Source organism: Grampus griseus (assembly GCF_964374135.1).
Source record: "Grampus griseus genome assembly, chromosome: 16".
In the NCBI taxonomy this organism is placed as follows: domain Eukaryota; kingdom Metazoa; phylum Chordata; class Mammalia; order Artiodactyla; family Delphinidae; genus Grampus; species Grampus griseus.
In genome coordinates, this window is record NC_139010.1 from 17,200,578 (window position 1) to 17,272,666 (window position 72,089).

General features: G+C 40.8%; 1 protein-coding gene across 1 annotated transcript; it reads left to right on the forward strand.

The window, feature by feature from the left end:
• Nucleotides 1-3,495: 3,495 nt before the first annotated feature.
• Nucleotides 3,496-28,984, forward strand: ZNF365 (zinc finger protein 365). Its single transcript, XM_082674253.1, has 5 exons — nt 3,496-3,540; nt 5,231-5,986; nt 18,883-19,063; nt 25,303-25,340; nt 26,070-28,984. The coding sequence occupies exons 2-5, from the start codon at nt 5,244-5,246 to the stop codon at nt 26,332-26,334; spliced, it is 1,227 nt and encodes a 408-aa protein (XP_082530379.1). The 5' UTR covers nt 3,496-3,540; nt 5,231-5,243; the 3' UTR covers nt 26,335-28,984.
• The last annotated feature ends 43,105 nt before the right edge of the window (nt 28,985-72,089 follow it).

The window sequence follows — 72,089 nt, forward strand, 5'->3', positions numbered from 1 at the left end:
GCAGCCGTGGCTCACGGGCCCAGCCGCTCCGCGGCATATGGGATCCTCCCGGACCGGAGCGCGAACCCGTGTCCCCTGCATCGGCAGGCAGACTCTCAACCACTGCGCCACCAGGGAAGCCCTAATAGGATTTCATTGACATGAAGCATACAGAGGCAGGCGTGCTGTTAGAGGTCGGGATGATGGTTGCCCTCGTGGAGGAGGGCACAGGTGCTTGCTAGGAACACCAAGGAGTATTCTGAGGCAGGGAACTGCTGTCTCATGATCTGGATGCTGCTCACACGAATGCTTCCAGTTGTGAAAATTCATTAGGGCTTTCCCTTACGATATGAAAAACTAGTATAGGTATATTCGTCTCCAATAAAAAGTTTAAAGTACACTAACAACTCATTTTTAGCGAGACGTTAGACTAGAAGGTAGAGACTGAAGAACACTACTAATTTTCACCTTATAATACTACTGTTCCAAAGAAGTTATCTTTTCAACTCATCTTATGGTCTTAGCAGAACCTAGGACCTGCTGTGGGAGGCTGAGACAGGGGAGGTGGTGGGAATCCTTCTTCCCAATCAGATTTATTTCTATAGCCTATATGTTATTTGCAAGTTCAGTTCTCACTTGCCCATAGTCCTAAGTGCCCTCTTTTTCCTCTCTGCTTCTAAAAACAAATATAACTTTTGCCTAAAATAGTAGGAGAAAATTGCCTATGTATTCTAGGTCCTAGAAAACAGGCCCTATTTTGACAGAGCATCAGTTCCACAATTCATTTTTCACATAATTACATAATTCAGACTCATTACCTACCAATACTCGTATTTTAACTGTATCTTTTTCTGTACATTTTATTCCAGAGTAACGAGTTTTCTACCTCCCCTACAACCATTTAGCTTAGGGCGGATGTCTCAAAGGTTTCTCTTCACATTATAAACTACTAAGAAAGGAAAGGGCTTTGAAGCTTTGTGAATAATATGCACTGAGAAACTTCTAGCATGGTGGTCATTCACTGCACATTCAACAATTAGTTTTTGAGGGCCCTTAGGGGAGCAGGCAATGATCTGGGCACTGGAGATACAATGGAATAATGGTCAAGCATACAGGTTCTGAATTTAGGTAGCCTGGGTTCAAATTTCAGCTATATAATTTACTACCTATGTAAAAACGATCTATTAATTCTACTATTTTTATGACTCAGTTTACTCATTTATGAAATAGGGATACTAGTAATCTCTCTCTCGGCCTTGTTAGGAAAGTTAAATGGCATATTATGTGAAAATCACTTAGCACCGTCCTTGGCATGTGATAAGCACTCTGTACGTCAGCTATAATTACCAGAGATCACACCTAATGATTTTTGCCAAATCACTTGTTGACAAACGACAAACTTCACCAGCACCACGCCTGCCTGCCATGTCCTCTCTACGAGCCACCCCATCCACACTAGCAGGGAAATGACAAACACATTAACTGAACTAGCAGCTAGGACTGTGGCACTGGAAAATCCTTAGTCCATTCCAGCTCCTGCCTTTTACAGATGATGGCACTGAAGCCCAGAGATGTTGCCCCTCTTGCACTGAATCTCACACAGCTAATTAGGGAGTGAAGCTGGTATTAGACCTTGGGTCTCCACATTCCTAGTCCAGGCACTGGGGTGGAGAAATCTGTAAACTGGAAGATTAGCCCATTCTCTCAACTGGCTCATGTTTGACCCCACCAAAGGGAGCAAGTAAGTCACACTCCTCCTAGTGGGAGAGGGGAAACCGCGCTGTAAAATTGTCTATTTTTAGCCTCTGTATACGGCCTGCTCTCTGCAGACTCACTCTGGCTAACAGACTGCTGTGGGATTTAAGGCATGGTGTTGCGTGGTGGTTGCCATGCCAACGAAATTTAACAGAAATAGAGTTTTCTAGTAGATTATTCTGGTGGAGGCTTGAAAGCCAGATTACAGCTCTGACTCTGAAGCTTAAATGATGCAAGTGATTAGTACTGGTAGATGGTAGGTACACAATTACACTGGTTGAAAAACAGAAAACATGAATGCAATTAGTTGCATTAGGGAGATGAAGATGTAGCAGCAGATGCTACTTAATCCTTACAGTCAGTCTGGAGCAAGTTCATTCATAACCTCTTTGGATTTTCATAATTACCTGACACTCGGTGTGTGAAATGATTTGTCTGATTCCAAAGGACTGCCTCTGATCTTCAGGCCACTTATGGGCTCTGCAACGCAGGGGACTCTGCACACACATGAGTGTTGCAGACATGGAGAAGGTATAGGAACTGATCTGGGTTCCCTTCTCAGGAGCGTATTCACATCTGAGAAGGTTCCTGTTCAGTTCTTCTAAGGTCAATTTTTGGTTAATGTAATCACCATATTTAATATATTGTAAAATACATTTCAATTCTAGAACTAGGATTTGAATCAAGCCTAACTCCAGAGTTTGGACTCTTAATTACACTGATGTGATGATTCATTTGCAAAACAAAACAAACCAAAAAACAAACAAACAAAATAAGACAATTACTGAGATATTTACAGTTAAAATAAAATCAAGGTTGAAATGAGTAAGCTCTTAGAAGAGAGACACCCTATGGAGTCAAGAAGATTCATTAGAGCAAGTGTCCGCAGATGAACAAAACCTCTCCTTTTGACAAGAAAACCCAATGGTAACTTTTATTCTGGTTTCATATTTCAACAGTTAGACTAGGAATATTCCAAGAGGTTTAAAAAAAAAAAAAGCTGAGTCATCAGTGTCCTTTAGAAGGAAAGAAACCTCCCTTTAGGGTGATAAATCTTCACTTTTGCTGGGGGGGAGGGTGCCCCTCAGAGATGGGGGTGCGAATGGTGCGGGTCTCATTTCTTTATTCACAACCCTGTACTTTTCTAGATTTAGTTCTGCCAGTTAACTTAGCAGGAGGACACTCGCCAGGAAGGTTAGGGTAGACTCTCTAGATTAGTTATTTGGGGATGTTAGGATGAAGAGGTCCTAACATATACACCCGGATCTTCCTGCTGGCAGATTTTCAAAGAAGATGCCCAGCCGTGCTTCATCCTGATGCACACTCTTCCGCTCCCCAATAACTGTAAAGTGCGAAAAAACCCTGCCAGGGCCTGCGGAAAGCGCAGCGCTTCCGAGGCTGGCACGCTTTCCTCCTTCCTCTCCAGGGGAGCGATCCCAGCACCGCTCCCGGTGATGTCAGTGGAATCCTGAGCCGGATCCCGCTCCACGGCTGGGGGAGGGCGGACGGTGCTCTCGGCAGCTGAGCAGAGCAGGGGTGTCCCCTGCGAGACCACGGCAGTCCGGGACCCCCAGGGCATAAGCTCTCTCAGCGCGCGGGACCCCGGCGACCGCGCACGCCGCCCCCGCTGGCCCGCGCCACGCTCCGCCCTGGACGCCGCTCGTCCCGGAGCGGGGGTGCGCGGGGGGTGGGAGCGGACCAGCTCAGCCTGATTTACGGCTCTGCTGAAAACCGCTTCGCACCCGCAGCAGTAGAAGCGTCGCGGCGGCAGCGGCAGCAGCAGCTGCAGGGGCAGCAACAAGTCGGGTAAGTGGGCATCTGCGCCCGCGGCCCGGCCCAGGGGGCGCGGCAGAGGGGGCCGTCCGGGCTAGGCAGTAGGTCCCGTCCCCGTACCACGGCGGGGAGTTGGGCTTCTCGGCCCCCGCCTGCGGGAACTCGTGTGCGCATGTATCCACTCTGGCACCGACGGGCTGGCACGCTGCGGGGCAGGGGCGGGGAGAGCCGGGACCCCCGAGGCACAGTGATTTCCAGCTTGCCCTGCGTAGGCAGAGGAGATTAGGGCTTGTCCGCCCACCCTGTGAACTGGAGCTTCCTCTGGGCCATTGAAACCTTGCGTACTCCCGGAGTGCGTGATTACCCATTTCCCCATGCAGGGATTCCACCCCTTCCCCTTGCTCCCTAGAATCCCGAGTTCCCCTTCTTCACCTCTGGCCTGAGTTTCCGGCCAGGGTTGGCATCCTATCTCCAGAAAACCCGTGGTCCAACAGCCCGGTGTAGCACAGGAAGAGGGTCCCCTCTTTGGGGGCCAGAGGCTTATTAACCTGGAAGCTTTGCCTAGCTGTGTGGGGACCGTTGGCGCCTCTACTTCTGAAGAGGCTGAGGGGCCTAGGAACAACACTTCTCAGTCTAGACCTCTGTTTGGGGCCCAGCGCTTGTTACATTTAAGAAGAAGCCCTTCCTGGAGGGAATAGATAGGCGCTGCTTGTGGAATCGGGTTGCTAGCAGTCATCTGTTGCTAGGGCTAAGATAATAAATGTCTGCAAGGAAATAAGAACTTCCCGTTATTAAAAGAGTTATGCTGATACCCACCTGGTTCAAACTTTTGCCATCCTAGAGGTTTTCGTGTTAAAACAGACAGGACAAATCCAACCAGGACACTCTGTTTTAATAAAATCTTGTCTGTGGCCCCACTTAACGTCCAATAGTATTTGACATATTGGGTTTCCAGATTTCAGTAAATCTGGAGTATTGGGGGGGCATCATTATTATGATAACACTTTGAGTTAAATCATCATGGCAATAATTTAAAAACAAAATTAAGGGCAAAAATCTCAGGTTGAAAATTTTGCAGCTGATTGTGTGCTTAATGCCACTGCACCTAGTTTGAGTGATAACCTTTCCTATACTTGAGGAAAGACTGCTGAGCTTGCTGTCTTAGGACCTGTTTTGGCAATTCATGTGAGTTTTTCTCATTTTTTTTTTTGTATTCATGCTTATCAGTGTCATCAGTAAAATAGGACACTTTTTTGCAGTTACTGTACTAAATTCAGGAGGGCAGGAAACTTGAATTCCACGTCGGAATCTGACACTGTCCATTTGACCTTGGATTAATTACTTTACCTCCTTGCTCCAGTCTTCTCATCTGTGGAAAGGGAATGTTACCCACCTTTTTTATCCTAAGCAGAGTTTGGCAAAATTTGTCTATAAAGGCCAAGTAGTAAGTAGTTTTGACTTAGCCTGCTGTAGAGCCTCTGTCTCAACTACTCACCTCTATCGTTTAGTGCAAAAGCAGCAGTAGACAATATGCAAATGAGTGGAATGTGGCTGGATTTGGCCCATGGATTGTAGGTTTTTAATTTTAGTAATAAGATATTAAATGCAAAAGTAATTTGGAATTTAAAAGCCTCTGTCCTCATGGAGATGATCAGCAACAATCATTTCAGTAGCATTTTTTAAACAGACGTGCCAATTACCTGTTTTATTCTCCCCTGCCCAGGACTTTGAGAGTAATGCAACAGAAGGCTTTTGAGGAAAGCAGATACCCCTGGCAGGAGTCCTTTGAGAATGTCGCTGTGTGCCTGCCATTCCGCTGCCCGAGGTGTGGGGACCATACCAGATTTAGAAGCCTGTCCTCATTGAGGGCCCATCTGGAATTCAGTCACAGCTACCAGGAAAGAACCCTCTTGACAAAATGCAGCCTCTTTCCGTCCCTCAAAGACACAGACCTAGTCAGTTCCTCAGAACCCCTGAAACAGGGAAAATTGCAGAGCTGTGGCAACATAGTGAAGCAGAAACCGAGCTATGTTAACTTGTGTAGCATTTCGCATGAACACGGCAAGGACAGGAAGCCATTTGAGGTGGTGGCAGAGAGGCCTGTGTCCTATGTGCAGACCTACACTACGGTAGACCTACGTGCAGACTCGCTGGATGGCCCGAGGTCGAGTCCTGGCCTTCCCACCTCAGACACCAAAGCAGCTTTCGAGGCACATGTCAGAGAAAAATTCAATCGGATGGTCGAGGCTGTGGACAGGACCATTGAGAAGAGAATCGATAAACTCACCAAAGAGCTGGCCCAGAAAACGGCTGAACTGTTGGAAGTTCGGGCAGCTTTTGTGCAGCTTACTCAGAAAAAGCAGGAAGTGCAGAGACGAGAGCGGGCCCTGAATAGACAGGTGGATGTGGCCGTGGAGATGATCGCAGCGCTGAGGCAACGCCTGATGGAATCCGAAGAGGAGCTTCTCAGGAAAGAAGAGTAAGTGGCGTTGAAACAGGATGCTAACCCCGTTGCTTTAGGCCCTTCCCACCCCCTCACAAGTTATACTCGAATGTTAAGCAAGGTTTGGTTTTAATCATTTGCAGGTACCTTGGCTACATCTCCCATTGATATAGTTGAATGTAGGAGGCATAAGGCTTTTAATACTATTTACCCTCTCCACTGTGGTCTCCAGCTCAGCAACATGAAAGTCGAAATATCGAATTCCTTCTCACTTTGGAAACTGCAAACCACCACAAATAATTTTTTTAGAGAGAGGAGTAGTGCAGTCTGTTCATGGGACCCTTTCCTGGCCGTGGTCGTGGGTGGGGTGGGGAGGGTGGGTGGGAGGGAGCTGAGAGGGAAGGCAGAAAGGGAGTACTAGGGGACCCTTTCCGTCTCACTGACGGTCTCCAGGCAATAAAATCAAGAATATGAGAGGCTGTCTTGTTCAAGTATACTCTAAATATAAATAATTCTGGCTTCTTTGCCATTTTGGATTACCTGTCCATATTAATTACACGTCAGTAGCAGAGAATCTGTTAATTATAATTTTTATTTTGAAGAAGCAGACATTAGGATACCCAGAGGAAGCTTCTGAGATTTCCATACTCTTCTGAGTTAAGTTTGAGAATTTTCTTTCTGTAAAATACTAGACTAAGTCATGCCTGCTTGCAAAGAGTTCACACGGGTTTTTACAAGTTATAGGTGATCAGAGAAGCTATTACTTTAAAAATTATCACACTTGGAAAAGCATTTCCTTATCAATGAGTATGGATTCAACCCAAACTAGAAAAGTATATGTAACAATGCAGTGTTATTTCCCAAATGCTTAATGTTGGATTTAATTTTATTTTTTTCTTTTTCTTTTCTTTTTTTTTTTTTTTTGGCGGTACGCGGGCCTCTCACTGTTGGGGCCCCTCCCGTTGCGGAGCACAGGCTCCGGACGCGCAGGCTCAGCGGCCATGGCTCACGGGCCCAGCCGCTCCGCGGCATGTGGGATCTTCCCGGGCCAGGGCACGAACCCGTGTCCCCTGCATCGGCAGGCGGACTCTCAACCACTGCGCCACCAGGGAAGCCCTGGATTTAATTTTAAATGGAGGCTCAGAATTCACAGAACCAAAGGATGTAAAAATTGATTGACTGAAACAGCCTAAAAGGCAGGTTTTCAAATAAGTTGAGTTCTATTATACGGATTGTCTTAATTTCATGCTTTCTTTGCCCTGTGGCACTCTTCTATTTTGTGTTCTCTCTTAAAATGTAGTAAATTAAAGCTTCTCTACTTGGTAAGAGGCTGAGAAACTCTATATATTAAAGAGATCATCACTTGCTATTACTAAATGCTTACTGCCTACCTAGAGGGAAAGCCTGCTCTGCTCAACTAGATGATTTTAAAATCATGTAGTGAGGATGGATTTGAATCAGCCATTGATTTATTGATACTCTGCTCCTAGGGAGATGATCTCCATCGAAAAATGTTTCTCTCTTGGTTCTTGACGTTCCCTGGTGGGAAGCTAGTGCCTTGACCTGCTGTAGCACCCAGGGTGACTAACACTGCACCACTGAAAAAATGGCACATGGGGTTGCTCTATGTGCAGAGAAAAGCCTAGAATTAAATTAGTGATATTTCTGTGTGATTGACGAGCACTGAATTTAAAAGGCAACCAAATTAATTGTGTTCATTTATTTGTTTGTCATGTTTTATTTATTAAGTACACAGGTAATAATGGACATGGGATTTGGGGTGGTGGCGGCTGCCTGGAGTATGGGAGAACAATGTGACGGTAGGGAGGAGCATATGGTTAGATGTAGGTTATTGTCAAGGATGTACCTTTTATTTTGGGTGGTGTGTTCAAGGGTGCTTTATTATTATTATTTTTTTTTTTTTTTGCGGTACGTGGGCCTCTCACTGTTGTGGCCTCTCCCGTTGCGGAGCACAAGCTCCGGATGCGCAGGCCCAGCGGCCACGGCTCACGGGCCCAGCCGCTCCGCGGCGTGTGGGATCTTCCCGGACCGGGGCACGAACCCGTGTCCCCTGCATTGGCAGGCGGACTCTCAACCACTGCACCACGAGGGAAGCCCAAAGTGTGCTTTATTATTAAAAATAACTGGTTAACTAACTTTAGTAAAAGTGGGCCATGCATGAATCCATACTGATAATATGTTATATATGGTTAATCCAGTGCTCTTACCTGAGGACCAGTTAAAAAATTAAATATACTTGTTAAAAAAAAAAAATTTAATGGGGTAAAATTGTATGTGTTAAAAGTCCTCCCTCCTCACCAAACATCCCGCACCCCATCCTCTGGAGACAGCCACTGTTTAGTTCAGTGACTGTCCTTCTAGACCTTTCCTGTGTCCATACAATCATGTACTTTTTATGCACATACAGAGTTACTGTGTTTTCCCAAGTGGAATCATGACACATACTATTCTAATCAGTTTGTTACTGATGAATACATGGTTTTGTTCCATTTTACCTGATGTTAAAAATAATGTCTCAGTTAACGTCCTTGTACATATATCTTCATTCATGTTTTTAGGTGTATACCTGAGGGTACATTATGAGTTGATTTTTAGTATGACATTTTTGAACTACCAGGGGAAAAAAAGCAATGACATTTAAAAAAACACCTTAAATTCAGTGAAACTGCCTTAAACTTTTAAACATAAAATAAACAAAGTCTTCATTTTGTTAAGCCTTCATTTGGCCTTTGCCATTAATTTCTGTATTCAAGCCTCAAATAATCACTCTTTCTGTACATAAAATAGAACTGAAAGAGTCTTCTTTCCAGGAAGGACAGTGGAGCTCTTGGTCTGAGAGAGCAACTGTGGCCAACAGCCTCAGTGGCTACAGTGTCTAAATCCCCCACCCCAAAATGGGGAGCAGAGCAAGCCAGCTGCCCATCTGTCACACTACTAAAACCAGGGTGATTTGACTACATCTGCCTGGCTGGGCCACGCTCCTTCCTTCCACCACTCCCTCACAGTGCTAAGCCTTCCACCAAAGAGATGGCCTTTCATATATGGAAGACCTGCTTGGCCAACGAACACACCAGGAGTTGTGCTCTCCTGTTAAACCCCTCCAAACGAGCTCTCAAGTCCCATTTGTGAGAAGAAGTAGGTTGTTACAGTCCCATTTGAAATTGACTTAAACTCTGGGGACCCTTTAAGACACAGATAGTAGCTTTGGTTTAAAAAAAAGCAAACACCTAGTATTTGACATTCACATGAGGCTCTCTTGCTTATGGATTATCCCCATAACTTTAAAATTCTTTCTTTCATACTGAAAAAAAAAAAAGACTTGAGGGCTGATTCTGCCTTGAGGCCATCTATAGGCTGAATCAACTCGGATTACAGAAGTCATATATATGCTCTGTAACAGAGGAGGCTGTTTGAACTGGCAGTGTTTTGTACTTTTGTCCTGAGTCTCATTGTACCTCCACAGAGAGGTGTCTGTATGTTTTTGGAGTGCAAATCCAAGAAAGAAACTGCTCATTGTCTTCACAAAGTTTGTGCAACTTTAAAAGTCCTATGGAAACAGGTACTTGTATTTACTTGTTCAGGAGTATTCAGAGCTTGCAGGGTAGCACTGCCCATGATCAGGTAAATCAGTCCCAGCCAACCTTGCAGTAAGGTGTCCCTTAACAAGAAAGGACAGATTGTAGCTGATTCCTGGCTGAGTTGGTGACCTGGGCTTTGGAGAACATCAGTGTAATAGCAGTAATCCTACATTTACTTGCACACTCATCTGTTGGTAAGGTTGGAAGGCCCTGACTGAGCACCTGTGATGTGCCCAGCACTGTGCTAGGTGTGTTTGGGGGACATGAAATTCTTGGTCTTTTTCCCTAAGGAACTTACACGCTACATAGGAAGAATAAAACATACCCATGTTCAAACTCAGGGTAGTTTGAAAAAGTGCTTACATACAAGCCACAGTTTCAAGTTGATGAACATTAGAGAACGCATTTTCCCCATATGGTGAGGCCAAACTGAAGGAGTGAGGAGGAAAGGCGGGATTTGCATTGGTAGCTGGAGGACAGTGACATTGAAGGACATCAGAGAGGTGACTGTTGTAAACGAACCCTGAGGGGACTGTGTAATTTTAGTTCTGGAAGGTACCCACCTTCATTTTACAGATTTGGAAAATAAAGCCCAGAACAGTAGAATGACAAGGACAAAAATTCAGTAGCAAAGCTGAAACAGGAACCAAGTTCCTTATCTCTCTGCTGAGTGCTTTTTCCATTAATTCACTGTGCTTCAGCCAGACTTTTGAAAATACGCTATTTGCCCAGAGCATCAAGACTTAGGTAATACCAAATCTGGCCCATTTTGGAATGGCTTGCTTCTCTGCTGTGTTGAGAGGGCTGCCATGGTGACATCATTTATTTTTCTGATGAGATTAAAGAAAATGTCAGGTGGCATCAAAGGTGTTGGGAAGTGGGGAAATGGTGGCGTCATCAGTATAGTTGATATTGAGCTTCTGGAACACCAACCCGGGACTTGTAACTTCCAACAACGGCTTTTAACTTGATCCTCTGGATGTCTGTTCTCCGTCAGGGTAGAGTACATGCCACTACCAGCCTTTGATGGCAGTGAGGGACCTCTTTGTAATTCCATCTCTAATTTCCATCCTGCTCCCTTGCGAGCTATGACAGATAGAATCTCTCCCTTCTTCCTTCATCATTTGACTTGTTCCCAGCCTGGTGTCAGCCAGAAGACAAATCTTTACTGAGTGCTTGCTGAGTGCCAGGTACTATTCTAGGTTCTGGTCATACAGTGATAACCAAATGAGTCCAGTTCCTGCTTTCATGACAGGAGTAGACAAGCAGATAAATTAGACATTAAACGTCATTAGGGGTATGTTAAAAGAGACATCGAGGGGTGGCTTGAACCAGGAATGTCCATTTAGGTTTCTATCCAAAGCTGGCTGTAGAATGCTGTCCTTTGAAGGACAAGTTTGACTTGGTAACTTGCTTTGCACAGCTAAACCCTCTTGCCACTTAATTACGTCTTTCCCAGTTTTGATCAGCTAAAGCAGTGCGTGGACAGTGTGGTCTCCAGACTGATCCATAGCTAGGAAGCAGGCCGAGAAAAATCATGTCAGATGTAGAGTTCAGTGGGACAGGGAGGTGTCTGTTTGCTCCACATTTTACTGCATTTATGTAAATGGGGCCTCTCTATCCAGGCTGTGTTCCATGCAGACTTACGAACCAATGTAGGAAAAACTGGATGTCAAATATTCCCTCTTAGAGATGGCATCTGGTAAAATTTGGAGACCCCCCCAAAAAAATTTCTATTTGTCTCTCTCATGTCTGTCCCTCCCTCCCCAAACTACCCTTTCTGTCTGGACTGAGGGGCTTAGAATGTGGTTTTGATCTATTTATAAGAATAATTTGACTTTCTCCTTAGAGTTATTTAAGTTCTTAATTAGAACCATATATTACACTCTTTGGTGTGTTCCAGGAAGTTAAAAAGGAGAGATGAGGCAAAGGGCTGACAAGAGTAGAAATGTGACATGGCTCCCGATGTGGGGCAGGTGTGGGTTCCACCCTGTGGGCCCCGCCAGGGATACAGGAGCTGACCCCGAGCTCTGAGTGTGCAGCCTGGCTTCCAGTGCTTGGAGGTGATTGGCTCCAGCTTTATGATTTGCCTCGTGGCTGACATTACAGTCGGTCTGAGGTGTTCTGTGATCAGTAGCTAGGCTATTTTTAGCCAGGGGTATTTTTACTGTTTCATATACCTCTGAAGAGGTTCATAAATCAGTAATGCAAAATGAAATTTAAATAACTTGGTAGAACTTTGCCCTTGGGATAAGAAGCTGTTAAAGGTGTTGTTTAAGAACAGGAGAGAGAGGGCTTCCCTGGTGGCGCAGTGGTTGAGAATCTGCCTGCCAATGCAGGGGACATGGGTTCGAGCCCTGGTCTGGGAAGATCCCATATGCTGCGGAGCAACTAGACCCGTGAGCCACAACTATTGAGCGTGCGCGCCTGGAGCTTGTGCTCTGCAACAAGAGAGGCTGCGATAGTGAGAGGCCCGTGTGCCGCGATGAAGAGTGGCCCCTGCTTGCCACAACTAGAGAAAGCCCTTGCACTGAAACGAAGACCCAACACAGCAAAAATAAATAAATAAATTACTAAGACTCCTACTCCCAACATCTAAAAAAAAAAAAAAAAAGCGCTGGATGTTTAAAAAAAAAAAAAGAACAGGAGAGAGGCATCAATTTTAGATCCCACCTTCATTTCTGAAGCAGTTACCTGTGTTGTAGGTTACTTACTGGTTTTATGCCCCAATACTTGTCTGGAAAAAGAGACAAGGAAACCTAAGTATCTTTTAGTCAGCTAAAGATTTTTGTCTAGAGATGTAGTTAGACATCTCATGCATTCAGCAGAAATTTGTGGAGTCTCTGTTGTGTGCTGGGCTCAACATTAGGTGATGTGGGAATCACAGTGTAGGAGCAGGCCAGGGCCCTGAACTCGCTGATTTTGTGATTGACGGCGTCAGTGGCACGACGAGTCCCTGCAGTGTGTGCTGTGATAGGCTGCATGGTCTGCGGGAGAATACAGCAGGTCACCCAGCCCACATTTAGGCGAGTGGAGCCCTCAGGTTAGAGGGATCATTAGAGTGGGGGCTTGGGAAGGGACCCTGGGGGAGGGAACAGCATCTGCAGAAGAAAGCATCTGGCTTGTAGGCTGAGTGGAGTTCACTGATGCTGGAGCAGAAAGGAGGTGATGTGCAGTGATGAGACCCAAGGGGATTGTAAGGCTAAAGGATGTCCATGAAAGGTGGAAACGTAGGGAGTTAGACATGATAAATGGTTTGTGGATAGTAGATTACAGTGAGTGATATGATCAGTGTGTCGTCCCTCATTAACAATGCATAGTTTGGGACTTCCCTGGTGTAGTGGTCCAGTGGGTAGGACTCCGTGCTGCCAATGCAGGGGGCCCGGGTTCCATCCCTGGTCAGGGAACTAGATCCTACATGCCGCAACTGGGAGTCTGCATGCCACAACTAAGAAGTCCACATGACGCAACTAAAGATCCCACATGCTGCAACGAAGATCCAGCATGCCGCAAATAAAACCCTTCGCAGCCAAAATAAATAAGTAAATATTTAAAACAAACAAATAAACAAAAGCAATGCATAGTTCAATGCCAATGTAAAATCGCAATGAACACCACGGTGCGTTAACGTGCATTTCCCTCTATCTCTACACCTGCTTCTAGAGTGTGTTGTTCACATGATAGTATATCTTCGATTTTTTTTTGAAATTAACCCATCTTTAACCCACTTCAGAAGAAGGAATTGAAGGGGTTCAATCTGTAAAAAATAAAATATTATCTATGTTTTAGACCTTTATAACCATCCTGTAAATAAATGAGTGCATGAGTGAACAAATATTTTTTTCTCAATAAAACTTTGATTGTACTGAAGGGGCTTTTTCACTCAGTGCTTCCTTCTAATGTGTTTGTTTCTGAATGCCTGTGAATCTCAGGATACTGAAAGATTTCTAGGTCTGCAAATCATTCAGCATGATAACGAACTTCAGGCCAGTTTCTTATACTATAGTGGTATTCTGGTATCTTTTTCTTTAGTATCAGATATTGCTTTAAATAAGCATATTTTCCATCGAAGCTTAAAACCTGAATTTCAGTCATTTTTAACCTTTTTAAAAAAAATAAATAAGAAGTCAAAGATAGGGCTGGAAGCAGCCTAGAATCAGTTAATTTCCCCAGAGCTGGTCTGCACCCATACCTGGACTGAATTTCACGTTTGCCCTTATCTTCTCATCTGGCCTTCCAGCTTTACACTGTATTCTGAGTTAGGGTTGAGAACTTAAAATAAAACCACACAGGTCTTTTACTCTGCTGTCTGATAGCATGTGTTATTCTTTTTCTTAGTCACATTCAGCCCAGCTTTGTAATTTTGTATTTATTTCAGTATTTGTTTCTTTTAATGTCTGCTTCCCCCACTATGTGAGGGGTCTGTGCAAGACAGCCGGATCCAGCCTGCCACCTGTTTTTGTGGAGCCCCGCGCTAAGAATAGTTTTTATATTTCTAAATGCTTGAAAAAAATTCAAAAGAGAAATAATAATTCATGATATATGAAAATTATATGAAATTCAAATTTCAGTGTCCATAAGTTAAGTTTTATTGTTACACAGCCTCTGTGGCTCTTTTGTGCTAGGCAGACTTGAGTAGTTGCAACAGAGACCGTATGGACTGCAGAGCCTAAACTATTTACTCTCTGGCCCTTTACAGAAAAAGTTGGCTGACCCCTGGTTAGACAGTAAGCTTCATGAGGACAGCCACCGGTTCATGAATGCCCTCGCACTAAGCCCAGTACCTTGTAGCATTCAGTAGATGTTTGTTGAGTTCCTGAATAATGGAGTAAATAAATGTATGGATTGTGGCTGCATCGTACTAGAGTTCTAGCCCACGTCGTCCACCCTTACCAGAGCTCTGAGGTTTAGGATCACCCTGTACACGGCATGGCAGCAGTTCTCAAACTTTTTGGCCTCGCTTCCCCTTACGCTCTTAAAAAAATCTGAGGACCCCAAGAAGCTTTTCTCTGTGTGGGTTTTATCTATCAATATTTACTGTATTAAAAATTAAAATTTAGAAAGTAAAAACACTAATGCATATAAAAATAATGATATTCAATCCATTACTTGTTAACATATTTTTGTGAAAAAGAACAATTTTCCCAAAAACAATTTAGTGAAAAGGGTGGTATTGTTTTCAAAGTTTTGCGAATACTTTTAATGCCTGGCTTATTTAATAGGAGGCAGCTGAAACTTAGTTCTGCCTTCAATGTGTTGCAAATTTGTTGTTTTGGTTGAAGCAGATGAAGGAAATCCAGTCTCACACAGATATGTAGTAGGAAAATGGAGAGGTATGTTAACAGCCTTTTGAGAGAATAGTGGATATTCTGCTTTGATATTATGCCAGAGCTTGACAGTTGGTAGCTTCTCAAAGGTTAACTGCAATGTGGAATCTGAAACCACATCAGTGAACGAACACTCCCTTCTCCCCTCCATTGAAATCCATTGGTCTGTCTTGCACTTTGAATGGATATTTTACTGTTTGGAGTATAATGATTAAAGAAAGTACAAATATAAAGTAGTTAAATCTCTGTCTTTTTCATTCAGGAAATTCACAAGATTCCTTGGGAAAATAAGACGTGTTTCTGGATATTGTTAATCCAGACTGAACAGGATGTGAGAGGGGGATTTGAAGTTGTGTACATGTGCTATTCCACAATTAATCACTAGTTTCTGTTCCTGTTTTTACCTAATACAGATACCCAAACACAATCTCAGTATGAACTTCTCCAGCCCTTGTCTCGTGTAACTTCTCTTTTAAAATTAAATCATCACTGTTTTAAATGTCTTTTTTTTTTTTTTTTCTTAGTTGATGTGAAACATCCATAAGCAGAAATTAGGTTAGCATTGGTGCCAGGTTGTTTGGAAAAAAGGGTATTAACTTCTTAGCTTTAGGGGACAAGATAATTGAATGAGGGAGGTTAGAAAAAGATGCTTCATTTTTACAACATAACACTCCACAATCAACTAGTGGCATTAACGTTTTAAAAATTTTTATATGGAACCGGTAATAAAACATCACATGATTTAAAAATGTAGCCACAATCATAAGCTGTATTGCATTCAGATTTGTTTTCTTGCTTTTGAGATGTTAATTCTGTGGGATTAAGCTGTCAAATATTGCTGTCTTATATTCTAAACTGTAACAGCCTGAGAGCTCAAGAATAGTAAATATGCACAGAGAAAAAAAAAGACTGGAAAAAATACACCAGAATGTTCACAGTAGTTACCTCTGGGTGGTAGGATTATGGGTCATTTTTTGTTTCTTCCCTGTCCTTTTTAAACATTGACTACAACAAATATTTTTGAATATTATGTGTCATGTATTGTACTGAGTGATGGGCTTACAGCAAAGAACAAAAAGCTGATTCAGTCCCTGCTCAGTTAGATCTTCCATAGGTCACTTTTTGTATTTCCCATAATAAACATGAAATATTTCTGTAATGAGATAAATATAGTAAATATTATAAACCAAAATGAATTGAAAAAATATACTGGCTCTTTTTGCTATGTTTTTGGTTTTGGTGGGCGAGAGGGTTGTGGGTTTTTGGTTGTTTCCCCTGTAAGTACCAATTTGGAGACTGGTTTATGAGTCAGTTATCCTAAACGTCACCAAACATCACCAGTAAACATCACTTGACTCCAAATGAATTGAAGCCTTGATATTGGAAAGAGGAAGGAGCAGCCATTTCCTGGGCTTTGTTTTCGGTGGTGCTTTTGAGCTGTGTGAAGATATCCCATCCAAGCGTTCTCAGTTGTAACTAAGAACCATGACAGGGCTGGATGTGGCACCTGGATGGACCCTCCACTGTTTTGCTGCTGGTTGGGGTTTGTGACTTACCTAGGAGGCAGGTCAGAGCCAAATGACGGCAGAGCTTGAAAACTGGCTTGTGTCCGTGGCTTGAACAGCTTGGAAAGTGCACATCTTCTATGCAGGGCTCATACGGAAACATCTGGAAATAAACTTGAAACTTAATGATGAAAGAGAACTTTCCAAAAGGACTCTTATTTCCTATATGTGACTACTTCTTAGCTCCTGAAAGATAATGGAATTATTATGGGCTCTGGGTTTATGTTTGATCTGGATAGGAAACTAGAAAAAAGGGGACTGGTATGATGAGCAATTTTTGGAGTGAATCATTGTTAGAACCAGTCTCTTTTCTGTTTTTATAAACATAGAATTTTATAAATATATAATATAACATTTTACAGAGACGTTTGACTCTGTAGGAAGTGTCAGAAAAGTTTCAGTATGGCCAAGTGTGATGTAATATATTTATGAGAGAAAAGTCATGACTAATTGTAAAAGTGGCTCCCTGACCAGTTGTACAGAATAAAGGATCTGGAAGCCACCACCAACTGTTTTGCAAAGACCTTCTTTGAAACTATGACTTCCTGAGCTGAACATCCCTGAAGTTCTACTCTCAAGAAATTATGGAGCTTAGCAGAAAATAAAAATCAAGTGGAGGTTGAGAAGATTCAGAGAAGGCAGTGAATTTAATGAACTCTCTAGAACAACTGCATGAGGTTAGATTTAAGAAAACATTTAGATTTTTTAATCTAAAATGAATGAAGTTTAGGGGAACAATGATCAGAGTCCTTAGAATCTTGGTTCTGCGTGAGTAGAACATGGCCAGAAACATGAGGGACCGCTCTCTGAAGGTTGCGAGTTCAAAGACACATAAAGGAAATACTATATCCAACAGGTAGTGAAATTATGGAAATCAGTAGCTCCAGTGAGTGTGACAAAACAGACAAAGGGGATGGCCAAAAAGATCTTCATGATTTCTTATTAAGTGAGGCAAAGCAAATGAGAGAATTGTGATACTGTATACCTGGTAGTACTGGTGTGTGTGTGTGTGTGTGTGTGTGTGTGTGTGTGTGTGTGTGTGTGTGTGTGTGTGTGTGTGTGTGTGTGTGTGTGTGTGTGTGTGTGTGTGTGTGTGTGTGTGTGTGTGTGTGTATTTGTAGAGATGTTTGTGAGGATGGTTACCAAAATGTACACAGTGGTGGTCTTAGGATAATGGGGTTTCAGGTGATATTTTCTTCATTATATTTTAATGTGTTTGAATTTTTTATAAAGAACTTATTTAGTTATAATTCAGTAAAGTATTATTTTCATACTTGCATTAGAAATAAAAAGATATAAAATAGTAATATAGTTATTAAAATTTTTCTGGATCTCTGAATCACAATGAATTATGTAGGTAAAGGTATTTTGCTCAACTTTTTAGGGAAGGGCAACCTGAACATTGCTTCTCCTATGTCAGCTAAAGTAGCTTCCCCAACAGACCTTGGATCTACCTCAAGATGGCAGTTCTTGGACTGTTTCATTCTTAGCTCAGAAATATACTATTGGGGCTTCCCTGGTGGCGCAGTGGTTGAGAGTCCGCCTGCCAATGCAGGGGACGCAGGTTTGTGCCCCGGTCCAGGAAGATCCCACATGCCGCGGAGCGGCTGGGCCCGTGAGCCATGGCTGCTGAGCCTGCGCGTCCGGAGCCTGTGCTCTGCAACGGGAGAGGCCACAACAGTGAGAGGCCCAAATAATGCAAAAAAAAAAAAAAAAAAAAAAATATATATATATATATATATATATATATACTATTGGACATGGTGACTCCTTTTATATGCTTTGGTGCTCAGTGTGGCCTCTTGCTTCCATACTTCCTTCCCTGTAGTCTTTTCTTCCCCAATAGCCAGACTTTTCAAATGTAAGTCAGAACTTTTCTCAAAAGTGGCCAGTGGTTTCCCATCTCATAATAACATCTGGCACACTGACCTGTGAGGCCCCGCCTGGCTCCCTGCTCTGGCTGTCCTCCCCTCCCCACTCTGCTTTGTCCTTGCAGGGCTCCTTGCTGTACCTCAGGCCATTCTGCACATTCCCACCAAGCACCTGGCTTGCTCTTCCCAGCTATCTGCATGGCTGTTCCTTGCTTCCTGGTGTCTGTTCAAATGCTGCCCCATCCAAAAGGTTGTCCTGACTTTGCTTTCTATAGTTTCACTTACTCCTTCCCTTCCTCCATCATTTGCTGTCCCCTTGCCCTGTTTCTCCTTAGCACTTATCACCATATGACATATATGTTTATTTGTATATTTTATAGTGACTGTCTTCTACTAAAATGTAGTCTCTAAATGTATCACTTAAAATGTAATTTTATCTCTTTTATCATGCTGTGGCCATACTGCCTAGGGCAGTACCTGACACATAGTAGGCACTCAGTAAATATGTATTGAATGAATGAATTCCTGTCTCGCTTCTCCATTTTGTGTTCTGATGTTTTTGCCTTGCAGAGAAGTGGTTACATTCAACCATTTCCTGGAAGCAGCCGCTGAGAAGGAGGTTCAAGGGAAAGCTCGGCTCCAGGACTTTATTGAGAACCTGCTGCACCGGGTAGAACTGGCGGAAAAGCAGTTGGAGTACTATCACAGCCAGCAGGCCGCTGGCCTCTGCCGGGACACCAGTGAGCACGTGGTGAGTCACGCAGGCCCCACACCAGGTGTGAGGGCTGTGATATATCAGGTGGGGTCAAGGACGGAAGAAACGGGAACTGGAGAATGATTTGCAGGAATTTTCTAGACATCATTTGAAAGCACTGCCCTGGCCATGCCTGTGTCAGGGAAGTGATACAGGTGAGTTCAAGACACTTGGAAGTAACATCCTGGATGCACAGTCTCCATTTCTTCACTCTCCAGCTCCACACCAAGCTGAGTTGGTAGAAATATTTTTATATTGTAGAATGACAGTTTGAAGTATACAAAGAAATCATCTGTCCCTACCTTGGTGTCAAGTATATTGGAAGTTATTATCCTGTTTTGGAGCTCTTCAAGGAATCTTCTGAAAACTTCCATGCTTCTTAGTTAGCAAAATTTAACCACATTTTTTCTTTAATAGGAAGGAAAACACTATTTGGTAGTCTCTATTGGTGAAACATTCTTTAAGTAGATTTTCAAAAAGGCTAAGAAAAATTCACAGGTGATATGCTATAATACATTTTTGCATACAATTTTACATATGGTTTCAGGGACTTAAAAAACGCCTAGAGCCCAAATGAGAACCCTGAATATGGATGAAGGTCCAGACTCTCATAAGTGGCTTTTTTTTTTGGCTGCATTGGGTCTTCGGTGCTGCGCGAGGGCTTTCTCTAGCTGTGGCGAGCGGGGGCTACTCTTTGTTGTGGTGCACGGGCTTCTCGTTGCGGTGGCTTCTCTTGTTGCAGAGCATGGGCTCTAGGTGCGCGGGCTTCACTAGTTGTAGCACATGGGCTCAGCAGTTGTGGCGCACACGGGCTTAGTTGCTCCACGGCACGTGGGATCTTCCTGGACGTGGATTGAACCCATGTCCCCTGCATTGGCAGGTGGATTCTTAACCATTGCGCCACCAGGGAAGGCCCTCATAAGTGGCTTGATCAAGATTACCTGGTCTCTTCAGAGGGTGGGGTGTTTACAAATAACCATGCTGTAGGTGTCAGAGGTGGATGGCCATATTTGCCCTCTATACAATTTCCTTGGTGGTATAAACAACAAAGCCAAAGAATGGATTTTTGAAAACCTAAAGTGGTTTATTTATAACATTTTCATTATCCATTGAATTTTATTTATGCTTACCACCTTCCCAGAAGATTTAAAGATGATTCTTTTACTAACCCCCAAATGGACTATATATATGAGGAAAAGAAAAATAGGGAACATTTATGCTAACCAAAAGGTTAGGAAGGTTGCTACTGGTTGATTGAAAAGTTTAGGTTGAGCAGTCTGGAAGCCAAGATTAACAGAATAATGATTAAATAATCGAAGAAGGAATGAAATGAAAGGCATGTGGATAAAGAAGGAAGACCGGAGGGAGAGAGACAGCAGGAAAGAACAGAGACATGGAGGAAGGAAAGAAATGAAGAATCTTACACAGTGCCTACTGTAGTAACGTTCCCTCAGCCTTCGAGCCGTACAGTTGGGCAAGCGCCAGAACTTCCCAGTCAGGAACAAAGTAGACTGGAAGGAAGTAAATGTGTCATGCTTGTGAGGTTTCAGTAACTGTCATCAAAACAGTTTCAGCTACGTGACGTATTTATTATTTTCCAGGTGGGTGTCTGTGGTCTCCTGAGAAGGAACGTTTATTCCCCTCCTCGATTCCCCTGTCACCTCCTTGGGAAATGCAAGAGTGCAGTCTCGGCTGGAGGGACACTCTGAGCCCTTTCCTGCCTCCTTCTTCCACCTTGCCATCTCTCAGGGGAGGGTTGTGGCATGAGGTCACCGAGCCCAGATGTGAGGTGAGAGGGCCTGGCTTCTAGATCATTCCCACCCTGCTTCTGACTGGATGAGACAGTTTGTCTTCCTGGGCCTATCATTCTTCTATAAAATGAAGCAGTTGGACTAGATGCTGTATAAGGGCTTTTGGCCTCTTAAATTCTGTGATCATCACCTGACTTTGGTGATTAGGAATTCTAAAATTAAAATGTAGCCATGATATTTTCAGTATTTAGTCTTATTAGTAACCCAGAACTAAGAAATGTATAAATTATTAGTAACCCAGAGCTAAGAAGGTCTCAGAGAAAATGGAAGGCAATGAGAAAGAAAGGAAGCCCATTAGTTCTCGCCTTTATTTATATTTCTGTGCTCACTTCTTCTGCTGACTTTACTTTTCCAGCTTGGAAACTGAACACCTTTTAAAAGACATGGCCAGTCCTTACTTCTCATCCTGCTGTATCATGTAATCAAAAGTTGAACAGCATCTCAGCTCTTCTAGTCAGATGTATAGATATAAAATTATGTGTGTGTATGTGTACACATAACATATATATACACACACGCACACATAAGTATGTGTATATACATACACACACACACACACACACACATATACATGTACATACAAATACGGTAGGATATTTAATTAATAAATATTTGTTTCTGTTCTCTATGTCCCAAAACCTGACATCATCTGCCTTCTTCAGATTTGATCTACATAAGGAAGAGTTGACTAATTCAGATCAAATAAAGTGCAGTTAAGATTGTAGCAGGGAATTTAGAAGTGAGAGCTGTCTGTGAGTAGGGCATGATCAGGCTGTAGTGAGGTCAGCTGACTTTTGGAGGGAGAACACATTGCCCTGAGAAGACCAAGAATGAGATGTTTGATTTCTGAAAGTATGGGCAGATGTGGTTTCCCCTGTTTTCATGTATAGTCCTCTAAACTCTATTTTGGACCATAGCGTACCACGTTATGAGACAGTCTACAAACCCTAAGACCATTTTACCTTTTTACTTAGTCTGTTTCATCATAATAAAATACATTCACCACGTCTTTGATGTAATTAAACTACTCAGTCTGGCCTCTCTGGTATCTGTGGCTATGGATACATGGAAGAACTTGGATTCTTTTAGCAGGAAAACCTTTGAATCGTATCTTTAGTAACCAGTTTGACCCAGCTGAATGAAGGTGCAGGGCACCAAGAAGCCTAGGCTTCTGGAGCCTCAGCCCCGCCCAGGAGAGCTCCTTGCCACAGTGCACCCCAGGATGGAGTAGAACTTTCTGACTGACTCCCCCCACCTCCGCTCCCTCCTCCAGAACAGTGGGGAATGCTGTCAGGAGCCTGGCTGGCTCTTGCCATCTCCAACAAGGCTGCTGTACAGAAACAGTGCGGCCTTGTCATCTCCCTTCTTTTCCAGCCCCCAGTTCCCTCCCTCTGTCCTCTTCCCTCTTTTTCTCATTACCACCTCCAGAGAGTAGTGACATTTCTAGATTGACATGTTAAATTGCTTCTTTCTAAGATGTCTTCTAGCTTTAAGATTCTTTTGTGCTCTAGAAGAATTTCCTTCCCCCTCATGTTTAGTGCCTTTTCTGAAATAATGTTTCGGCATATGTATCTTTCCCTTAATCCTCTTGAGCATTTATGTTCTTTTTCACCTGGCTGATTTCTAAAAATGTAATATGCTTACTCAGGTAATTTGTCTGTATGCTCAGAAACATGCTGTCGAATTAGACACAAAGTGACCTAATATCTCATCTGCCAAAATCACTCACAGAACTGCTCAAATGGAAGGTCATGAAATAGCTTGGATAATCTTATTTTAAGCATTGCATTTATTTCCTGCAGGTTGCTAAATTAGGACTAGCAGTAATTCATTTAACATATTTACTGGGGATGCAGTGCTTACTGGGTGCTGAGGAAACTGCTGTGAACGAGATCGATGAGGTCCCTGGTCTCAGGGAGGAGGGGCACACAATAAGCAAACAGATAATGAAGATAATTTCGTATAGTGAAGATCCTACTATAAAGAAAAAAGTAAGATGATATGTTTGAGATGGCCACTTTAGCTTTAGCAAAAAGCTTTCAAAAAAAGCCTTGCTGAAGAGGCAACATTTGCACTGTGACCTGAATAACAAGGACGCAGCTCTGTGAGAATTTGGAAGTGGAATATTCTAGGCAAAGGAATAGGAAATGCAGCTGCCTCAGGAGGGAACAAGCTTGGCATGTTTGAGTGGTGGGTGATAAGTCAGAGAGGTAGGAAGGATCCAGATCAGGCAGGGGCTTCTTGGTCATATAAGGAGTTTGCATATGTTCCACTGCACACGGGGAAGCCATTGGAAGGTTTTAAGTAGGAGGTGATCTGTGTTTTAGCAAAATCACTCTGCTGCTCTGTGGGGAATTGACTGGAGGGGTGCAAAAATGAGCGACAAGTTAGAAAGCTCTTCTCTTGTGGCAGATGAGGGGGGATGGCAGCTTGGGTAGAACCGAGTTGAGAGAGGTGAAGGGTATCGGATATGTTCTTGGAGGAAAATTGACAAGACCAGCTGGCCTTGCTGAAGGATTAGATTTAGCTGGCGAGGGAAAGTGAGCAGTCAAAAATGAGTCCAAGGTTTTGGCCTCAAAAATTGAGTATATACAGAGGGGAAGTTGGAGGAGGGCTAGGTGTCCAGTTTCCCAAAACCTATCATAACCTGAGACACCATATTTGTCTTTTAAGTACTTAAATTGGCTCTCAGTGCAAGGTTATTTATATTTTTTCAACCTGAAACCTTGACCAAGGACTCTCTTGATCCCCATCTTCATACCCTCCTCTCCCTAAATAAAAAGAAGACAAAGTAGCTGGACCAGGAGAAAATGGAGGTAGGTAGTTGGGCTAAGTGGGAAGAGCATCTCCATCTGCCTGAGGCTGTGGAGGCCTCTTGTGTTCACAGGGAGGAGAGCACATGAAATTCTTTGGTGCCTGTGATATCGGCCCCACCTCCACCCCAAGACTCATAATCTAGCAGATCACTGTTGGCCTTTTCCCTGTGAGAGAAGCACACACACACACACAACTTTTGCATAAAATTCCAAAGGGAATTATGTACCCATATGCAATACATCATCACACTATATGCTTGCATACATACATAAAGTTGAACATATTTTGTCATGCCTGAATAATAATAATTTTTTTTAAGTGGGAAAGTATTTAAAAGGAAGGAAAACCCTGTAAGTTTTTAGAGTTTATATACACACTAAAACCCATTCAAGGAGCCCAGCTGATGGGGAGCGGGGGCAGGCGGACTGGGAGAAAGAGGGTAGAAATGCTGATGCCTTTGGGGTTCCCGGAAACTACCAGTCTGGTGTTTGCCGGAGCCATCTGTTCCTCCTTCTTTGTATATTGCAAGACCTCATGACCCTCACGCAGGGAATGTGCCTTTTTCTGTTCACGTTTACTACTCTCATGCCAAACCCAGCCAGCGTGGACAGGGTCAGCAATAATGCGGACTTTCAGTTGTGTCCCAAGGCAGAAGGCAGGAGTCCCATCTTACCTTCCTAGGCACGTGACCCTCAGAAGTCTGCTGAAGAAAGCTGCTTTCTGATTTGCTCCTGACTAAAGTTCAAGCTTCACACAGAAGACCTGGAGGAAGATCCTGTTATGCTGAGCTTGGTTTCTCCGGTGATTTGAGTATAGCAGGGATGCATGTCTTGGCCACGCTGCGCCAGGATGGCCCTTTCTCCACATTCTCTTTGTCGTCCTCTTCTTCCGTCAGTCTGCTTGCGGATGTGACACCACTTCTTTCAGTAAAGGCTGCATGAGGGAGGTTGGGAATATGCTATAAATACACTTGCCTATAAAGTGTCTGGTGACATGTGGAACACAAAATGATAATTATCATTTATTCTGCAAATGATATTCTGAGCCCAGCCACAAAAGTGCATGCAGATATTTTATTGAGAGTGGAAAATAACCTCAAAGATAGATGGCCTCAGGACATTTGTGAAGTTGGTCTTCGTATGCTCTCATTTTAGAAATGATGTATTTTAGGCAATAAACATTTGATGCCAATTTTCCCCGTAGTTGATACACTGTGACCAGACATAGCTGTAGTAAATTAGCTGCAAATACAGCCTGAATCAATCAAGAAATAATGGCACATCATTCCCGTTTTTAAAAACATGTTTCTTCAAGTGTTGTTCTCTTGAGGGGCTGTTTAACTTTTTGAAATTTTTGAGATCTGCTGATACTGGCTTCTTGGAAATCTCAGAACAGGGAGCCACAGAGGCTTCCTGAGTAAGCAGAGCTGAGCATGAAACATTCTTGTTCTCCGCGGTGATGGATGGTGCCATGGGCAGTGATCCCGATACCAGTTACCGGCTTCTTTAATGGGAATACAGTTTCTTAAAAATATAAGCAACGAGGATTTTAAAAGCCGAATCCAGCCTTTAAGTGAAGTAATGTTTTGTCTTATTTGTTTTCCTTCAGCTTACAGATATCTCCTCAAATAGGAAATCCAAATGCCTGTATGTATATCTTTTTATACTTAGGCTATTTGATATTGTTTGCATAATATGTGTTCCTGTTGCACTTTATATGATATCTATAATATAAGTGGATTGGAGAGTTTCAGGAGAAAATTTACCTCCTTGTGTACCTAACTTTCTAAAATGTGGATGTGACTTTTAACTCTGCTAATAGTCTGTGAGTATACGGCAGTATGATAGTAATGCAGGAGTCTTTTTAAAATATTGTATAATATAACTTTCTCTTATTGTGCTATAGTGTAGTCGTAATATCTCTGTAGCACTATTAATGTAGTGTGCACACTAATTTATATATATATACATTTATACTGTGAATCATATACTTTATGATAGCTGTACTACAGATGTTTGAATCCCCGAGAAGTCACTTAAAGAGTCAAGAGATAAGCGTTCTGGTCCCATCTTCTCCATAGACCACTGTATGTATTACCCTGGATAGTCATTTAAGTTTTCTCTACCTCAGTTTTTATCACTGGTAAATAAGACTAGTAATATCTCCCTGGGAATTTAGTATCATGAGATCACTTCATGAAGGCCATAGAAATTTTTGGAAGAAAAATATCAATATATATTATTTGTTTTACTGGCAGCATTATTGCCACCTTAGCATGCAGGAGTGATTGTTCCATGAGTAGTTTTTATTCTTTTAAGGATTTAAAGAAATCTTTCTTTCTGCTCATCTCCCTCCCCGCCCCCAACCATTTGTAGAAGCCGAGGGCACCCACATTCTGTGTGTAACCACCCTGATCTCAAGACCCATTTCCATCCAAAGGGAAGGAGCTACCTGAAAAAAGCCAAGGATGACAGAGCCAGCATGCAGCCTGCTAATAAGTCCATGCACGAACAGGCCGAGTCCGCAAGAGAACTCTGCAGACCAGCAAAGAAAGGGGAGCCTCTAGGATTTACCCGGAAAGGCAACATAAGGCCCAAAATGGCCAAAAAAAAGCCAACAGCGATTGTGAACATCATCTGAAAGGATGGATGGCTCTGGACAACCACCACTGGGCTTTGGGAATGTTGTTCTAGGGGTCAGTAATGTTCTTTTAGACACAAGCCATCATAAAACACATTTCATGTCCATACAGGCACCTGGATTAACCAGAATTTAACAAACGGAAATCTCGGTGAACCAGAATTTTTTACAAGTCCCTTTTGGAAGCAAGAGGCAAATTACAGAAAGAATTTTTTAAAAATGCAAGCAGTCTTATTCCAAACTTTTAGTAAAATGAAGCTCCAGCTTCTAAGATGGTTAGCCCGTCTCCAGCCGTTTCCACATCTGGAGTTCTGTGCAGTGGTTAATTCTCAGGCCCAAGGCCAAAAAAGATGTCAGGCACTGGAAAAAAACTCAACCTGTGCCCCCTGCTCTGTGAGTTGTGAGGCAAGGAATGGGAATGTAAAGTCCTGTTAATAGTAGTGAAATAAACATATTTTTGTTTGTTTTTAACCTTACCCTCAATTACTTTGGGAGCTTCCAAAATAAGGCTGTTTCCCTGAGTATTCTGATTAATCAAGATTTCAGTGTTTGGGCTGCTTCAAGGACTCGTTCTGTCAGACTTCAGTTGTCATTTCGACAGACTGTTTTCTAGTTTGTTTCATTCAGGTTTTTGTTTCCCTGGATGCATGTTTATTCTTACTTTGATGCACCTCTGTTCTCTTCTTTGGCTGAGTATTCTGCACCCTAAGACCAAGCTGCCAGCCTCTATCTTAATAGCTGCTTCTACTGCTATGGTTGGGGAGGATAGTAAAACACGTTTGATCGGCACCCATCACCAGTTCAGGGTCTGAATGGTTGGATGCCAGTGGATTGCACATTTAGTGCATTGTGAGCCATCCCGGAGACACCACAGATGTTACTCAGCCCTTTCCTAAGACCTGCTTCCCGGGGGGTGTCAGCATCCTCTCTGTTAGCTGTAGGCATGACTTTCTCCTTGCTGGCCTAACTTTTTCCACCTCCTGCTGCTTCTGTGCCCTTTTATAACTAAAATACATGTTCTTACCTTTCAACCAAGTATCTGATGTATTTGCTGTATATGGCCTTCTAAAGTAATTTCTGAAATAAACATTGCATGTGGGATTCAGGATCTGAGATTGTCCTCCCCGCCCTGCCTCCCTAAAATGGCCTTGGTTTCCATAAAGAACCATCTGTTACGAACCTCCTGCTTTACAATTTTCTTCAAGAATGAATTTCCGTGTTACTTTTTTTTTTTTTAATTAGCAATATCATCAGGTCTCCTGCAGAGTTTACAAGTGCTGACATTCTTCTGGAAATAAGAACAATTATGTCCACAAATACATACATTTATTTGTATAAATGTACAGCACATAACACATACAAAATATATATGTCAAGTATATTAATAATTTATTTTTAAATACTCATGAAAAAGGCGTGTGTTTGTGGTGGGTGGTTTTTAAACTACGTATTTTCATGTAAATTGAATTCTCTTATTTTAAAAATTAAAGCTGTAACCTAATTAACATTAGTAGAATTATGATTGTTATTGCAATAAGCATCAGATTAGCAATGCATTAAAAATAGGTAACAAAGCAATTACTTAAAATGCCAGTAAATTGAAAAGTGTAACTTATACAAATGCTTTGAACCTATCGTAGTGAAAATGTTAATTTTTGAATCTTCACCTTGACTTTTGGCTCATGGGGGTGGGCTTTTCACGTGGCGTATAGGCAACTATTAAGTGGGAAAATACATTGCTGTGAATATCACTGTTTAGGCTAACACTAAAAACTGTAACGTTATAATAATTATTTATTTGGAGAATTAATCTCCTTCAAGGTTATTTATTATTGATGTTTATACCATGATTGCACTTTAGCCTTTTACATACTAAAAACTTGACTTGTTTGTTGTATTGCATGCTCTTTGTCCCATAATGTGTATGTGCAATGACAACAGTTTGCTTTTAAAGGTGATAGAAGCCAGATTTTTTCCCCATTTTATTTAATGTAACTTACATTTTCAATTTCATTTAATATGCCTAGAGGGCATGACAGCTCTCTTTGACAGTGGTACCCAGTGACCTTAAGAAAGCACCATAATGTCATATCTACTCTATGTACATTACACAAGAGAAATGATTTTAAGGTTTAAAATTTTTTTAAGTTCTAACTAAATTCTGACTCTTACATAAGGAGATGCATTATGTATACTGTGCTTCCTTAGAGGCATAAATTTGCTTTTGAGACATGGGAGCCACCTCATGCTAAGGGATATCCCATTTACATGCCTTGGCCTGAGTCTTGTGCCATGTCCAACTTGGGTCTTATTTTTAAATATTTTCTGTGTCTTAATAGGCAGTCAACCTTAGAATTGCTTTTTTGAAGAAATCACCAAAGTTTCTGGGAAAACATGTTCAAGTTTAAACTGAAGAATGGATCTAATTTTATCATTTGCTTTGTAAGGAAGAAATCTTTATTTCAAACCTTCTTTCATTCTCTTTTCCCAAACTAGGTTACAGATTCTTAAATGCAAAGTTCAGATAACTTAGACACTGTTTTCCGGTATTCTTCAGGGTCATTCTGTTGTATGGAAGTAGGAATATTCTGTTCCCAGATTTAAAAAGAAAGTTTTTAGATTATGAAATAATAATAAAGCTATATTTATGACTAACATGTTGGTATGTTTTGTCTAGTTGAAGTGTTTCCAGGGAACCAAGTGTGCTTGTCTATTAACAGTGAACAAAATAGTTCTTCATGAATAAGTTGTTCATTGTACATATAAACACGATGATCTTGTACCTATAAATTTTCTTGAGAACTTAGCTTGATCTTTTTTGTTTATCATAATACTTCTGTCTAAAGGTTCTTTTTACATATGTTCACACTCAGAAGTCCTCATTAAAAGCTCATTTGGCACTTTTCTCCCATCTTCCTCCACAACCATAAGTAATTTTCCTACACTGTATTTTTAAACTTATCAACTTTTAGCAAAAACCATGAACAGATTTCACAGTGTATATCCCAGACTATATGTGCTATACATTCTAGTCATTACAAGGCTCAGAAAGTGAGCCTTGTATATATCTGGGATAGTTAACAGAATTATATCATTGGTACAATTACTCAGCCATTGGTCTTTTAAGAACCACGGAATTAGGAAAATTTATGGGATTCCATTTGTTCAGAAGCTGTTAGAGTTGTTAGGGAGATGACCTCAGTCTGTTCTCATGCCTACTCTTGTTAAAGTTAATGGGGTGCTCGCTTCGGCAGCACATACACTAAAATTGGAACGATACAGAGAAGATTAGCATGGCCCCTGTGCAAGGATGACACGCAAATTTGTGAAGCGTTCCATATTTAAAAAAAAAAAAAAAAAAGGTTAATGGGTTCACCAGGTCATATTGTTCTTGAGAAATAACTGTGGCATTCTTGATTATCTCTGGGCATTAGAAAACATAAATAAATCCCCATATCTCAATTCTGTTCAACCTGGATCCTTGAAAAATGAATTCCAAAGATGGCATGCATGCATGACCTAAACACAATCCCTGGAAACATTTCAAATATTTAAAAGATGGCGGACTTCAGAAATTGGATTCCTTTTGGTGAATTAAGGTGGTGAATTTTTTTCTTTTTTTCTTCTTTTTCTTTTTTTGTCCATGTTTGGTATCAGTAAACTGCACAAATCTGAAATTTTCATTTAAGAAAGGGATCTTCAACCTGCCCTATGATACATTTACTCTGGGTTTGCAGCCATTATTCCAAACCAGAAATGAGTTTTTTCCACTCAAGGAACCTCACACATAGGCAGGCCCGGCTCTCCTGTCTGCCCTGTGATAGGGACGTTGGTAAATAAATTTTGTATATATCTGGGATGGTGAATGAAAGCTTTGGTACTCATGTCCTGTGAGAAGAGGAGACACAGCTGCTTTCCTTGAAAATCTGAAGTGCTGTCACAGGCAAGAATACTTATTTTTTATGGCTGCAAAAGACATTACTAAGACAGTGAGTGAAATTTCTAAAGAAGCAGATGGTAAGTTATTAAAGGAAAAATGTCTAAGTGCAACACAGAGTAGGTCACCTTGTTGAAAAGTGAGGATCCTTCGAAGAACACTTGTAGCCCTGGGATTCTGTCATGTGTGATACTGCATTATTGTAAATGTTGGCTGCATAAAACAGCGCTGACGTGACAAATTGATTTTGGAGATTTTTCCTATTGACTTGGACTTTATACACGTATCCACAGTTATCCTCATAAAATGCATTTGAGGTAGGTAGGGACAAGGAGGTATCACTTTCTTCTCTTAACAGATGCAGAAACAGCAGCTGGGGAGATGAGAGAGATACATGTGGGCAGTGTTACCTCAGTCAGAACCAGGTGCTTCCCAGGAAGCATCACACCTCACTGAAATGTAGCTTTAGTGTTTAAAGAGAAGGTACATTTTTTGTTACAACATGGCTCCTCAGTGCAAGCCAACCACTTCATCTGGTGTTCAGTTGAGTCAACAGCAATTGTTTCCAACACTGGGGGAGAAATAGGCAATGCTGGACCTACTAAGAGGTGGTGGGGTGTGTCAGGTTGCAGGATTGCGCCTTCCTCAGGCACTTTCTTCCTCACACAGTTTTCAGATAATTTTGATGATACTTAACTTTTGCCATTCTTGTAACAATACTTATGACTTCACCGTATTTTACAATGAAGGTGGGGCTTATGGTGGTTTGAAAGAGTTGTCCAGGGGCCACGAGCTCCTTCATGACAGAGCCAGAGCAAGAATCAGAATATTGTCTTCATGAATCTCGGCCAGGGCTCTTTCAAAACATTGTGCCTCTTCCTTGACAAGAGTCCCAGATAACGGTCCTAAATGCATGCATTTGTTGATTATACAGTGGCTCTCAATGTCCTAAAATTCAGCTTAGTGTTTATTATCAATTATTGCACCTACTTAATGCAAGCCACTGTGGAGGATATAAATATCACCACTCCGTAATTTCTACACAGCCCCTGCTTTATAACAGAGCCACCCCAAATTGCCAAAGAATTCCAGAGTTTCAGATCTAAGTGTGTTAGAGTTTAGTGCACACATTTTTGGATACTTCAAATTGGTAGTTTGCTGACTGATGAGAGGGGCACTGCATTTACCTTGGTCAGATATATCATAGAGAAAGAGCTGATTATATGTCTCAATCCCTCCTCTTTGTTCAAGGGGGAGCATCCATTTCCCTTATTCTCAAGAATGTACCACTTTATTTTTATCCCTACTTAAGTCTGCCTGTAACTTGACACCACAGCTGAAATTTCTTATACTAATATAATCCTAAACACAGGGCTGGTAGAAGGAACTGGGTTTCTTATTAGGTGAGGGACACCCTAGCATAAACACAAAGGATCTTACAGGGGGGTAAAGGCAAATGAGTGGACACACAGTTAGTTACTGGGACTCAGAACAAAGTCCTGAGCTTGCCTGCAGGCTCTGGCTCTGGCCTACCTCTCCCACCTCCTCTAGCCCCACACCTCTCCTCACCCCTCTCCAGACCAGCTTCCTTCCGGAGCCTCACCAGTATCCTGCTCTCCCGCTGCACCACAGTTATGCTGGGTTACGCCTTCTGCCTGAAATGCCTTTTTCTTTCTTCTCCTCCTGGTTAATTTCTACTCAGCCTTCAGATTTCAAGTCGTCACTTCCCCAAGGCAGCCTCATAACTCTTAGAACACCACATATGTTCAGGGTCAGGTATAGCATATCTCACCATTGCCTTATCATTTAGAAGGGAGCTGTTCAAAGTGAATGCCCAGTTTGGCCCAATAGCTTCAGCAAGTCCCGCTTTAAGTTCTCACCAAAGAGATCTTGTCAAAATCACTGGAACTCACTACACATCCAACAATCCACTTATCCATCCATCCATCCAGCCAGCCAGCCAACCATTCACCAGTATTCACTGGGGGCCCTTTATGAGTCAGTCACTGTAGTAGGTACAAGGGATATAGGCTGCCTCCTAACCAGATATATTTGGGGTAGCTGGTGAAGTTTTCTGAGCCATTAAGGCCAATCCCAGTCACTGTTGGCCTTTCTGGAATGGGATCTACATTACCCGGACTGGCCCTAGGACTTTTGCAGTCTTACAGGACTACAGTATCTAAATGGAATCCCTGACTCAGTCATTCTCCGTCCCATGATCTGTGGCTGAACCACACTGGCACCATCTTGTCAGCTCCATCTTAGGCCCACAGTCCTACCCCATCTTTTTCTGAGTGACTGAGCTTTAGCCTAACTCACAAGGAATGCACCAAACCAGAGGAGTTCCCTATCAACTTTTACCCTTACCTTCAACTGATATGAAAACTTGAAGAATGCTTTTTGCTGACGCAGATGGTTAATGGTCATGAGACACCTGCCCCCGCCCGGGGGGAAGGAAAAGCCCCCAGTTCCAGTTGGTGTGGACGTGCTTCTTACTTGGTAGTCAGATTCTATTTTTATCCTTAGCCCCTTTACATCCCCCTGTACCCCTTGGCAGTGCGGAGTGCAGCTGCGAGTGCCTCTGAATCATCTCTCTGCCTGATCCTGCCTGCCTGAATGTAAGTTACCCACAATAAACTTCATAATTGCACTTCATGGAGTTGCCTGCTTCGTTTTTCAGTCACAGAGTTCCATCTTAGTTCAGATGATATTATTCAATATCTCCGCTTCCCAACATGTGACATTATTTTCTTCACAGCATTGATTACTATCTGAAATTATTCATTTACTTGTTTATTGTCTGTTCCCTACCGCTGCCTCGTAGGAGTGCCTGTCCATCTTATTCATTGAATACTGCCAAAATTCTGACTGATGAAAATTTGTTCAGTGAATCAGTGAATTGGTTCTAGAGAGAAAGTCCTTCTCCTGAGCTCTGATTTGGAGCAAGGCTAATGGATAGCCACTGATGACTGGGAGGTTACAGTGAAAAGACTTGGAGGAATCCCTGCAGTATGTACAACAGAACATAGAGAGGAATCTTTGGGGTGCCCCACCTGGTCTAAATGTTCTTCTTCCTTAGATGAAGGCAGTTTGCAGCCAATGCTGGTCCTCCCAGGGATAACATAGGCTCCTGCAAAAGGGAAGTTGGGCTAACAGGCAACCCTACCTCTCCAGCTGGTAACAGAAACTCCTCTGAGATGACTATAGCAGTCATTCTAAAACTTTGGTGGGACTAATAATCACTTGGAGAATTTGGTGAAAATACAAAGGTCTAGGATGTATCCAACTTCACCAAGCAATGAAATTGAGCAGGACCCTGTGGGGCCCGTGTCCCCCATTTCTTGTTTGTAGAAAAAGGCTTTGTTTCCTAGGCCTTCCCTGAGTTCCAAAGAGCCAAACACAAGCAGTTACTAATTAGGGAAGTGAGGGAATGCAGAAACAAAGGAAAAGCAATTAAGCAAGATAAGTAATGATAATAGTTCAATGATAAGACAGAATCCTAGTTCCTCCTCAAGGAATATACATAACAATCTAATATATATCTTTGAGTTGTTCTGCAGAAACTAAGACCCCCGCCCTGGTAGAGGAGGGTGACTGCAAGCACACAGACCCCAGACTGGTTGGAACCAGAAGGTTGATGATTAAAACTCTTAAAACACCACCCTGTTACCTCACTACCAACCAATCAGAAGACAGTCATGCACCCTGCAGCCCTCACTCCAAATGTTGCCTTTAAAAACCCTTCCCTGAAGGCCATCAGGGAGTTTGGGTCTTTTGAACATGAGCTGCCTGTTCTCCTTGCTTCGTGCCCACAATAAATACTGTATTTACCACAACCCAGTGTCAGTAAATTGGCTTTGCTGCTTGGTGGGTGAGTGGACCCAAGTTTGGTTCAGTAACAGCACCTGTGTTCTCTATTAGCTCTCTAGCTAATTCCGATACACACCAAAGTTTGACAGCTACTGCTCTGTATGGCTGCATATCCCGAAATTTATTCCATGGAACACTAGTTCTCAGAGTGTTAATGGTTAATTAAATAAATTATCAGATTAAATGTTTCCCTACTGCAGATGGTTCAGAATCATTAAAATGCAAATATGCATCGTGAATCTCTCAGAGGGGGAAAAGTGTACTATGCTTCCTAAACTTATTTGGCCATGGAACTATTTCCTCTCAGGAACATGTATTAACATCTTCTGCAACTACTGTAGTTAGTGTTCAGAATATACTTTGGTAAACATTTCAAAATTGCAATCACTGACTGCTGGCCTCCCCGCTGCCACCCCCAGCCACCTTCTTGGGAGAACTTTAGATCTATCTTAAGGCAGTACACATTTAACAGCCAGAGTGGCCAATTTTAGATGATTTTGGGGTCACCTAAAACCTTGCTTTTCAAAGTAGTCTGTGAAGCAATCTCCTGCATCACTTGGGAGTTTGTTAGAAATGCAGGATCCCAGATCCCCTCCCCCCACACCAGAGCTACTGAGTTGGAATCTGCATTTTAATAGGATCTCTGGGGGATTCATTCGAACCAATATAGAGAAGTGGTTCTTAATGAGGGCAAGGGTGGGGAGGAGGCAGACAGAAATACATGGGGAGCCATTCAATATGCAATTACTGGCCCTTTCCTCATCATCCCCTCTTAGAATTTCTGATTCACTCTTGGAAAAGGAGAGAAGGGGGAAAAGTCCCCCTTGGTACTGATATACTCTCTTGGATCTTCCTTTCTTTGGCTCTGTTTTTCCAAGCCTGGGCTCCTGACTGAGAGAGTCGGGGACAGCAGTCCTCACAGATTCAGGAAACCCAGCAAGAAGCAAACCCTTCCTGAAATTTAAAGTGTTTAGAAAACAATAAATTATATAAATGAACTTATTTGGATATAATAGAGAGAGAAAAAACTTGGTTGTGACTCAAATTAATTAGTGTAAAAACTGCGTGGGATTTCATTATTGTTCTTAGGCTTCTTAGCACAAGTGAACTAAAAGTAAAACTCAAAGTTAGTCTGTCTCTTTATTCTTGAGAGCTTTCACCTCTATCTCTGAAATACTTTGTCAACTGTACCACTCTGTGGATCATCCAAGTAATCCAGCTTCTTTTTTTCTGGTTCTCTGGCCTTTCTCCAATTTCTGGCCTTTTGCTGTAAACCTAGATTCTCTCCTTTGCCTTGCCTTTTGATTTGCAGCCAGTATTATCATGATGTGCCTCAGTGTGGTTTTCTTTGTATCTGTTTTGCTGATGGTTGCTTCTTGAATCTGTGGCAGAGTTTCATAAATTTGTGTGTTGCTATCGTTCTTCATTTGGAAAATTCTTGGCCATTATATCTTCAAATATTCCTTTTGCATCATCCTCTCCTGTCCTTCTGGGGCTCATGTGTATTACACATCTTCAGTGTGTCCTACATATCTTTTGTGCTTTATCCTATGTTTTCCATTCCTATTTTCTTTGTGCTTCAATTTAGGCGTTTTCTATTGATCATTTTTGCTGTTCATTAATCCTGTCTTCTGTTTCTTTTTTTTTTTTTCCCATATTTATTTATTTGACTGTGTCGGATCTTAGTTGAGGCATGTGGGATCTTTTAGTTGTGGCATGTGAACTCTTAGTTACGGCATGGGGGATCTAGTTCCCTGACCAGGGATCGAACCTGGGCCCCTGCATTGGGAGCGCAGAGTCTTCGCCACTGGACCACCAGGGAAGTCCCCTGTCTTCTGTTCCTAAGCTCTATTAAACCCATAATATCATATATTATATTTTTAAATTCTAAAATCTCCATTTGATTCTATTTAGAGATTATAATTCTCTGAAAAATTCTCCATTTTAAAATTGATTTTCTCAATTTTCTTGAACATATTAGACATAGACATTTTAAAGTTCTATTTTCTTGAACATATTAATCATAGTTAAAGTCCTTATCTGCTAACTCCAATGTGTATGTCACCTGTGGTTCTATTCCTATTGAATGTTTTTTCTTGTGGTTTTTAGTAATATGGTCCTGAATCACAGTATGTCTAGAATTTTTTTTATTGAATGCTGGTCATTGTGTGTAAAAATTATATAGTTCCAAATGACTTTTTATTTCTTCATGGTGGGTTTATCCTTTCCTCTGCTAGGCAGATGAAATTGAAATTGATCATCTTAAACCAATCAGGGAATGAACTGCGTTGAGGCTGACTTTTAGTTTTGGTAAGGTTCAGTCTGCCTCTGACTTGTTTGTGTTACTAAGATGTTGTCCTTCAGGATTTTCTCAACTATCAGTAAATGTCTGGTGTGTTCACTGGTCTCCCTTCTCCTGGCAGGTCTAGTTTGTGTCTCTTTAGCATTATGAAACAGCAGAAAATTTCTTTCTGATTTTCAGAAGTTTTTGACATAGCTTGCAAGTCCTGAAGTCTACTCTTTGTTTCCCCAGTACCATAAGTCTATGAAAAACATGTTAGTGTTTCAGAAGTTTTCTGCTTATCTTTTTAATCACCTGCCCTCACAACTTCAGAAATTTGCAAATGTCAGGTGTATTGAGGGTTTTGTGTTTGAGGTCCCTTAAGCCTTTAATTATACCTCTGTAGCCCCACAAGACCATTCAAATCTCTGCTGGTTTTTCTTCCTCACAGCAGTCTGGAAAAATCTCAGATTGACAATCTCTTATAATTTGCATATGCCCCAAGGGAAAAAGTGACTGCAGATGCCAGAGAACTGAAGTTCTCTCCTCTTGAGAATTTAGCCATTTAAAAAAAAATGAAATTTATTTATTTTATTTTTGGCTGTGTTGGGTCTTCACTGCTGTGCGCTGGCTTTCTCTAGTTGTGGCGAGCGGGGGCTATGCTTCGTTGCGGTGTGCGGGCTTCTCGTTGCGGTGGCTTCTCTTGTTGTGGAGCACGGGCTCTAGGCACGCAGGCTTCAGTAGTTGTGGTGTGGGCTCAGTAGTTGTGGCTCGCAGGCTCTAGAGCGCAGGCTCAGTAGTTGTGTCTTGCGGGCTCTAGAGTGCAGGCTCAGTAGTTGTGGTACATGGGCTTAGATGCTCCGTGGCATGTGGGATCTTCCCAGACCAGAGATTGAACCCATGTCCCCTACATTGTCAGGTGGATTCTTAACTGCTGTGCCACCAGGAAAGTCCCTCAGAACTGAATATTCTTATCTTGCCTTTTGGGTTGACACTTTGATCACATAATTTCTCTGGCTTTTCATTTTGGTTTCACTCTGGATGCTATTTCTTGGATCACCCTCAGCTCTGAGCCATGCTTATCTCTCAATCCCTCCCCCAGCAGAGGCTCCCAACACAGATCAAGTGTTTTAGGCTACCACCTGATCAGATGGAAGATTACCAGGAAAACACTATTATGAAATTAAAACAGTATAAGCTGAACACAGAGTGAGCCAAATGTAAGAAATCACTTTTGGTGGAAGAATGATTTTTGTATCCATAAGTAATGTTCACCTAACAAAAGAAAAGGAAGTATTTCCTCTAGATATTCACTATTTAAAGAATGCTTTTCATCTGAAATATTACCATGCTTTCCTAATACTGAATCCAAAAAGCAAACGTCTAATATCTTGAAAATAGAGCCAATTACTTCCAATCCCTTGATGACAGAAAATAGGAAAAATAATGGATTAAAGATTTTTGAGAGGCCTCGGATCCTGAAATATTAGATGGCAACTTACAGCTCAAAATAAACTTTTCCTATTCACATTGAAATCTTATAAGAGAGAGAAGGGGAGAGAGAGAAAAGGAAGTTGAACAGACATGTGCAGTAATCACACAGTATGAGGTTATTACTGGTCTGATGTGCTTCTTCAAACCAGTTATATGAACCCTTGAAGGCAAGGTCCCTCTGTAGCTCAGTAATCCAGAGAATTTCAGATGATCTGAGATCTAATAGACCTATTTTTTTAATAGACCTATTTTATTAGCAGAATAGTTATTAGAAATAATACTAAAATGTGTATTTCTTTTTTATTTTTTTTTCTGGCTGAGTTGGGTCTTCATTGCTGCACGCAGGCTTTCTCTAGTTGCGGCCAGAGGGGGCTGCTCTTCGTTGCGGTGCGCAGGCTTCTCATTGTGGTAGCTTCTCTTGTTGCGGAGCACGGGCTCTAGGCGCGGGCTTCAGTAGTTGTGGCTCAGTGGGCTCTAGAGTGCAGGCTCAGTAGTTGTGGTGCACAGGCTTAGTTGCTCCATGGCATGAGGGATCTTCCTGGACCAGGGCTTGAACCCGTGTCCCCTGCATTGGCAGGCAGATGCTTAACAACTGCGCCACCAGGGAAGCCCTAAAATATGTATTTCTACTCAAGAGAATCAACCTCAATAAATGTACTTACTTTGTTTACCAAATGACCACTTAAATTGTTCCTCAAAATTTCCAACATTGGGGGGCTTCCCTGGTGGCGCAGTGGTTGAGGGTCCGCCTGACGATGCAGGGAACGCGGGTTCGTGCCCCGGTCCGGGAGGATTCCGCATGCCGTGGAGCGGCTGGGCCCATGAGCCATGGCCGCTGAGCCTGCGCGTCCGGAGCCTGTGCTCCGCAGCGGGAGAGGCCCGCGTACGGCAAAAAAAAAAAAAAAAAAAAAAAAAAAAAAAATTTCCAACATTGGTCATCAACTCCTTTAATCTACTTGAGGTAAACATACTATTCTTTCTCCTCATTTTGTGTCATTATAATGTTTATTCATACATCAGCCTAATGCTGATTATTACTGTGCATCCTGTCTGAAGAGCTTGGAGTAAATTGTTTTAGTACTTTGTGCCATAGCAGTCATTTAAAAATTACTAGTAATGATTCCAGTGGATAAAACATTCATTAGTCTTTCATAAATAGAAACTGCTCTAAACATGAACAAAATGTCCATCTCATTTCTTTGCTAATGCCATGTTTCATTCAACTAAAGATATTTCCTGCAGCCTTTACCTTAAAGGGTTGGCATAGAAAGTGAGAGAAAATTAAAATCATCTCATGTCAATCAAAACCTTGAGACATTTGCTAATATTCTTCAGAGCTATTGCAGGGGAGGAAAATCATTTTCCCTCTACCCTTCTAGGTTCTTGGCTGAGACTCCCCTGTAATAAAAGACAGATTAACAAGAGGAAAACAATTTTAAATACATATACAGCTACGTATAGATATGAGAGCCCCACAAAGATATGCGACTCAAAGAAGTGACCAAAGCACACAAAGAAACAATAAATTTGTGGAGAACTGACAAGACAATGGGTTTTGGGCTAGGGGTAGTAAAATGATGAGGAAGTAACAAGGTTTGTTTAATACAGCCTTGTTGGCCGTAAATTCCCTGACTCTGGTGACAATGATGCCTCTTACCCTCCTGGTATAGGGAGTGTAACTTACTTTCTTTTTTTTTTTTTTGCGGTACGCGGGCCTCTCACAGTTGTGGCCTCTCCCGCTTTGGAGCACAGGCTCCAGACGCGCAGGCTCAGCGGCCATGGTTCACGGGCCCAGCCGCTCCGCGGCATGTGGGATCTTCCCGGACCAGGGCGTGAACCTGTGTCCCCTGCATCAGCAGGCGGACTCTCAACCACTGCGCCACCAGGGAAGCCCAGGGAGTGTAACTTTGATGTGGAAGATTTATCTTTAAGGGGGACAAAAGGGTAGGAGAATCCTTTTTGCACCAGCTGTTTCTCAAGTACTTTTACTCAAAATAATCAATATGTCAAAGTGGCATATAGATTGGGGTGACATATTCTGAACCCCTACACTATTTACCTAACTTAAGCTAGATGTGCTTCATCATCCACAACTCAGACATTGTTGTGGCATTTTTGCCTTAAAGATGGACAGGACTTTAGAGATCTTTAGTCTCCTTCCTATTTTATACTTGGGGAAACTGAGATATGGATTGATATCATGACTTTCTGAGAATCACCTAGAGAGTAGCAGAGAAAGAAGGACAATCTGAGTCTCTTAATTTTCTTAAACTTGAAGCTCCTTGAGAGCAAGTAAAAAATTTACTTTTCTTCAGAAACTTACTTTTCTCTTACAGTGCATCTCTCTATAAAAAAATACCTAAATCAGATTCAGGATTTATATTGTGTGTTGTATGCTACCTTTGTGCAAATAGAAAAAGGAAATAATAGGAAATATATATTTGTAAAAGGAAACAATGGAAAGATAAACTAAAAACTAAAAAATTAGTTCCCTTTCTTAGGGGAGGGAGAGAACAGGAAGGAGGGGAGAGGGATACAATGAAGACTTCTCTGAATTACTTTGTTTTATGATTTTGATTTTGGAATCATGTAAATGTTTTGCATAATAAAAAACCAATTTAAACATGTAAAACTGAAAGTAATGACAAAAATTCACAAATAACTAAAGGAATGAAAAGTAGAAACCAACATAATTACAGTTAGGAATGATTTTTAGTGGTCTACTTTCCAGTGGTGATATTCAAACATAACGATGAAAGACTCAATGCTGATGAATATTTCTAATGAAAGGAAAGCCAGCAGCAAATGTATGTATTCTGCTTTGATGCAGTCTATTTATCCTCAAAAATTGTGTAATATATGTTTCATGGCCAATCTCAGACTGTGTCATTCTTAAAGATGGTATGTACTAGTTCTGATTTGGGCTGTACAGGCAGATTAAATTCAGATCCACTATCTACTACTCATGTCACCTTGGGCAAATTAGTTAATTTCTCTATGCTTTCATTTGCATATATATAAAGTGCAAATAGTGATGGTTCCTACCTTAAGGACTTGCTGTGAAGATTAATGTAGATAATCCACGTAAAGAATTTAGCACAATCTCAGGTATATAGTGAGAGCTGAATAAATTTTAGCAATTATTTAAAGAAACACTGCTTCAACAAGTAAAAATAACTAAAAAATAAATAGATTTTATATTAAAAATGTTAACTACATTATACATACAAAAGAGTATATATAATATATGGGAATAATTTTTTTAAATAATAAAATGAACACTCAGGTACTCCTACCCAGCTCAAGATACAGAACATTTATAAGGAATTTTCAAGTCCTTGCAAATAATACTTTCTTTAGTTTTGTTTTAGAAATTTTTAAAAAATGAGGTTTTACTGTATCTTTTGTGATTAATCTTTTCTCAACATTTCTTTATTTAGGATTCATACTTGCTGCATTTCACTCAGTTTCATGGTTGTAAGATGCTCTATTACATGAATGCACCACAACTATTTTAAAAATTCACTCTACTATTGATGAGCATTTGGACTGATTTCAGTTTTTTGCTATTACTAGTGTCAAATGACAAAAATAATACAATTTAGTAATGAGTGTGATGACTTAACTTCCAGAGACAAAGTATATGTGGTTACTGTAATCAGAATGGTTTTACCCACAGACACCTTTGGTAGCACCTTATTGATGTCCCTTGGACTGAAATAGATGGGCAGCCATTTTGTTTGGTACCAGAGATCTAAGTCATTGACAACCATGTTCTCATCCCAATTTCCAACCTGAGCCAGCTCACAGGGCCCTGTGAATGGAGGGGAATCTAGTCAACTTGATCAAGGATCCTGCAACACTGGCACAATTATGTACTGTAAATCTGTTATTAGCCTTTCCCACAGGAATCTGTGGCTGTTTACCAGAGTTAATCCACAGTAGGCAAAGTAAAATACCCAGATTCTTCAGGACTGACTTCTCTGAATAAGTCTCTTTTACTTCTCAGAGCTCTGAGCTGATACACAACCCCAAGGACCCAAAAGGCCCTTGAGTTTTATCAGTAAAAGTAGGGGCTTTGGAGTTGAGGTGAAAAATGGAATTTTAACCTAAATCCACATGGCAGTTGGCCTAGGAGGTCTGCAAAGCCATACTGTGCTAATCTTTGAAAATATGATTGAAATAGATTTAATCAGCTACTGGAAACATCCCCACGTTGGCATCCTCACCTTCGCAGTAAAGCTTTTGTGATAGGAGAGGCCCAGTAGAAGTCCATAGATTTGCTTCCCCCAAATAGTATACAATAATTAATACTACATCCCTGAGGTAATTGCAAAGATCACTGCCACTATCAAATCTCGAAAGCTGCAGGGCCATTGATTCATTTCACATCAACATTAACTCATCTGTTTGGTCCATGCAGAATACAGATGAATCTGGAATAATGACAGTGGATTATTGCAATTACTACTGCAGATGTTACAGGTGTGGACTCCTTGCGGGAACAATAGCTGGTATTAGCTATTGATCTGGATAATGATTTCCCCCCTCTATTCTGAATAGCAAAAAACACCAGAAGCAGTTTGCTTTCATCTGTCAGGGGTAGCACTATACTTCCATCATCTTCATTTGGAGCTATGTCAACATTCTGGGTTTTTGCAATAAAACTAGTCCACAGAAACCAAAGGTGTCTCACCATTCTATAGTACAGTGTGTTAGTCCATTACATGGATGACTTATGCTGATTGGACCAGGTAAGTAGGAAGTAACAGGTACTTTAGGTGCCTTGGTAAAATACTTGCAAGCTGGAGGTGGGAGAAACACCCCATGAAAATTCAAGGTATGCCATCTTGGTGAAACTTCTAGTTGAGTGGCTTGGGAAATGTGGTTATCTCCTAAAAAAAGGAAGACAAATTGCTATACCTTATACTCTTATCACTAGGAAGGCTTGATGGGTTTCCTTGGATTTTAAAGGCAACATACACCACATTTGAATGTGCTGTTCTGACACAGTACAGGTGATGACCTGTAAGTTTGCCCGCTTTGAATGCGCTTAGAATAAAAGAAGCTCTGCAGCTGGTCTAGACTGCTGTGCAAGCTGTTGTGCGCTTCGAGTGTTATGACCCAGCAGAGCCAGCAGCTGGAGATGCTGTAGGGAGCTTTGAGATATGCTCTAGGAGAATCAGAGTGCATATCCTTAGGATTTGAGAGCCAAGCCATGCCCTCTTCTGAATATAATCATTCTGCATTTATGAAATAATTCTTAGCTTTCTACTGGGACCTAGAAGAGGCTGAATGCTGAAACAAATCACCATATGAACATGCAACTTAAGTAGTCCATCATGACTTAGGTACTACCTCATCCATCGAACCATAAAACCGGATGTTCGTAGAGCACTCCATGATCACAGGGAAGAGAAAGAGCTATCTCTGAGACTGACGGTCAGCAGATGTTGAAGACTAAACTAAGTTGTGTGAGCAGCAGGCTCAAGCTCCCAGGGCACCTGTTCCTGTCGTTGCCACCTCTGGCTCAACTCATACCTCTGGTCTTTTAAAGAGTTCCCTATGACTGACTGAAGAAGGAGTTCCCTATGACTAGTTATCTGGGCCTTGCTCACGGATGGTCTCACACAACATGTTAGCTAGGAAGAGACTTATTACAATGTTAAATGAACTTTTGAGAACTAACATATATAGTAGATGTTCCATAAATGTTAGTCTAGCTCAGCAATTTCCAAACTATATTCTGTAGGATGTCACTAAATAAGATACTCAAAAAGAATTTCTGGTCTAATAATTTTGAAGATTTTTGAATAGAAACTTAAAAAAAAAAAACTGCAGAAATTCTCAAGGAGATAAGATACCGAGATACATTTTGAATTTCAGCATTTCCTAAACTTATTTGACCTTAAGAACCCTTCTTTGCAGAGCATTTCACAGGAATAGTGCTTTACAAAATCTACCGTGGGGATTGTGATTTTTAATAATTTAGACTTTGACAGAATGTTAGTTTTGCTAGCCAGGAATGAAAGTGTTAAATTTTTATACTAATCACTAGAATGTAAGATATGCTCTTCCTGGTTATTCTAAAGGACTAGACTTCGTAGTTCAGAAAGAAATTTTAATAGAAAACCCTTGCCATGAGGGTAATGTAGGTGACATTACCTAAAAGGAGGTAAATCAAGTTTAGTGATGATTTTTCCATTTTGTAATAGGGATTAGGGTTATAAGGAGATCACAGCTCTGTGAATCCAATTAGGATATAATGAAATGCAGTCTTTGAGCTTCCAAACCATTGATTTAGAAAGAGAAAAAATATGATAATAAGCATGATATTTGCACTATGATTACACATTAGGCTATTCAGATTATTAAAATCATTCTTACTGTCAAAACTGAATGTACCTAATTTTGCATTGAAGTTCAGGGAGTCAGCAGTATATTACACTTTCTTTTGAGACACTGGTGGAAGGCATTGTAAACAAGATAAGGACATGTTAGGATAAAGAAATAAATGAGATCTATTTACAAATGACTTTTTGTTATTAATGAGCTTTAATAATAGACCATATCAACATTATTATGTGTAGAAAGAACAACAAAAAAAATGATCGATCAAGCCAAATTTCTGAGAACTCTATTAATTTGAGAAGCCCAGGAGTGAGTCTGCCTATATCCAAGTTTAATTTTGATCCCATTCTTACTATCAAATTCAACATTTAATGTTCTGTTTGTAAGGGAAACGAGATGAAGAGGTAGTAAAGTATAAGGGGGTAGGGTTTGTTTGTTTGTTTTGCAAGCACCATATCTAGCTCTATTGCACCTATTACATAATATTGTAGACCAGCTCCTCCCAACCTGGATTTTGGGAGAGAATTAAACTGTAATGCCCTCAGAAATCCATTGTGCACAATGAATTAACTTCCCTCCTATGCATCAAGAGCATCAAGAACACAGCTAGCTATGTCCCATCCTTGGAATCACTGAGGAAATGGTCATTCAAATAATACTCTTTCGGGCTAATTCTCTAGTGGAACCTAGTTTGATAGGGGCTGCTCTGGACTACTGATTCTAAAATACCAGTCAATGAAAGCTTAAAAAATTCCTACATATTCTGATTCAGTTGATCAGGAATAGATTCAATAGCAGGTTATAAATATTCCTGTAGGTATTTCTGATGTAACCAAGTCTAGGAACCACTGCTGCAGATATAAACATTGGTTACCAAGATGCCTTATGAAACAAGGGTTCTGTGGCCCAAAGTGCTCCTGTTCATAGTTAAAAAATAATTATCCCAAGTTTATAAAACTTATTTTAACATGGAAAACTTTTTTGCTGGATACCTGTAGTCATCTTGTGGTACTAGAGTGCCACAGAAGCACTTTGGGAAGTGAGATGGTAGAGAATAGCTGGTGGCGTCTGTGAAGGTTGACTTTAGTAGAATCTTTTCCAACTAATTTCAACCCAACCTTCTTGCTATATTACATTTAGAAATCCATCCTTTTGGGTCTTGGAAGTTTCTCAATTTCAAGAGTCCTTTGTTTTTTAAACTTACCCTACCTTACTTATTACAAAATAAATTTCAGATGGATCAAAGTTCTAAATGTTTATTTTTTAATCCTTAAAATTAAATGAAGAAAAAAAAGAATAGTTTAAAAAATTTTTGGAGTGGAGATGGCCTTCCTACATAAGACAAAAAATCTATAAGCAATAAAGGGTTGATAAATTTATTACATAAAATTTAATACTTCTGTGCAGCAATTGTGTCTAAATATGACACACGCTCATACATGTACATATGGCTATATACTCACCATATAAAAGAGGAAAATATTTGTAATATATATGCTAGGCAAGGGATAATTTCTTTAACAGGCAAAAAACTCTTAGAATTCAGTAAGAAAATGACAGGCAGCCTAAGAGAAACTATACATATGAACAGACAGTTCAGAGTACTAACTACAAATTCTCAATTTATATTTTAAAAGAGGGAGCTAAATATGGTCCCGCCAAAGGTCTTTATGCTTACTGTTTCATCTGCCTAAATCACTCTTTCCCCAGATATCTATCCTTTACATTCACACCTTCACCTATGAAGCTTTTGCTTATATGTCACTTTCTTATGAGGCATCCCCTATTCAAAATTGCACCCCTGACTGCCAGCATTTCCTATTCCCCTTCCCCACTTTACTTTTCTTCTGGTACTTACAACTATTGGTTATACTATTTTTTTTCTTATTTATTTGGTTATTGTTCATTTCTCCCCATTAGAAGGCAACGTTCATAAGCTCAGGGAACTTTGTCTCTTGTGCTTACTGCTATATCCCTCACGCCAGACTGGTACCTGGAACAAAGTAGGAATTAATTATTTGTTGAATTAATGAATGAAGAAAGATATGCTCAAGTCTGTTACAATAAAAGAAGTGCAGGTCAAAACAACCAGGTTTTCATTTTGACTCTGTAATGGTAACCTGTCAAAATCAAAATACATGAATCCCTCCCTTGATGCTAAAGCCTATACAGGGGTTTTATTCTTGTAATTCAAGAACCAGACTCTTCATCTTTGTCTCCAATCCTGATTATGTAGTTCACTTTCTTTATTAATGATGTCACTGATGTCTAGTTCTTGACCCCGCCTTCTCTCTCTCAGTGTCTCCATGCATGCTTATCTGGATGACTCCAGCTGTTTTTGGTTTCCCATCTCCAGCCTTGTCCAGTGCCCCACTAACCAGAAATATAGCTCTGCACCTGCCTCTTCCACGTTCAGATGCCTCCGTGGTCTGTTCCTCGCCATAGCAGTCCAGGTCCTCCATGATCTAGTCAACTGCCCTTCAGTCTCCCCTCCTAAACATGCACAGGCCAAGTTCCAGTCTCCTGAACATACCCAGAACTTTCTTCCTTTATAGTAGTTCGTTGTTCTTTTATGAGGTGGTCAGTCAGGTATGGCCACAAGAGGGGCACAGGAGAAGCTCAGGAAAAGCAAGTGTGTTATAATGACTGATCCTAGAGACAGAGGCACGCCACACCAGGCAGGGCCATGGGAGGAACACCAGGTTTTGGTCAGCCGGCAGATGACAGGAGCCAGAGGAAAGCCAGAACTAGAGCCTTTAAGGGGTTTCCCTGGGAAAGGCCAGGCCGGCCAGGGGAGATAGTTTAGGATTGGCTAGTTTGAATAACTTTGGCAGGCTCTATGCCTTCGTGGTGGTCCCTGGTTGCCTGGCACTTGGCCCCGAGATGATTAAAGCAGAAGAATGTTGCCTCCACGGGTGTAGGGGCCAGAAGAGGAGGTAGGGCTCTGGAATGGTAAATTTGCATGTCAAAGGCCTGCTCGCAGCTGGGTCTTTTGCTATCTCTGCTGGTTAGCCCCAGGAGAGGCAGTCTCTACTCAGCCAGAAAGGTTTGTAAGATGTCCAAACATCATAGTATATAGAAAATGAACAATATAAACAATATAGTAGTACTCTGTCTATGCTGTTTTCACAACCTACAATACATTTTGCCAAACATTCCCTTTTTTCCATATCTATTATTGAAATTGTATTTAGCCTTTAAGTCCCAGTTCAAATATTAGTTCCCCCTGGGAAGTTTTCTGATTTCTCCCAGCAGGAAACACTATTTCCCCACTGTGCTCCCATAACACTTTGTAATTTTCCTTTTACATCCTGCCTTGGTAATTTGTGTACTGCGCTATTTCACTTCACAGTGTTACCCCAGAGGAATGCTGACCCCCACTAATCACCCTGCATTTGCTCCTGTTCAGTCTATGAAATGAGGAGGGAAATGGCTCCCGTCCCTCTCTGCTAACACTCTACAGATGCTAGGAGGCAGCTCCTTGGCTCTGTTGCTGTGGTAGGTACCAGTGCTATAGATCAGAGCCTCCCTCTTGCAGAACAGTCTTCAGAGTTGCTGAAAAATCAGCCATGGAAGACTTAAACTTATGAAAAATTTCTGCATTCACTTTATTTGAACATCACAGAGGTCAGTGTGATGGAAAATCAAGGGTGGTACAGGAACTCTGTAGCTTCCACCACAGGTTAAGGCAGAGAACCAGTTTTTACACTGTCCCTCACCAGGCTTGCTCTGTGATTGATCCTATGTGATTAATTCCCTTGGTCTTTCCAGAGACAGGACCTAGCAGGAAACATGTTGAGACATGGATACTATGATATTCACCTTATGTGGCCTCTTCTACCCCAGCTCTTTAGTGAGAACACTGATAGTACTATTGACAGACTGGAAATATTAGATTTTTAAAAGACCCATGGGATGTAGACATGTACTCAAAGATGCTGGGTCTCATGCCCTTTCCTTCCAGCCCAACATTAGAAGGGCCCATAGAGGGGCCCTCCCAGAGCACACAGTGGTCTCCAGGCTCGGTGGGGCTGAAACTCATTCGAGTAATGCTGAATGTGGCTTGTCACTCCAGAATCTCCTTCCCTAGACGTGTTCTCTTTCAGAGGCTCTCCCAGTGGTGTGCTAGTAAATGTTTTATAACTGGCTTGGGGGGTAGGGGTGAGGAAGGCCCCAATTTATAGCACTTGCCATTCTCCTTGGTGTAAATGCTCACACCATGGCCAATTTCATGACTACCAACGCACAGTCACTGAATGGGGAGCTGGGAAGAGAGGCCCACACTGGGCTCTCTTTAACTGATAGGAACTGGCTCTAGCACGTTTCTGCATTCTCTGTCTCTCTGTGCAATTGGTTCTGTCTCCAACCAGAAATGCCTCTGTGTGTCAGCTCTAGTTATGGACACTGAGTTCTCCCAGGAATCTCCCCAGCCTCCATGTAAACCTGTGGATGCACAGAGTGAGAAGTGGGAGTGCTTGTCATCATGTTGCCTATTGTGCATGTCCAATAGTGTATGCCCCAATCTCAGCCTTGGCCCACTTGAGAAATACTGTTTCACACATTGCTAGTGTTGACTAAATAAATACTGATTGCTATTAAATACTGATCGTCAAGCACCTAGCCTTGAGGATCTCAAAGTGGCTTGTGTTAAAAACCGAATTATTGGGTTGGGCAAAAAATTTGTTCGGGTCTTTCCGTAACACCTTATAAGCATATTTGCCATTTAAATAAATTGTTTAAGATAAACTTCCTTAGGGATTTCTGAGTCCTTCTGATGTCCTTTTACAAAATGCTTAAATGAGGATCTACTCTAAACAACAAATAGAACTAGCTTTTGACCTTTTTAATAAACTAGAAGATGAACAAATTTATCTAACTGTTGGTTAGATAAATGACAAGTTGGGAGTCAATTTATTACTCTTCAACTGTGTGTGTGTGTGTGTGTGTGTGTGTGTGTGTTTATGTGTGTGTGACTCCCTGGTTATCCATATCTTAGCTTTCCACAGTTCAATTTATTGGGGACATTGTAACATCAAATGTGCCATTCTTCTAACCTTTCTGAAAGTTTCAATACCTGGCTTATAACGTCGGGGGAGAAATGAACTTCTTCTCTATCGATGGGTTTGGGGCTGTTGTCTCTCTTTTGCCTATCAGAAACTAAGAAAGTTTGAAGCTGGATGTTTTGCCTACTACTAGGAGTCATAATTGGAACTGGGGAAAAGGTAAAGTGCTGGTGTTTTTACACTAGCACTGCTTACCACTGAGGCTTACTCAGGTTCCAGCTCAGTTCTGCCGGCATGCTTAGAATGAGGTGACGCTAAGGTTATGGTGAGTGTGGGCCAACTCCTAGGTGAGGGCTGACTGGAGCCAATCACCAGTTCTCAAAGGGCAGGTGGTAATAACTGAGCAAACTCTTATGAAGATCAGTGACATTTTTACATTTGTTTTTCTGGTAATGAAAGAAATAGTCATTGAAGGAAACTTACAAAGTACAGGAAAGCATAAAATCATGCCAAATCTCAGAAAGAGCAACAGTTAACATTATAAATAAAAAAATTAGACTGATATTGTGTGTGCATAGTTTATATGAATCTTGTCATTAATATTCTTCATGACACTATATTATTCTATCCTATGAATTACTGTAGCTGATTTAACTCTTACTCTTCAACATAAGAATGATTTCACTGTGATAATAAAAAGTTAAAGAACATCCTTGTACCTAAATCTTGTCTATCTCTTGGATGATTTGATCGAGATGGAATTATAGACGTAAAATTGTTAGATAAAAAAGTAAAGACAGTTTTAAGGTTCTTGTTTTACAGACCTGAAATTGCTTTTGAAAAAGGTTTTCAAAGATTGTATTTCCATGAGATTCTCCCAAGAAAACAAGGGTGAAAGCCCTTCTTATTTTAAGATATATAATATAGTATAACTAATATAATATAAATAGAATGGAATGGACCCTTGCGAAGTTCATATCTTTTAAGTGTTATGTGCCATAAAGCTAATGCTCTGGAGAGAACAGGAAGTGTTCTTGCATCACAATCCTGCATCACTCACCACCGAAGTGCAAGCTGCCAAATGGGAAGGAAGAAGAGGCGCCAGCAAAGCTTCTGGGGCTATGCAGATACTCAGCTAAGCTGGAGAGCTTGCTGGGTGGAATTTCTCTGGTTACGTTCCTTTGTGCTGGAACACCAAGCATAAGCTATCTGACAAACAAGATGTAATATGACAAATAAGGTGTGGCCTTAGGTGTATTCCCGAATGAGTGGCTGTCACACCCGTCTTCTAAGTAGGTGGTAATAAGGATTAAGAGTCTAATCCTATCATTTTGCTGCTGTTTTTATTTATCATGTAGGGTGTAATTATAGTGTTTCCTTTTTAAATGGCTCTTAATGTGTTTGGCCAAGGGGGAAAACCAAAGCTGTTGGTAAAAGTCAAGTGTTTCACTGTCTGCCTCTATTATGTTCCCTGGTTGCAGTTTCAGCAGCCCTGCCCGGGAGGACTAACTTTTTACAAATAGGTCAACAAATCTATTGATTTTGACCAACATCCCCAGATTTTGAAAAACACAATGGCCTTCCCCCTGCCTGCTCTTTCTTATTACTTGTGAAATTATTATCAAGTAATGATGCTAATAGTATTACTAATAGAAAACACTACTGCTCTTAGGTATCCTTCCTGAATATTCTACGCAGAAACAAAGATATATGTATGTATATGAACACTTAAAAACAAACCCACATGGATCCAGACTACATACATGCATACTGTTCTTAGTTCACTTTACAATATGTCCTGAACCTCTCTTTTCTTTCCTTTCCTTTTTTTTTTTTTTTAACAGCAACATAGTCTATGTATATCTCTAATGTAATTTTAAAAATTGGTCCCCTACTGATGGATATATCCTGTTTTTGATGGTTTCAATCATTGCCCCACTGTAGATCCCAGGATACTTTTTGGAGTGTATGTTTATGATGAATTTATAGGTCTAAGGGTATGTGTCACAAAATAATCTTTCAATGATAAGGACAAAGCATAACAGAGAAAGAGCTTCTGGATATAAGAATAAAGAATGGGTAATATTTTAAAGAGGGTTTCACAAAAAGAACCATCTGATAAATTTTCCATTCTGCCATTCTGCCATTTTAACAAATGCTTAAGTGCATTTGTTTTTTTTTTGTTGTTGCTTCTTTTTTTTCTTAGTACCCTGTGCAAACAGAGACTCCAATAATGATATTGAGATCCAAAAATGACACTTAAAAAAAAAGAAGATTTGATGTAGAGGAAAGAACAGGAGACCCAAGGTTATGTTACAGTTGGTCACAAACGACATTGTGATCTTGGACAAATCACCTTTGAGATCTCAGCTTTCCTGTCTGTAAAGTGTTGGAAGATCTTTAAACTATCTTTTAGAATGGTTATATGTGATTTGCTGCCAATTAGGCTTCTAGTAGTATTGTTCATGAGCAGATGCTAGTCAAGTCTGGAAGTCATGGCCCTTTGAACATGGGCTCTGTTGACGAGGAGGTAAGCCTTTGCCCAGATTAGCACTGCTGGATGCTGAGAGGCAAATAGAAGATATTTTAGGAGAACAGTTTTCATGTTTTCCACATTGCCTTTGTGATTTGGCCCAAGACATATGTTCATCAGCTCCGGGAGGAATTTGAGCCAATACTCTCCTTGACTTAGCCCTCAGAATCTTCCATAGTAAAAAACAATCTTAGGGATGATAGAATGTCAGTGTTGCTCCTATATTTTGAACAACTTTGGTCTTTTTCACCTTGGAGTCTGATATTCAGAAAGTATTTCACTGAATGGGTGCCTTGGTATTTACAAACCTAGCATAGAAAGACTGACCATTGACATTCTCTGGATTCTCTTTCTAAATCCCCCACTTAAACAAATAATTAATATTTTAAAATTCCTTAAAGACCACTGTCTTTTTAGATCACTGTGAGTAAATCAGTACTTCCATATTTTCAACTTAGTGCAATGCTAGGTAAAAAGTGAATGCTCAAGAAACAATAGTAACTATTACTATTATAGTGACAGAAGCTGAGCAACTTTGCAATAGTGAATCAATATAAGGTTCAAGGCCTGAAGGACTTTCCAATATATCAGTAAGAGTGAAGAGAATCTAATTAGAAAACTTAACTTCTTTATCTCAAATAGTATTAAAAAAAATCAGTTCCCAGAAGATTTTATTATTAGTTCTAAAGTTTACATTGAGCCCTCTCACAGTACCCCTAAACTAGGCATTTATTTCTACTTACTTTTCATTCATCATGAGGTTTAGCAAATCTAAGGATCTGTCCCCAGCAAAACCACTTCACACTTTGGGCTTCCCCTGAAAGCCCAGGTCACCAGAGAAATTAAACCAGAAGAAAGTACAAGTTCACCCTAGATGTGGGATGTTCCTTGTAGGACCTACTGTTTGATATTGCTAAGTTCAGCTTGGATTTCTCGGAGGAGGGATAAAAACAGGGTGAAGGAAAAGACTAGGATAGTTCAAACAGAACCAATGAGTTACTAATGAGCTTAATGAGCTTTTGGAGTTTGCTGGAATTTGGATTCCTAAAATGAATTCCCTCAGACAGTAGACAGATGACTCACCAACTTTGGCTATCAAGGCGGGCTGAGTCATCTAAAGTCAGCTGAATCATCTGCTTTCAACTCTGTTTTTTAAGAATTGGGTCTGGTTGGATATTTCTGTCTCTTTGATTGCGAATATTAAGCATTTAAATATATGGAGAATATGATGTCCTTATTAGGAAAAACCACATAAATTTCTCATGCACAGATGGACTGCATTAGTAAAAGCAGATTAGTAATTGTTTTTAAGTTCCTGATGATAAAAAAAAAGGAATAAAAAACCCCAAAAAACCTGCTCTGAACACCTACCTTGCTACATTCTTTACTCACCAGATAAACCAAGTGATAGGTGATGAGAAACCAGATAAGGATTTAAGAGACTGATGGCTGACTCCAAAGAGCCATAAAACTGGTTCAGAGAACATCTTGAGATGTCATTTGCAGGGTTTGCTTTTAAAGTCTGAATGTTAATCTGGACCACACACACATTATAAGTAGAGAGCTTTTGGAAAAAAAAGATGTTTCACAATGAGGGAATGTTTAAAGAAGTCAGCTAACATTTTCATCGGAAACACTGAGGACATTTTTGGGTGCTCAGTTCTCCTGTTGCATGTGTTTTAAGAGTTTTTTGTTTGCTTGTTTTGTGATTTTTTAGGAGGATGTGATTTAGTGGAGGCAGCTTGGCATAAGACAAAGAATCCAGGTCAAGGAACGTGAAGATTCTTGAGCCATGTGACCCAAATGAACAGCCAGGCCTTTCTAAGCCTCAGTTTCTTCATCTGATAAGTGCAAGGGTATGTTAGATTTGTGTTTCCCAAACTTGCTTGAACATGAGGATCACCTGGGGCACTTTTTAAAACTACGGATATTCCCTTGCCTCACCCAAGCCTATTGAATCTGAATCAGCAGGGTGAGGCCTGAGAATTAACATTTTAACCAGCTCCTTGGTGATTCTTATGTTTGGACAAGTTTGGCAAACACTGTATTAGTTGATCAGTAAGATATATTTCAGCTCCAAGATTGCTCAAAGGATCTTTCAAAACACCAAACTTTTTTTTTCCTCTCTCAAAACTGGGGAAGTAAGAATCAAATGTAAAACAAATCAAGGTACGTTGTAGGTAGAGAGGTATTGGTGAGGCTGGTCTGCCACTAAACTATAATGCATAGGAAGATGTTTTGGGTACAGTCAGCATTAGATACTCATCAACTGCATGTTGTTCCTCTCTAAATTAATGCCTCCTCTCAGGAAGAGCCTGATCGATTCATTCACCCTGGAGTTTAAATAGCTCAAGAGCCTCCTTGAGTTTTCTGTCTGATATATTAGTAAGATCTGAAGCCAATGGAATGGAAGCATCAAGAATCTCAGCAAGCAGGGCAAGCACTGAAATCAGGCACTGACCTTACCTACTCAGAAACTGTACTGAACTGTTTCCACACGAAGCAGGAGAGTCTGCATCAGTTCAAGCATGGTGGAATAAGACATTACTCACCCACAAGGAAGTATAACTAGGAATCAGAACAAAATTTGTGTCTCCATTGCAGAACACAAACTCTGGACAGCCTCCTTGAGCAACTTTAATCTCTTCAGGAACCCATCAGCTAACAAGAGACGCTGGAACAAACTTGTTTAGAAGAGCAAAAGTTCATAAGTCATATGTTCATTCCTTCATGTAGTAAACGTTATTTATTGAGGAAATTCATTTATTCATGTATTCCACATTACTTATTGAGTTCTCCCATGCACCAGGCACTGTTCTATGTCCTCCCAATACAGCAGCGAACAAGATGGGTTCCTGAGTGTATTCTAGATGTTCCAGAGCTTGTATTCTAGAAGGTGAAGGGGATCAGAATACGCTACCCCAAAATATGCCACTTTGGCATAAAGATTATTTTGTGCTGAATTAAGAAACAGCAGATGCAGATAAAAGCTCTCTATCCCTCCCCATCTGTCTAAAGGCAGAGTATAAAATTCCCTTTGTGAAGATGTCCCCTCCCCCCTCTCCCATACCAGGAGGAGAAAAACAGCCTTAATCACCTGAGATGGAGACAGCGCCAAGACGAACCTGCACAAACGAACCTTTCTGAAATAATTCGTATCTTCCATTAGTTTCCCCCATATATCTCACAATTTACTGCTCCTAAACACCTAACCCCCTTTTCCTTTGTTTTGTCATTTTCCCACAAATTTATTGTTTTGTTAAAATGGTATATAAGCCCCTGGATCTAACTGCTTCTTTGGGATTTTTACTTCATTTCTTGAGGCCCCCCATATACATATGAAATAAACCTCCTTCTCTTGTTAATCTGTCTTTTGTCAGTTTAATTTCCAGGGCCCCAGGGACAATCTAAGAGGGTAGAGGAAGAGTTTCTTTTCCCTCTCTTACAAAGAGGACATAGACAATAAATAAGTGAACAAATAAATAAGACCATTTTAGAGGATGATAAGTGTTACGATGGAAACACAACAGATAAGTGGTCTTAAAGAGTGATTGTAGGGGTGAAGTATGGAGCCTGCTCTGTAGGCCTTGCTAAGGAGATTTGGGAAGGACTATTAGACATGACTTTTACCCACCCCCAGACGAGTATATGTCTCTGTTTCTGGTGGGTGAAATAACAGAGGTCCAGAGAGAACAAAGGACTAAGGGAATGGTGAGACTAGAGCCCAGGTTCCTAGTGTTTGGAGGTAACTTTCTTCTAATAAACTTGTTTTTCTGAATGATACCCCCAATGAAGAGGTTTTATTTTTGCCTCACAGATACCTTAGATATATTTCTCTGAGTCCTTTTATATTTATTGCTTGCTGGGGTTTAAGTGCTGAAATAGGTTTAGAGATCTGGAGCAGTGTGAAGATCTCCATCCTAAGTGCTGAGGAATCTTAGCCCATTTTCAAAAGATTAAGGGACAACAGGAAGCCAATAATACTGAGGTATAGAATTTTAACCTCCCTCACCTGACAAAGACTCTGAGAAAATGGTTTGTTTCCAATCAAGGAAGATCTGGAATAGTTTAATCACCAGAAATGAAAGCAGTCCCAATTCTCATCCATTTGGTTAACTAGTATGGAAGTTATTTTTTTTACCATGGACCTTTACAGTCACATTTCCATCCAGACGCCTGGCAATGCTTGAATCCTTCCACAACAAGAAAACAAAGAAACTCATTTCTTTTCAAACATAGTGACTCAGTCTACTCTGTCCTGTTTCCCATAAGCCAAGTGGATGAATGCTATGCTCAAATATGATGCTGTTTTTGAAATATTTACCAAAAAGATTAGTTGTATCAAAAGTGATTTTTCAGCATTAGACAAGACAAGCTACCCATTCTAACAGTCCTATGTCATCTTGTACTTCTTTTTCCTTGATACTTAGAATGTAAGATTTTATATCTGAGGCTCATGGAAATTATTACTTCTTTTTTTATTTTTATTTTTTTGCGGTACACGGGCCTCTCACTGTTGTGGCCTCTCCCGTTGTGGAGCACAGGCTCCGGACGCGCAGGCTCACGGGCCCAGCCGCTCCACGGCATGTGGTATCTTCCTGGACCGGGGCACGAACCCATGTCCCCTGCATCGGCAGGCGGACTCTCAACCACTGCGCCACCAGGGAAGCCCAATTATTACTTCTTTGGTGGTTGATTTCGTATAGTGTAATACTTTAAGACTGTAACTTTTCTTTCTTTACCAGCCTAATTGACACACTAGTCTGAACATCTTTGAGGTTCACTTGTATACATATAAAGGAGCCATCGCCATCTGGTGTATCACAGAAGATACTACAATTAGCATGTTCTTGTCAATTCTACCAGGCCAGCAGCCAATTTTCCAGATCTTGGGAATTTTCTTCTAGATAGATGGGAAAGTTCCAATGGCCATACAAATTTAGTAGAACAAAATCTTAGTTAACTGATACTAAAGTAACTAAAATCCTTAATTAAATTATTATTTTGGTGATTCGAAAAGAAACCACAGGGTGGTTTGTATTTAGGGGGAAAAAAGTAACTGGCAACAAAATAACTAATAATTGAGATTTGGTTAAATGAGAAAATTCTAGAATATGTTCAGGTTATCAATAATGGCACTTAAAATGTAACATTAAGAAGAATAATTTTGATGCCCTACAAGACTTTAGCCATTAATTAGTTTCACTGCTTCTTAAGACAGAATGATTTTCATCAATCAGTTTTTAGTCATTAGGAGATAAATATTTCCTGAAGCCTTTTGAATTCTGCCTAGCACCCTTGATGACCAACACCGTTGTACTTACTCAGTTCCCACCTGCTAAGTAGTACCAATCATTGCTGAAAAAATAGCTAATTGGAATCCAGTAAGATCTAATCCCACAGTTGGTCATCTTCTGCCAGGAATTTAGTATATCTGAGTAGGCTGATTTGTGAAATGGTGATAATAGTAGTGTCTATTTCATAGGTTAGTTAGGAAGGTTACGTGCTGAGTTCAATGAATGCTATATAATGGATGCTCAAAAAAAATGTTGCTAGTACACACACACACACACACACACACACACACACACACACACACACGTCCCAAGCATTTCAAACAAGACCTACAAGCAGATGATCTTCTCACTTCAAACTCTCTTATAAACTCTCTCTAGCTAAGTGAGAGAATCAAATGCCAAACTGAATTGTATGGATGAAAAGCGTGTTCTCTGCTCTCTTAGTGCTTTCAGAATTAGAGATCATTTTGGATGCTTTATTTTGTAAAAGCCTTCCTCAAGTCTATACCCATGGATACAAATATAGGTGTCTGTGGGTGTTTTGGGGGCTAGGATTGAATGGAGGCAGGGAAATGCTGAATTCACTTAAGCAACTTGCTGTTTTGCAACTAATGATTTGTAAGTACCGGTTTGGCTTGAATTTAACCGTTTTTAAAAAAAAAATGTAGTTTGCTGAAATTCATCCAAAAAAGTTGATCTATATCAAGCTTTAGGGTAACTCTGTCATGGTTTTCTTGCTTTCTGGAAGACCTATTAATGTCATAGAGTAAATGTCAAATTTTAAACAGGGAAACAAGATTCCACTTGAAGAGGCTTTGTGAATAAATAGCTATTTTAAGTCTTTCTTGGGAACGGGTTCCATAAGCAAGTGAAATTATAGAAGCAGACAAGGTTCAAAGGGAATTTTAAGCAAGTTATTTTCATCTCTAGCTATGTTTTCCAATAAGTTAACGAACAGCCAGATTATTAAGGCAAGGTGTAACTCATAAACCTTTTTCATTCTAAATTTACATATATGTATGTGTGTGTATGTATTATATATATTTCAAAGGTTGTGAGATTGATAGCAAAAGCCCTGTTCTGCAAAAGGCCTCTGGCTTCTTTCCTTTCTTTTGAAATTAACCAGAAATGTGGAGCCCTGACAAGTACATTCTTTACCACTAGGGGGTGACAGCTGATAATGAATCAGCTTTTCTTAATGTGAGACAAGCTATTGGCTTTGTTCTATAGGTGTTCCAATAATGTTTCTTCTTTACTGATTGCCTGGTGATGTTTGGTTTGATGCATTCTTTGCTGAACATGCTCCACACCCAGTATCACACCTTTTGTCGTACACATCATGGGTCTGATGGAAGGACAGCTAGTGCTGGACAGCTTTGTAGATTTCAAATAAATGTCTGCAAAATTAGTTAACAAATAGGAATATTTATTTATTCATGCATTCATATGATAAATATTGAGAGTTCACAAGCCCTGTGACAGGCACTGGGGATACGATGGTGAACGAGAATATAACATCTGTCCTCATGGAGGTTTTATTGTAGGGGGAAAGATGACAAAAACCAGGTAAACAAACACATCCATAAGATAACTGTGAGCCTTAACAAGACCTATAAAGGAAAGCAACGTGAGGGTGAGATACAGACTAACTGGAGCTAGAGAAGAGATACCACATTAGATCAAGTATTACTCTATCTAAGGCTTTGCTATTCTCACACAACCAGCAGATTTCAGAGACACATCATGCCCTACTTTGGTTGTTTTCCACTTGCATATATTCTGGCAAAATTCTCATAACTCAGCATTTTGGTGCCTTGGAAGCTTGAAGTATCACTGATGGTTGATCTCTAGCACTATCAGTACATCTTTCCCAGATACTTAGAAAGCTTCCTTAGGAGAGTCATCAAATGGAAACAATATGCCTGTCTCCTTTCTATTCTGCATTACAGAATGGAAACTTCTGTAACTGACTAGCTTGCATCCATTCTGTCTAAATAGTTGGAACACTTCTTAAGAAATATCACTCACACACACACACACACACACACACACACACAGATATACACGCTTCACACAAAAGATATTGTTAATGTAAAGTTAAAGTCATGTAGCATGGAAAGTGAGAAAATTGTCCTAATGTTGATATAAATATTGGTTAAGAATATCACCTTACTGCTATTGATATTTTTGCACATGTTTTCTAGTCATTACAGACCATCTAGTGTCACTTCCTATTTTGAAATTTCTTTTCTTACTTGAAAGGTCTTCCCCCTTTATTCTCTATCAATTTAAGTCTACCTCATCTTCCACCTTCTAATGAGTCTGTATCTGTCTCTCTCTTTAAATATCCCTGCATACCACGTGTATTCCTTCCTTTTGTTTATTCCAGAAGCACTAATGTAATTGAGCAATTGATTAAATAATGTATTCTTAGGATTATTATGATTATAATAATAATTATTATATTATTATAATAATTATTATAATGATTATTATAATCATTATTTTCAATCATTCTATGTTGAAAAAAAAATGTTGATCCCTTCCTTTGCCAGCCTCCTTTGCAGCTAGGAATGAGACATGTGACCCAGTTCTAGCCAATGAGATGTAAGGGGAAATATACTGGTACCCTACGAGAAAGATATATTCTCCATGTCAAAAGGTAAAAGATATACGTGGAGGCTCTCTTGTGGCCTTGGCTCTTCTATTGCCCTTCCTTTGGATGAGGTTATGAAGGATGTAATATCTGGATTTGCAGAACCATCTTGTGAACAAAGTGGGAAGCCCAAGAGACTCTTGGAGTTGCCAACCCAGTGCTCTTAACAATGTGGAGCTGCTGAACTAGGTCTGGAATGACCATCCTCCAGCTTCTTATTATATAATTTAATTTAATGCCTTTATTATTTACATCATTATTAATTTGGTATACTGTTCCTGGGAGCCAAAGGGACTCTAAACACAGTATGAATATTAAAATCCCTCAGAAACATCATCTCACTTTTAATTTTGATACTCCTGAGAACTTGGTCCAGTGCGTAATACAAAGAAGTAGCTAAATAAATACATGCAATCTACATGTTTTTTTCTTTGTTTTCTCACCACTTCCTCCCCCACCAAAGAACTTCTTGAAAATTAATTGCAGATTCTTATTTAAAAGACTGCTGAATTGGAATAAGGAACTTTCCCTACATGGGTCTGTTACAGAAGATGCATATATGTCATGATGTAGCTTATGTTCACTTTGCCATGGCAAATTTCAATGATTGTGAACTTCATAAATGCATGCTTTTAGAGGGCAGAGGTCTTTCTTTTTCATCTTTATATATACCAATGCCAGCCCTGTGCCTTGCAGAGAGTATATGGACAATGGGTGAGTAAGTTGGGGAAGAGAGGAGGGAAGAAAATTAGAAGCAGGAAAATGCATTTGGCTACTTGAAGAGTATGAGATAGATAACTGTAAATTCATTGAACCAGAAATATTGCCTTATTCATCTTTGCATCTTCTACACTAGTATCTCTGAAAGTATAGTCTGATTATTCAGAACCGACTGGAGCTTTGCTAGAATTCACATTCCTGGGCCCCACTCCAGAACTTGAGAGAGAAAAATCTCTGAAGGTAGATCCAGGAATCCGTGATTTTGCTCACTTGCAAATCATTGCTCTAGTGCCTAGCAAGGTATTTTGTATATGCTAGACATTCAGTGAATAATAGAATGAATAAATGAATGATGTAAAGATAGAACAATCTCTCAAACTCAGATATAGTCTCTAAAGTCATTCTTTTAAAACCTAATATTTATTTGATGAGACAGAATATTTCATTTAAAAAGTAGAAAAGTCCCTTTTGCAAGTGGGCAAAATATTTTTACAACCAACATGACAAACTATTAAATGATACACTTGGTCTCAAATATAAATAACTTCAAAGCAAGAATAAGATTTCTTTTAAAATACTTGGGGAACTTCCCTGGTGGTGCAGTGGTTAAGAATCTGCCTGCCAGTGCAGGGGACACGGGTTCAAGCCCTGGTCCAGGAAGATCCCACATGCCACGGAGCAACTAAGCCCGTGCACCACAACTACTGAGCCTGCACTCTAGAGCCCGCAAGCCACCACTACTGAGCCTGCGAGCCACAACTACTGAGCCCGTGCGCCACAGCTGCTGAAGCCCGCATGCCTAGAGCCCGTGCTCCGCAACAAGAGAAGCCACCTCAGTGAGAAGCCTGCGCACTGCAGCGATGAGTAACCCCCATTCATCACAACTAGATAAAGCCCACACGCAGCAATGAAGACCCAATGCAGACAAAAATAAATAAAATTTAAAAAATAAAATACTTGGGCACTTAGAAATGAAGTCAAAACATTCTAGGTCCCCAACCCCTTAAATATTCCTGTCTACTTCTCTGACACTTTCCCCAATGTACTCCTCCTCAGAACCTGGGCGTAACTTGATTTGGCACTGGTTCATTGAAGAATGAGCTCATTTTCTAGACAGGGGTAGAATATGTCTATAGAGAACAAAATGGTAAGCACAGATTCCTCTTCGAAGTGTAATCTGGCTGTTCCCACCTCTTCAACCCAAGTGGAAAGCTGAATCATCTCCATGACAGACACAGCCCCAATTCTTTCAAAGCTATGGATACAGGGATTTGTGCTTTCCTGCTTTGCTGAGATAGAGAAATAGGGTTATGCTACATACGACCTATCCTGGGATAACCAGATCAACTGTATAAAGAGGCACCATCTGGATTCTTTCTATGCAGGAAGTGAGAAAGCTCTTGCTTGAATAGCTGATGTTGGGGAATCTGTTTTAACAGTGTGTGGTTTCAAAGAAGTGAGGAAGCATCTGTTTGGAGGGAGTGAAGAGATCTTCTTTAGCCAAGTAGTTTGCACAACAAATTGGATGATCTAACCCCACCCTAGCTATCCAAACTTATCTCTCTCCTCTTAACAGAGTCAAGCCAGTTTTTTCTTCTTGGCGCAACATCCCATGTTCCTTACAATCTCCATGGTCTTGCCCAAGATCTTTTGCCCCAGCTGGAATACCTTACTTTCTTACACTCGTCTTCCCAATAATAAGGAGGCTAAAGCTCCTAATAATCTAGTGGTAACTATATGGTAACTATGTGGTAACTACATACATTGTTTCCTTTAATCCTCACAACAACTCCAAGAAATAGGTCCTATAATTATCTTCATTTTATAGGTAAGTAATGGATAATCAAAGAGATTAAATTACTTGGCTAAGGTCATCCAGACAGTATGTTTGCAGAACTGAGATTCATATCCAAGGATGTCTGATTCTAAAGTCCATGCTTGGAGCCATTATGCACTCATTGGAATTGTTTTTGCACCTCCAAGTCCACGGTTCATGAAGCCCTCTATCTATCTATTTATTTATTTATTTGCCACACTGTGTGCCATGTGGGAACTTAGTTCCCCAAGCAGGGATTGAACCTGCGCCCCCTGCAGTGGAAGCGTGGAGTCTTAACCACTGGACCACCAGGGAAGTCCTGAAGCCCTCTTTTAAAACTGATTATTATTTAAACCATACATATTGGTACTTTAAATAACAAAATCATAGAGTGTCAGAGAAATGACTTCACAGGCCATCTTGATCACCTCTCTTCTTTTATAGACAAGAAAATTGAGGCTCAGAAAGAGGCTGTTCCTGTCAGAGGTCTCACAGAACTCAGTCATGCACATAGGGCAGAACTTTGATGATTCTGGGGCCCCTTCCTAGAGTTTCTGATTCAGTAGGTCAAGTGCAAGGGCCTGGGAATATGTGTTTTAAAAATAGCTCCATGGGGCTTCCCTGGTGGCGCAGTGGTTAAGAATCCGCCTGCCAGTGCAGGGGACACGGGTTCGAGCCTTGGTGCGGGAAGATCCCACATGCCATGAAGCAACTAAGCCCGTGCGCCACAACTACTGAGCCTGTGCTCTAGAGCCCGCAAGCCACAACTACTGAGCCCGCGTGCCACAACTACTGAAGCCCGCGCGCCTAGAGCCCGTGCTCCGCAACAAGAGATACCACGGCAATGAGAAGCCTGTGCACCACAACAAAGAGTAGCCCCTGCTCGCCGCAACTAGAGAAAGCCCGCATGCAGCAACGAAGACCCAATGCAACCAAAAATAAACAAACAAATAAATAAATTTATTAAAAAAAATAGCTCCATGATTGGGTCCAATCATCAGGCAAAGTTGGGAATCACGAATATTCTATATCACTTGGTGTTTCATCTGTGTTTAATGTTTCATCTATTTCATCTGTTTGTCTTATCTCTCAAATATTACTCTTTGGAGACCTTGTTATATACTTCAGTATTCCTTACAGTGTCTAGCTAGGAAGGAGCTAGACATATTTTAAGTGCCTAGCAAATGCTTGTGAAGCAAAATGAAGAAAGTTTTAGATACTGAATATTTGATTAGGAGGTGGCAGGGAAATGAATTATGGCAATTAGGTTCAAGGCCATGTAGAGCAAACATTCCAGGTGGGAGGCAAAATAGGTGATAATTATAAAATGTGGCTTGTTTCATTTGCTTCAGCTCATAATGACTTGGAAGCCTAGTTGCCCAAAGATTTCGGATAGCAGAGTCCTGACTTTCTTTTGTCTTCCTAAGCTGGGTAGACATGCTGAGTAAATGTGATCCCCGGATGCTCAGGACATGTCTTGTTCTGCTCTGAACACATGGAACCAAGCCCTGGTGACACTCTTGCCTTGGAGTGGCAGAGCCTTATATGGAAGCAGAGTGCACTTTTCACTTTACTGGGGGATCTTTAAATAGCAGGGAACAGCAACTCAAAGCTTTTCAAAGAGCTACTTAAAGTTATTTTTCTCCATGACAACAGCCTGCCAATAAGGATAGAATTTAAAGAGCTAGTACCCCAAGAAGAAAGAGAAAAGGAAAATTTCCCTGCCAAAATGAATGCTCAGAGATGAACCACAGCCGGAGTGTAAATTCTATACATTGACTCACAACTATAGAACAGATGAGATGAGCAATCAAATTGCATTCTTTAATTATCTGTGTGCAAAATCAGAAGGATATTTAAAGGTGTTCACTTGGTGGTAGATGGGGTGGAGGGAGATACTGGCGTATGCTATGATTTCTGGTGATGAAATGATGGATTCTTTCTTTTATTTATTTATTTTTTATTACCCTTAAAGATTCAGAGGATTGATTTTGTTTTGGGCTCCTAAAGATCAACTTCTAAATAATCCTCCTAGCCTTCTTGTGCCTTAACCTTGCAAAAACACCTTTTTCTCTGCCTCACGTAATATGACTCCCAGGACAGGCTGTAGTGGACTCAACTCCTGATTCCCTATTTTCTATCAAATGAAAATATTCAGATGCTTTCTCAGGGAACGCCCACAGTGTTGTTGTTGTTGTTGTTTAAAATTAAGATTTTACATTTTTAGAGCAGATTTAAGTTCACGAAGTGAGGAAAAGGTACAAAAATTTCCCATATACCCCCTGCCCCTACACATGCCTCCTCATTATTAAAATCTTCCACCAGTGTGGTATATTTATTATAATTGATGAGCCTTCACTGACACATCACAATCACCCAAGGTCCATAGTTTACGCTATGGTTCACTCTTGGTGTTGTTCATGCTATGGGGTTGGACAAATGTATAATGACATGTATCCATCATTACGGTATCATACACAGTATTTTCACTGCTCCAAAAACCCTCTGTGATCCACCTATTCATCCCTTCCCCAATCTCTCAACCCCTGGAAACCAGTGATCGTTTTACTGTCTCCATGGTTTTGCCTTTTCCAGAAAGTCACATAGTTGAAAATCACACAGCATGTGATTGGTTCCTATCACTTAGTAATATGCAGTTAAGGTGCCTCCATGTCTTTTCATGGCTTGATAGCTTTTATTTCCTTTTTGGTGTTGAATAATATTCCATTGTCTAGATGTACCAGTTTATTTATCCATTCACCTACTGAAGGACATCTTGATTGCTTCCAGGTTTTGGCAACTATAAATAAAGCTGCTATAAACATTCATGTGTGGACATAAGTTTTCAACTCCTTTGGGTAAATACCAAGGAGCATGATTGCTGGATCTGCTGGATCATATGGAAAGGTATGTTCAGTTTTGTAAGAAACTTTCCAAATGTCTCTCAAAGTGACTGCATTATCCTGCACTGCCATCAGCAATGAATGAGAGCTCCTGTTGTCCACATCCTCACCAGCATTTGGCGTGGTCAGTGTTTTGGATTTCCGGCCATTGTAATAGGTGTGTAGTGGTATCTCATCGTTGTTTTAATTTTCATTTTCCTGATGACATACGATGTGGAGCATCTTTTCATATGCTTATTTGCATCTGTATAGCTTTTTTGGTGAGGTGTCTGTTAAGGTCTTTGGTCCATTTTTTAATTGGGTTATTAGTTTTCTTACTGTTGAGTCACATTGAGTTTTTATTTCTCTGTTCTCAATCCCCCAGGTTGGGGGGATTTATAAGATTTATCTTCTACTCCTAACTGTCCCCGAGAATAGGGTACACTCTCCCCGATAACCTTCTTAGCCTCCACCCTCAACCAAGTCCTAGACCAACTCAATGCATTAGCCTTAGAAATGATCAGTCCCAGAGTAGTACAGACTCATTTTCTATCTGATATAGGGATACCCTCTCCAGTGTTCCCTACAACTGCTCATCTGGACCTTAATCAGTTATAGGACTCCCTCTAGCTTGACAGTGGCAAGTTTCACCACTGACCAGTGCCAGGGATTACCATTCATTTAACAGATATTATTGGATGCACTTTATGTGTCAAGCTCTGAGCTGGGCACTGGAACAGTGAATCAATCAGACAATTATCAACTTCTTCCTTAAGGGTTAAAAGTGGTTCTCCTATAATGACCAGCTCTAATTCTGCCCACTGAAACTATATAATCAGCTATTGTATTCCTTTGGAAACTTAAAGACAATCAGATCCCTCAAAGCACATTGGCATTCTGGTCACCCCTTCCTTTGTATGTGCTCCCATTGGTCAATGACCCATTCAAAGGAGACTGCTCACATTTCACCTTACTTCCTGGGCTCTTCTGCCTGTGTTGGATGGTCAGGGCTTCTTACAGTTGCCTACATCTGTGGAGTTACATTGCTTGACATGTTTCTAGACTCTAGAGGTGCAGACTTGCATATGTATATGTCCCTTGGGGAGAAGGAGCTAAAAACATTAGCTTCAACCTGGGGAGTTGTTTTTCTTCTCCTGCTTTTTAACCAGAAAAATAAATGCGATTGTTGCTTTGAAAACTGAAATGCTAGCTTTTGAACAACTTGCAAATAACAGAGTTCAAGATTTCAAGGGGAAAACAGGCTCCATAAAAATTCTGTGACAGGAACCCCTACATTGTCCTTTTAGTTGGTAAACTGAGAATAAATGGTAACCAGAAAGTAATCACCTCTAACTGCATTTCACTGAGAACTAATGTCCTTCTGACCAGTAAATGTTAACTTAGCCCCCAGGTACAGCTTGACTTTGAGGGAAGGGGCACATGAACTTGGGGCCAGGCTGTTACCCCAAAGCACACTCACTGCCAGCCCTGACAAGGGCTTGCAGCTGGTATTACCAAGGATCAGGCAATTCTTCTGCTCTTAGACTTGGCTTCTTTTAGGGCTGAAAGCATCAGACTAACTCCAGGAAGAGCTGACCATTTCTCTTACTTCAGATTCAGAAGGATTCAGAAGGAATGATTTGTTCTCCTGACTGATTGTTCTCTGCTCCCACTTTCCACCTTGTTCTGCTCCCAGGATGTGCTCCCTGACTTCATCTGCCCTGCTCCCGGTCCAGGAGGCTGGCCTCTGCAGGTGCATCTCCTGGCTTGCCAGCTGGCTTCCAGTTCCATTTAGCCAATGAGAGGCCCAGGTGAGAGGGTGGGAAGGGAGAGAGGTCAGTGTATATCTTCCAAGCCCTGTGCTTCTGCAGCATGTCTCTAGAACCCAATTAATTCAAGCTCCTGCCAAGCAGCCCCTAATCTAGGGTTCCAGTTCTTGTTTGGCTCTAGGAACTCTACCTTCTGCCCTGGGCCTTGCTGGTAATGGCCTCCTATCATTAAACCTCTGGGTGCCTCAACCAAACTAACTTTTCCTTAATACTGCCTTCATCTCTGTCCTATCATTATACCCTCTTCATTAAAATCATCTGGAATAAATTCTTTCCTGCCTGGGCCCTGACAGATAAACCTCTGGATGTTCAGTTCTCCTCTGTAGGGCATGGAGCATCATGCCATCAGCACCAGGGAAGCCGCCTTATCTCCTTTAGGCAGGTACAGTCTCCAGTCCCAGGACCAGAGGTTAGGCAATCTCAACCTGGCAGCTCAGGAGATTTCTGAACCCCACCTATTAAATGAAACTCTTCTGGGGGTGAGGCCCTATAATTTCTCCTTTTAAAAAAGACCCATGGAACAAGAATGGCAAAATAGTGATAATTGTTCAAGTTGGGTGACGGGGACCTGGGGTTCATTATGCCATTTTCTCTACTTCTGTGCAAAACAGTGGTAATTGTTCAAGTTGGGTGATGGGCACCTGGGGTTCATTATGCCATTTTCTCTACTTCTGTGTATTTTCATAAAAAAGAATTAGGTATGCAAGGTTCTAAGTTGAGAACCAGTGATTCAAAGTAGAGATCTGAAATTTGTTTTGCTAATCTCATTATTCCATCTGTGTAAACAACTGAGATGAGACAAAGAGATCCAGCATCTTCCATTTACTGTAGTCCTAGGTACCAGAGACCCAGGACCTCCAGTCCCTACCACACAGATTCCTTTATAGATTGGGGTTGACCAGATCTGGCCAAATTCCTTGGTGATTCCCAAACAGTTCCCACTCACACAGACATAGTTTGTGACCTTTAGCCAAATTCTGTAAGTATGGAATTAGAGAGTCCAAGTCACTACACTCTGGTGTGGCTCTCTCCTCTGTTCCTTCTTCTGAGAAATTCCTCAGAAGCCCCACAGTTCTATTTGACCCGTACCAGAAAAGGACCCAGACTTTTGAGGAAAAAATTCAGGTTTTTAGACTCTGTTCCTGTGTATCTTGGGCAAGACACCTACCTTTTCAATTTCTTTGATTTCTCTGATTTCATAGCATAGTAGTTAAAAGCACATCTCTGGGTTTGAATCATAGTTCTGCCACTTCCTGGCCATGTTACTCAGGGCAAGTTGCTTTACTTCTGTATGCCTCAAGTTTTTCACCTGTAGAATGGAAATATCAATGGAAACCACATCATTGGGTTGTTGGGGAGATAAAATGAGCTATCTGACTATCACATATAAAGGGAGTAAGTAGCACGGTGCCTGGTGTACAGTAAGTTCTAACTAAGTGCTAGCTGATGCTGTATCATTAGTGCTAATTACATTTATATTTGTAACTTTGGAGGACTAGGCAGAAGGAAACATAGCAACAGTTTCAGATAGAGTTTCCAGGGGTTTTAAAAAATCACAATAAAATTTGAGAGCTACTGTTGTAGATCTTGTAAATATTAATGGCTATAAAATCTGGAGTTAAAAAAGATCCATTCAAACAAGCCAGTGTGGCTGACTCCCTAGTTCCTAGTCATTTTGTATAGTTCTGGGCTTCAGCACCTGCCTGGGTAGAAGGCCTGGCTGGATCTGGAACTGAGCTTCCCCTGCTCTGGACTGGACTGACACAACAGCCCAAGTTACAGGGTTTGATGGGTGGGAGGTGGTAGTGAAGGGAAGAGCAGAGAAGCATTGAGAATACTCCTAAATCAAACAGAAAAGCCCAAATGCCTAGATGGCCTTGGCTCCTGTATGTCCATTCTCAGCCAACTTGAGGACACACAGCTTCATTTAGTAAATCTGACCTCATGTTCATGTCAATTAAAAACTATGCAAATGTGTTTTGAATTTTCTAGGCAAGCGTGTATTACCTCCTAATGCTGACCATTAAAATTCCTGATAAAATCCAATCTCCAAAAGTTGGACAGCAAGAGAGAGAGAGAGAAAAAAATCTAGCCCTTTTAATAATTAAGCACAAAAAATATAGTAGTGCATAATTATACCCTAAAGAACAACTCCTTAAGTCCTCCCTTAACTGGGAGGAAAAGGCTAGCCAGCCCCTTTTCCTCACCGAATCCTCACCTTTTCCTAATCTAACCTAACCTAACCCAGACAACACCTGTAGTCTCCAGCTTAAGAACGCTTGTTTCAATGTTTGTTTGTTTGTTTGTTTTTCCAGTGTAGATCTGGGCTTTATAGAAGCCAGATATTGAATGACATAAACTGATTCATTCTGAAATCAATGTCTAACAAAAGGTTGAAAGCTAGCCTTTCCTTAGACAAGTATGTCTTTACTGTGAAATACCAGTCACATACACTCTCTGGCATATTCTGCTAATTTTTCCCACTTCTTGTGGCATGTGTTTAAAAGTCACCAGCTAAGAAAAGCCAGATATTCTACGGCTAGTTTTGATTTGTGAATAGCAAGGAAACATACAGTTATAGTGCAAGGACTCAATTATAACACATCACCACCTCCGTTGTCCTGACTGGGGAGTCACATCGGGGTGACTGCCTGCCTTTTGATACGTTCTGATAGCCATGTCTGTGCCATCCCCTTTCTTTGGGGGGAATGACTTTTCTTTCCAAGTTCTCATCTTTCCACTCCCTGCTCTATCATGTATCCTGGACAGAAGCTGTGTAACAAAGCCTTGCTGGCCACAGTGGATGGTTTAATGGTAGGCAGCTGCGCTAAACTAAGTAGCCAGTGCCTCACACCTCACTTTGGGTCAGGGACCCAAGCTGGTCTCACCAGAGTCCTTCCTCAGGATTTATTCCCCCTGCTCCTAACACATTATTATGAAAATTCTCAAACATACAACAAAGCTAAAAGAATTTTACAGTGAATACCCACCACCTAAACTCTACCATTAACATTTTACTACATCTGAATTATCACCTATCTATCCACCTATCCAGCTATTAATTCAAATTATTTTTGGTACATTTCAAAGTAGGTTGTAGCTCTTAGCATACTTCTAAGTATTTCAGAAAGTATTAAGTAGGGTTCAATATTGGTTTATGGGTTTTTTTTGATATAAAAATCATATACAATAAAATGTTCATATGTTGTACATTTGCAGCGCTTTGACAAATGTATACACTCAGGATTTATTTTCATCAGAAGTGGAGAGAAAGCTTCTTTCCTCTTTGGAAAGTGAGGCTCAAAGATGTGAGCCTAGAGTGGGGCAGTTATTACTCCGGCTTCAGATTCTTAAAGCCAGCTAGGGGAAGCTGACATACCAATATGGAGGCAGAGCTAAGAGATAAAAACAACTGTGAAAGTATTGTAGTCATTTCTGCCTTTTTTTTTTTTTTTTGCAGTTTGGTTACATGAGCTGATAAATTCTTGTATTTGCCTAAACTATTTTGAGTTGTTTTTCTTTTACTTGCATCTAGTCCTGACAATATATGTAAACTGTCCCCTTTAATTTTAAACAAGGTTTTATGTGTCTACTGCAGGTATCAGGACCAAGTTGGGAGAGATTAAGAAAGTATAAGGTTTCTAAAAAATCTAAGAGACTGTGGTTCTAGTAAATTGAAAGTGTTGGCCTTAGCTAGGTTCTAGTTGTTGATCCCTTGTTTGTGGTATCAAGGGACAGTTTTGCACAGGCGCTAGCAACTTTATTCAAAGCAGAATCATTAACAAATGAAAAAAAGCAAAAGCATGACGTGATAACCTTGATATCAAAAATATAGTTATCGATATTAGAAGCAGGGCCCTAGTGAACTTGCTAATTATTCTTTCTAACTTTGAACATTACCCAGTTTTTGTGGCTTTAGCTAAATAATCACAGAAACAGAAACTGTGTGTTTTCACTGTTAGAGGTGGAATAGGTTGCAAAATGCCAAAATGGGTCCAATCTGGAAAATGTTGAGTCCATGTGCGAGAGAAGGGAAAAGAGAGGAAGACTCTCAATCATCCGAGGGGGAGTAAAGGAAGTATTTTATTGCCCAAGAGAAATTTCTTTTTTGGGTGTTTTGTTGTTGTTGTTCTAACATATGATACTATTTATCAGTTGTGTTATTCTGGTATTTTATGGTCAGAATTGATTTCTTTTTCTCTATTTGTCTCAAACTAAGTACAAAGTTTTTCCTTGGTGATTTCTATAAAAGTTAGAAGAGTGGTTACTTTTGGGGAAGGGAAGGGCTTGTGAAAAGAAAGGGACTCATGGAGGGTTTTCAGAATATGTATCCAAGTTCTGTTCTCTTGACCTGAATGATGGTTACAAGTGTGCTCACCCTACATTAAGCTATGCATTTGTTCTGTGGGGTTTCTGGTTTTGTGTTTTATATTTTACAATAAATGTCTTAAAATCTGAAGTGAATACGTAAAGATGTTAAGATTTGATAAAGCTCTAAGGTGGGTATACTATTAGTGCTTATTTCATTATATTCATTGTTATTCTGTATCATCAGAATATTTCATAATTTAAAAAATTTACTCCTTAACCTCCAACACCACTTTGAAAGGACACAATTCTTACATTTCTGAGGCCTGTTGAAAGTGACAGTGACAGTCATCCCAAAACTGTCACTAGCACCTTCTTCCTTTGCACTGTCCCCTCAAATTAGCTCTTCAAGTTCTTCAGCTCTTTTGTGTGAATCTTAGCCTGATTCATTTTATGTAGAACATCTGACCTTTCCTATATATTCTTACAAGTGCATATTAGATTTTATCTGACCAGATCTACACATTGCCAAAGTGAATGAGAATAGTTAAAGCAATTATTTGGGAAATTTATGTTAAAGCTTTCTTATTCAGATAATTCAAAGAGAAGCAGAGAAAATAGCGCAGTGGTGATTGTCCTGCTTCATGTAATTATTTCCGCAGTTCCTCATTTTGTTCGGTTATTGAGGTTCTTTTCTCTTTTTAAAGACAATTTTTTTTAAGAGCAGTTTTAGGCTCATAGCAATATTGAGGGGAAGGAAGAGAGATTTCCTGTATAT

What these genes read in the sequence shown, in the direction of transcription:
- ZNF365 (XM_082674253.1), top strand. Translation starts at nt 5,244, where the DNA reads ATGCAACAGAAGGCTTTTGAGGAAAGCAGATACCCCTGGCAGGAGTCC. An exon ending in GAGCTTCTCAGGAAAGAAGA is followed by an intron (nt 5,987 to 18,882) that starts GTAAGTGGCGTT and finishes TTTGCCTTGCAG; the next exon opens with AGAAGTGGTTACATTCAACC. An exon ending in GGGACACCAGTGAGCACGTG is followed by an intron (nt 19,064 to 25,302) that starts GTGAGTCACGCA and finishes GTTTTCCTTCAG; the next exon opens with CTTACAGATATCTCCTCAAA.